Here is a 60948-nt window from a genome sequence, read left to right as displayed (position 1 = left end):
CAATCTTTCAGCACTTTGCTCTCTACCAAGCACATTGCCATCCAAGAATTTTGGTCTCCTTGCCATGCCCCAAACAGGATTCTTCCTACATCAACAAACTCCATGCCTTTGCATTGGTGATTGTCCTCCATCTACCCTTGTAACAGCTTTCTCTTACTTTCTCTGACTTCCTTCAAGACACATCAATTTTCACCTTTGACCAGAGGCTCCATTCAGTCTCTCCCTCCACCCCCCAGCTGCTAATGCTTTCCCATTGACATTACATGTCAGCTACTCAATAGCTAACTTAGTACAGTGTCTGACCCATAATGGTTAGAGTTATTTCCATGTTCTCTTCCCCATTAGACTATAAGCTCCTTGAGGGCAAGGACTATCTTTTGCCTCCTTTTGTATCCCCTCAGGGCTTACTTAGCACAATGTCTGGCCCATAATTGTTGGCTGTATCCAGTTATTTCCATGTTCTCTTCCCCCTTAGAGTGTAAGTTTCTTGAGGACAGGCTGTGCTTTCCTTCTCCTCCTGATCCATAGCAAGCACTTAATAAGTGTGTTGACTGACTTGACTATGAAATTCCTCCCAAGCCAGAAAAGGTTTCAAATACTGAGCTTCCTGATCTATTGCATGTCAATCAAGCATCTGGGGACCCACATCTGAGGCTCATTACCATCAGCCAGTGATGGATTCTTCAGCTGGAGCTACTTACTCACTACCATGGCAAGGCCAGGAGCTTCAGCAATTGGAGCACCCAAACCTCGGCCAAAGGAGGATCATTCATCGCCTAGAAGGGCTAATGGACTTGTAGCGCTAGTTGTCCCTATTGTGAAAAAGAGGAAGACAAATGAAGGATCCAGCCTCTAGACCAGTGGGCTTGATTTTGACTCTTGGCAAAGATTTGATCATCTAATTTCAAGGATTGCTAAGGGGACATGTAGGAAAGGCAGCAGGCCTTCACAAAGAGCAGGTCATGCTACACTACTCACCCCATCTCTTTTGTTGACACTGTTGACTTGATGAAAGTGTTAGATTTAGAGTCAAAAGCCCTGAGTTCAAATGCTGGTTCTGATACTTACCTGGGTGACTTCGAGCAAGTCAGTGCATTTCCCTGGGCCTTGGTTTCCTCCTCTGTCAAATTAGGGAATTGGATTAGATGGCTTCTGTGGCGCTTTCCTGGTTGGCCAGTCTGTTTACTCCCTAGACCGCAGGTACTTCTGTCAAATTAGGGAATTAGACTAGACGAAGTTCGAGGTCTCTTTCAACTCTAATGATCCTGACTGGCAGGATAGATATGTTACTTAGATTTGAGCAAAGTATTCAACAAAACAACAAGATGAAAAGCTTGGGTTAGCCAATACTGCTGTGGTTTTGGAACTGATGGGATGACTAGACCCAAGAGTCATTAATGGTTTGAGGCATATTTGAAAAGAAGTCTCTAGTGGAGTACCCTAGGGATCTATTCAAATGATATGATAGGATTAAACAACTTGACTTCAAAATAATCAGTTCATGAGTGCAAGATGGGAGGTGTGTGGAGGTGAGCAAAAAAGCTCTAGAGAGTTTAGTGGACATCATATGCTATGGGAGTTGATACAGTGGCACAGGAATGTATAATGGGGGCATCTAGGTGGATAAAACACTGGCCCTGGATTAAGGAGGACCTGAGTTCAAATCCAGCCTCAGACACGTATTAGTTACCTGGCTGTGTGGCCTTGGGCAAGCCACTTAACCCCATTGCCTTGCAAAGAGAGAGAGGGAGGGAGGGAGAGAGAGAGAGAGGAGATAATGGAAAGTTCCACCAGCCCCTGCTGGGGGTAGAGCATACTATCTGGAATGTTGTACTCAAGTAGGGGGGTTCCATTTGGGGAAGGACACGGACAGACTGCAATCATTGGTCAGTTGATTCTGAAGAACAATGATAATAACAGCTAGCATTTCTTTAGTACTTTCAGCTTTGCGGAGTATTTTACAAATCTGATCCCTTTTTTACTCACAGCAATCCTGTAGGGTAGAATCTATTATTACCTCCATTTTATAGGCTAGTACAAGTTAAATGACTTGTCCAGGCTCACATAACCAGCAAGCGACAGATTTGAACCCAGGCTTTCCTGACTCCAATTCTACCACTCTACTTTAGTAGCTGGACTTTATGGTTTCCTATCTCCTGGTGTCCAGCCCTCTGGAGTCTCTCTACTGGGCTGGGCCTCAGCTGATAGATACACAGTTCAGCTCCAACCTAGTGCCAAAACCTGGTCAGCTTGTGGGGGCAGGGGGGGGGGGTTGCAGCTGGAGCCCACTGGTCTTCATATCCATGCCAACATGGAGTGCTGGGGCAGGGGTGGGCTGGATTTTAGGGAGAACTCCTTTCATAGAAGTGACACAAAGTTTATTGAAATATTGGACCCTTTAAAAATTCAAAATGGGGGCAGCTAGGTGGCACAGTGGATAAAGCACCAGCCCTGGAGTCAGGAGGATCTGGGTTCAAATCCAGTCTCAGACACTTAATAATGACCTAGCTGTGTGGCTTTGGGCAAGCCACTTAACCCCATTGCCTTGCAAAAAAAAATCTAAAAAAAAATTTCAAAATGGGGATCTTCAGCTCCATTTAAAGGGTGTGTGTGTGTGTGGGTGTGTGTGTGTGTATGAGCACACATGTGTTCCATATTGCCTCTCTTCCCCTCTGCCGTGCACTTGCTTCATTCATTCATTCATTCATTCATTCAGTTCATTTTTTTTAACTTTTTGGTTTGAACCCATGCTTTCATTGGTGGGGGAATATGTAGGACAGAAAAGTCCCTCCACAGATGCAGGCAGGTAGGTAAACTTTAGTTTAGTCCTCAAGACTGAAACACTGAAAATTCTACAGGCTTAGTCACCTGCCTGAACCCAGTCTTCCCACCTCAAAAGTCATGCTTTCTCTCTTTTAATTATCTCACAAAATTCCTTCAAAGCATTTGACCTTGCCTTGCTTTAGGAATCCTAACTGGAGGTCTCATGGGGATGGGTGTTACTGACAAAGAACATTCCATCCCTGGAAATGGTCCCAACAAAACTTGACCCTGTGTCTGCAATGGATTTCTTCTTCTCTGCTTCCTAGAATCCTTCTCTTCCTTCAAGATTCATTTCAAGTTTCAGCTTCTTCCAGAACCTTTTTCTTGATCTCCTCCTCTGCCTTTCCTCCCAGGTTACCTTGTGTTTATTTGGTGGGTGTATACACAAACATATATACTTCTAGATAGATGTATATTTATATTTGTATAATTATACAGAACCAGATTTATCTTTACATAACTCTATATACAACTTGCTATATGAAATTCTACATAATTCTCTATACATATACACAGACACAAAGACAAAGACACACAGACACACAATAAAGACACAGACACCCAGAAACACAGAGAGACATTCAAATATAGACACAGACACATAGACATAGACACACACAGATCTATACAGAAACAGACCCAAACACACACAGAGGCACAGAGAGAACACAGGAAACAAACACACAGGCGCACAGAGGCACATACAAAAGCACAAACAGACACATGGACACACACAAAGACATTCACACAGAGACAAAGACACAGACAGAGGTATATGCAGAAATGATGGACACACAGACAGACTTGGTGGGGGGTGTCAGTATGTGTCTGAGTCTCTATGTGTATGTATCCCTCTGCATGTGTCTGGGTATCTATGTGTTTGTCTGTCCCTTGGGATCTGTCTGCGTGTCCCTTTCTGTATCAGTGTGGATCTCTGGGTGTCTCTATGTCTGTTTGTGTCATTGTGTGCGATTCTGTGCTTTCTGTATGTCTGTTTCCTGTGTATTCGTTTCTGTCTATGTGTCTGTGTATGCATGTCTACTTGTCTTTATGTGTCCCTGTGTATCTATCTTTGTTCCTGTGTCTGTTCCTCTGTGGAGGGGACAAACAACATATCCAGAGGGATAGACAGACAGACCCAGAGAGACACACGGACAGAACAAGGGGACAGACAGACAGAACCACAGGACACACAGATAGGCATATTGAAGGACACACAGACAGACAAATGGAGGGATACACAGACATATTGAGGGACACATGGACAGACCCAGAGGGACACACAGACATTTTGAGGAAATCCTAGACAAATATATTTTTAATTGATATTTTGTTTTATTTTCCCAATTCCATGGTATGAAAGTTTTCCAGCACTCATCCACATGTATATGTATATTTTAAAATTACATAATTTCCTTCATCCTTTCCTTCCTACCCCCCTTTCCTCAGTGGCAGTCAGGTGAATATTGTACCTGTCCATTTGTGTTTAACGTGTTTGCAGATTAGTCAATTTCTGTATGAGGGATTAGGACTAAGGGAAACGAAAGGAAACTAGGAGAAAGGAAAGAAAAGCATAATAGAAATTTTTAAAAAGTGAGCTTAGTGTTCATTCAGATACTGAAAGGATTTTTGTTTTGTTTTGCTTTGTTTCTCTTTTTCTGGATATAGTGTTGTCCATAACAGGTCTTCCAGGGTTGTCCAAGCTCTCTGAACTGCGGAAAGGAGCTGCTTCCATTAAGGTTGTTCATCCCCTAATGTTGATGTGTACACTGTTCTCTTGGTTCTGCTCTCTTCACTCAGTAGCAGATCCCATAAATCATTCCATGTTTCTCTAGAACAATAGTATTCCATAGTCTTCATGTGCCATAACTTGTTTAACCATTGCCCAATGGATGGGCATCCCCTCAATTCCCAGTTCTTTGCCACTACAAAAAGAGCTGCTGTGAATAGGTTGGAACAAGTGGAACCTTTCCCTTTTTTATAATGTCTTCTGGATATTGGAATTGCTGGGTCAAAGTGTGTGAGCAAAAGGAAAGTTTATTTTGGCTTTTCTCCACAAACGGGCACCCTCAAGTCTCACAAAGGTAGTGAAGATCAAGGAGCTGCCCCAGGTGACAGTCAAACAAGGTAGCTAGGTGGCACAGTAGATAGAGCACCAGCTCTGGAGTCAGGAGTACCTGACTTCAAATCCAGCCTCAGACACTTCATAATTCCCTAGCTGTGGTGCCTTGGGCACTTAATCCCATTGCCTTGCAAAAAAAAACCCTAAAAATAAAAAAGGATTATATGACCTAGCATGATTCCCCCCCTCCCTAACCCCCTCTCTTCCAACCTGATTGGTTAAGATTTTCAGAGTTACAGTCTTTACACAAAAAGTTTACCCAGCAACGAAGGGAAGAATAAAGGTTTTTATAAAATATTACCTCACCATCCAGATGGCAAGGCTATCAGAAGATTTCTAATGACCTTCTGTTAATGTCTGAGTCTGCAAGGTCTTCCTAGTTTAGTACTTATCAAACAAGAGAAGGCAGGCTACTGTTCTCACAGGCCATTATCAAACAGGTGGCGAACTCAGACTGCAAGGTCTCTTCTCTGGAAGTCTTCCAGTTTCCCTCCCTAACAGAATCAATGCAAGGTCTTTCTGGAAATAGTCCACTGTTTCACTCCCCAGCAGAATCAGGAGGGTGTCTGACTGGGAATGCAAGGCCTCTCTCCCTCTCCTAAGAGTAATAGTCTGTCTTTGTTTTAATGATTTTTAACCCTGAGAGGATTTCACTAAGAATATTAACTCTTTTTTTGTTTTTAGGTTTTTGCAAAGCAATGAGACAGACCCAGAGGGACATACATACATGGAGGGATACACAGACACAGAGGGATGCACAGACGGACACAGAACACAGACTCAGTGGGACACATGGACCCAGAGTGACACACACACAGTCATCTATACACACAGACATATAGACACATGCAGTCACCACACATAGAGGCATGCAGAAGCCTAAAAAGAGAGACACAGTGGGGGACAGACAGGCACACAGAAAGATAGACACATGGATACTCATAGACATACATAAAGTCACACACACAGACACACATAGAGACAGAGATACACAGATATTTAGACATAATCACACAGACACATACACATACACAGAGACATAGTCTTCAAGACAGACACACACAGACACACAAAAAGACAGATATTTAGACATAATCACACAGACACATAGACAAACACACAAACAGTCACAGAGGCGCACCAAGACACACAAATACACCCATAGTCACACAGACATACAGACACACACACACACACACACACACACACAGACACTCTCACATTGTGTATCCCTAACAGAATACAAACTGCGAAGTAGGAATTGTGGGTTTGGGATCTGTATCCCTAACAGTTCACACATAGGTGCTTTAACATCATGCTTGCTTGAATCTGGTTCAAATTCCTAAGTGTCTTTAGCCAAAGAAGTGGTAGAGCAGAAAGAAGCCCTGGAACCTGAAACCAAGTCTGGGTTCAAATCCTCCCCCCCTCCCCATTCCCACCAACTGTTATTGCCCATGCCATGTCATTGTAGACCATCACTTCATCTACTGGGGTCACAGCATTTCTCCTCTGTAAAATGGGATGGCTGGACAAGATGCCTTTGGCGGATTTCCCTTAGTGATCTTCCCTGGACTCAGGCAGAGAGAGGTTGGCCACGTTCCAAGCAGGAAAAAACAAGATACCAGAGAAAGGGGAGCAAATTTGTATATAATTGAAAAAACCAGTAAGTGATGCCAGAGAGCTGAGAGTAAAATATACCTGACTTTGAAGGGAGGGTGCTCCTAGGACAGAATATTGTCTATGCTGTCTGATCTGATGACAGTATTTTTGCTTAATTGTTTTTCTTTGTGACAAAGGAAGAGTTCAATCGCACAGGGATTCCAAGTGGTTCTTCCAGAAATGACCAATTTTAAAAAAGGTGTCAGTAAATGTATTCTCTATATAAATTGACAAATGTGAAAGTTTCACAAAAGTGAAAATATAAAGCCCACCAAAGATGTTTATAACTTTTCCTAGGACCATTGGTAATGAGCATTTTTACCTGGTGCCACCAGAGCCATCCTTTCCAACAACTATATTGGGCTTAAAACCTTTTCCTTTCACAGCAAAGGAATCTTTATTTAAATTTTTTTTTTGCAAGACAAATGGGGTTAAGTGGCTTGCCCAAGGCCATGCAGCTAGGTAATTATTAAGGCCCGGTTTGAACTCAGGTACTCCTGACTCCAGGGACGGTGCTCTACTAAGCTACCTAGCTGCCCCACAAAGGAATCTTTTAGTTACTGAAATCTGTTCCAGACTTTTATCTTGAATGAATCAGGAAATGATAGAAACTTAATTCAAGAAATGACCTTGCTATTTAATGCCCAGAATCCTTTAATGGTGCAAAGAAATAGTCAACATGAACAGTTACAACAATGCTCAGTAGCTATGGCAAACCAAAGTTTCTATTGGACCAAATATACTTCTAAAATTTTAATTGTACCAACAATTTGATGTATGCAAAAAGCAAGAAATATATTTGTTATCTCAGTCATGCTTCAAAATGGTCCCTGGGTATGGAATTTCATCTTTCCTGAAATTAAAATCAAAGCATTTGCAGCTCCTTTCAGTTGGCCAAACTGGTCCCCAAAGCAATCGTCAATTGCTTTGACTCCTTTTTCTTGAACAGCTCCACCGTGAGCAGAAGCAGGCTCTCCCTGATGTACAGATACATAGCAGACATTTGTTGGTTCATGAGTTTCATCTTCTTGTTTTTGTCTGCTTAATCAACCCTCTTCCCAAAGGTATAAAACTAAAAGGATGGCAGAAAATTTAAAAGGAAGGTAGCACTTGTTCCTTATTACTAAGAATGGCTTTGAAAGGCTGGGGTTTTTTTTTTTCTTTCTTAAAAGACAGCCTTTTCTAAGAGAAATTCCTAGAACATTTTCACAAGTCCTCTGAGGGAAAATGAAAGGGAGTACGAATATCTAAAAGCAATTACCCTACAACACAAGTGAAGGTGAAACCCTAGTGACCCTTCAACCATCCTTTTCCAAGAGTTCTGTTCCCAAAGTCTGCCAACAAATGCTGTACTGTAAAACCTTCCATAGGGTGACACTGGAATGGCAACCTTCCCTCCTTGCCCTCCATGCAAGTTGATATGTAGATCTGCCCCAACTAAAAAGTGATGAGCTCATTAAAGAGGTCTCAGGACCCCCTCCCCCTGCCCCCCCCCCCAACACACACAGAGTCCCAAAAGGCAAGAATCAGTTCGGTGGGAAATGACATTTGATGGAATTCTAACAATTCAGAAACTGAACTCGGTTATCTGACAGCATAAAAAAGTGGCAGAACTTTATTGAATATCCTTTTGAAACATGTATAATAGTATGGGGAAGTGATACAGAACCTCAAAACACACAATGACAAAATCTTTTGACTACATGAAGAATCACACATTGGAGAAATGAACACGTCACAGAATTCCTGCATGGCAGGAAAGTCACTAACACTACAGTACCAATGGCTACATCCAAAGCTAAAACTGCCATAGCTATAGGCAAACCTAAACTACACAAAAGAGCAGGGGCAAGAATACAGCTTGCTCAGAACAAACTCAACAAACTCACATTGGGACTTGAGAAAACCAAAGAGATCAGTTCTAGGCAAGGAGAAAACAATTTAAAGCAAAGTTATTCAGATCCAAGAAAACAAAAGATAAGAAACAAAAAAAAACTGTTGTATTGTTTTTCCTTAAATATAAGTAGTCAGTTTGTATCTGAAAAATAAAAAAAGTTCTCTGAATGCATTACATCTCAAATAATTTCCATCACATTAAACCGAACTCAAAATGATCAATTTTGTTCTGTGCTCTTCCATGGAAAAAAACCAAAAACTTTCAAATTTATATGGCAGCTCAAATATTTCATCTTAAAAAGGAATAGAGAAACAAAGACAACTAGACACAAAGCATGCTAAGGAGTTCTCAAAGTGCAATGGTTTTTAACTACTGAAAAGGCAACATTCTTCTCCCTTTCAGTTTGCAATCAGTTTTGGAAACGTGACTTGGAGATGAAGCCAAGCTCCAGTTTACCCAACAGCAGTTGGGTCCCATTCCATTTCCATTGGATGCGGGGAGTGGGCACAAGTGCGATAATAGATCTATAAATTAATTTTCCATATCAACTACAGTATTACACAAAAGACATTTGGACGTGGTTGTCTTGAGAGTGCTATGTCTACTGCTTACGGTGAGAAAAGCGGCTTAAATAATGCCTTAAAGAGAAAGGGTCCAATCACAAAGCTTGCTCTATGTATCCCATATAGGATCAAAACTTAAATAGTAATTTAGCATCTAAATGTAATCATATCTGAGGCAGACTATTTCTATGTTTCAGGAGAGGCCTATGAAATCCCCATTCTATTAGGATCACCCTCCCACCCGTAGACCCCCATAAAGAATGTGCTGTGCTATGGAGATCTTTCAGTAGGAATAAAGAGCTGGGTTCAAAGTCCTCCAAGGATGTTACTGACCAGGAGACTTTTAAAAAATTATTTCAAAGTCACTTTCCCCTCATCCTTTTTTTACAAAGAGCATAGAACTATGCTCATCAGTCTGGCTCTTTCTGACCCAGGCAAACATGTGACCTCCCCATCTGTTGTTAACATCATCCACACACACACACACACACACACACACACCCTGGGTGACACATGGTTAGAACTAAAGCCTGTCAGCAGTTCTGCTATGTTCTAGACTACAATAGGTCACTTAGAAGTAGAATGACCCAGAAAGGCAGGACCCATTGGAGTGTTGCTGAAGTTGTAGTATCTGAAATAGACTTTGCCCTAAAGATCTTCTGGGAAAGAAAGACACATCCCCTCCATCTCAAATTAAACCTATACTCCCTAAGTTTGATATTTTCATTAAGTGTCAAAGAACTAGAAGAATGAGTAATTCGGCCTCTTTTTGTACTGAACTGAGGAAGGTAGCAGGACCCACGCTATCACTATGCAGGGGGCTGGAAACAACACCACTCCACAAAGTGCAGGCAACAGGGGATTTTTTTAAAGTCAAAGAGCTTCTTGTTCATAATCTGTTTTGTACAGAACACATATAAATTCTTGCTTTGCCATATAAACACAATTTATATAGCTTAAACGATCAGATACATGCATTGGACTTGGTAGGTAGTACATATTTCTTCACAATTGCGTATATTAATGAGCAACAGACACGTTAAGCTGGCCCATGCCTTGCATTATCTAACATATTTAAGGGAGGCTCAGAATCATCCATTGGCAGAACCAGGCGGGTTCCGCGAATTACAAGTTCGTGGTCCCCAAATGCAAGTTCTCGATCCAGGACATCTTCAGAGGCATTTCCCATAAGCCTCCTGGGAGCACTGGCTGACATGGAGTCAGTGCTAACGGTAGAATCGCCATATGTCAAGCTAATGTCACCATCATTCAAGATAAGATCAGAATCATCATCTTTGAGTTGTTCCTGATTCTAAATGAAAAGATAAAACAAATGTTATTTTCAAGACAATGTTCTTATCTAAAGACCAAAAGGTAAAAGTCACAGTTGAGCTAGGTCCATGAAAAATATTATTTGCTTTTCTATAAGTAGTGCCTAGGAATAAGTGATCCCCAGAATACTTAATTCTGAAGAAAAGATAAAGAACAGCAGGCAGCCTTAGCATCAGATCATCGATCTTCCAGGTCAACAATTGAAGGCTCTAATAACTCTCTTTAACTGTAAATTGCCTTGCAATGAATAAATCCCTCACAGCAGAGAAAAAAATGGTAAATAATAATGATAATGATGATAATAAGAATAATTATAATTTCATGGGCCTAAGAATCAGTTTGCCACACTATACCTTCCCACCACTGTTCCTGGTTCTGCCCTCTGGGGCCAAGCTGAACAATTAAGCCTTCCTTCATATGACAGCCTTTAAATACTTGAAGACAGCTACTGTGCCATCCCTCCACCCCATTACCTTCCCTTCTTCAGGCTAAACAGCCCCAGTTCTTTCAATTGATATCTCTACGTCATAGCTGCCATCTTGCCATTCCAGTCACCATACTCTGGACACAATGTCCCCCCAAATGGTGGTAGCCAGAACTGAACACAATTCTCTAGAGGCATACAATGCCTCAGGGGAGAAAGGCACTTTGCAAATCCAGGTGTGTGTTATTACCATTAATATCTGACCACATCCATCTTGGCTGAGATGATACCCTCCGTTTCTTCAACAGTTGGGAATTTCTTGTCCCGAAACAGCTGAGATAAATATGCTATTCCATGGATTCTTTTTAGAGGGTAGGTCTGGGATTAGAAGGTTGGGTTTCAGATGTAAAAAATAAAACTACTTTTAAAAAAAATCAGACTTCTTTCCTAAGCTCTAATGCTTAGGATTGAATGCAAGGTCTCACAAACCCCAAACTGGAAGCTAAGGAAAGAAAGAGGGGGTCTAGATGATGCCTTGACATGCTCATGGCTCCAACAAGAGGGAAGAGGAGTCGTGTCCCAGATCCACAAGAGTAAAAGCACACATCACCACACATCAGCTGTTACTCACGGGAGCTTCACAAACAGGAACCAAGATCCTCCTGCCACTTCATGGTTGAGGACATAAAAAACACCTAGACCAGGTCACATATACTGCAATGCTGGGGACCAAACCAGGGACCACCAGAAGGCTCCAGGTGCTTCAAAGACAGTACTTGGTACTGCTTATTTCTATTGCCCATTAGACTTGCAGTCAGAATCACACACAAAGGTTTCTGGGCATGCTCAAATGACTTGCTGGCTAAGTAAATGGTGTTCACTTTCTAAAAGCCCATGCATGATTTCATGATTTAAAGATAAAAAAAAAAGAAGTCTAGGGGCTGGACAAGATGAGGTTCTTAGGTCAAGCAGAGCTGTCAGACAAGAACTACTTACTTCGTAAGCTTGAGGGCTGGTCAGACATCTTGCAAGGGGTCCACAGAAACTAGGGAGTGTTGAAGTCAGAGGAGGCCCACTGTGGGTCAGGAGTGGCTTCAGATAGCTGTACTTGTTAAGGGAGAAAGAACCTCAATTGTTCTTATTAATCATGCCAAAATGCCCAACTTAGCTAATGGAAGAATTCAATACTAAGAATAAGAGCCTGAATCACTTTCAAGTTACTCCTTAATTAACTAAGGAAGAGGAACAGAAAAGGAAAGGTTCTGCTAATCAATTCATCATCCGGAGAAAGACAGTAGCTTTAATCATGTGAATCTGATTAGTAGTGGCAAAAGCAAGCCCTCCATCAAAACCTCCAAGTGGAAGCCTTATAATTATTGCTCAAAAAGTTGTCAAAGGGGAACCAAGCCAATTTCAAAGACCTCACTAAATTGTTATTTTTTAAAATTATATACTTCCATCTGGTCTAGCTTCAATATTCATTTGTTCCCCTCAAAAAGAATATCTAATTATCATGAGACAATGAGCAGCCTAGAGAAGGAAATGACAGTAACAATGTAGGCAGAAATTGCCTTCATTCAACCCCACCTCCTCCAAATCAATTTTCAAGGACCTAGTATTCAGAAATATCTTGATCATTACACAAGTCTTTATCATGACTATTTAATCCCAAGAAATAGACCTATTAGTACTTGCATGAAAATTCAACAGGTTGAAACAGTATTGTCCTTGGGAAATTATCATTGGGAATAATATACCTCTCTCCCCATCTCCACTGCCAAGGCAAACCAAAAGAAGATCACCTACCTACTTTTCCCAGTAAGAAAGTCAAATTTTTCAAATAAAATATAAATGCCCCAGGGGCAGGCATGGTCAGTCTCACCTGTCTGTATCCCTAATGCCAGCACAAGGCCTGGCACATGAAAGGTACTGAACAAATGCTTGCTGAATTATCATGTAAATGAAGATTTCATGACTACCAGGTTTATAAACCTGAGGTAGAAGCTGTCAGATTCTGGTAAAATGAATCCATTTATTCAAATATCCCTACACTCCAACAGATCTCTGTTCTCATCAACTTGGCCATCACCACCAGTGATGAAGATTACATTCCATCTACTGTGCCCATACTATAGGTCTCTTGCCACAAGGAGGAGGACTGAGAGGTGCTACTAAATTTGTTGGGGGTTATCCAATTTAAGGAAAGGGAAAAAAATGTTAAGACCATACAAGATATACAAGCCAAACTGCAATTCTTACTAGTCTACCTGGTACCACAGAGGTGACTGAAGTCTTGGAGACCAACAGAAGTATATAGAAAAACATGTCCCTATTTTAAACAGCATGTTTTTACAAGAGGATAATTCTGTTATTTCATATCATACATTATCCTTACATTAGCACTGATTAAAAAAAACAAAATTTACCCAGAAGGCACTCAAATTATTTGTTCAATGAAGTAAAATGGATAAAAACCATCAAAGATCCAGAAGGGGCCTATATTCCAAATGCTGATAAAATTGCTGCTTATTTAATTAATATTAAGCAATTTTGCAAAACTAGGGCTCTCTCCCTAATGGAAGCCTTAATGTACCACAAGAACGTATTAGACATTTTTGCTTCTTGTAGCGATTTGTTTTAGAAGCAAGAGTCCATTATGTTACAACATACTGCAGGCTCTGGGCCAAATGGACAAGAGGAAAAGATGAGTGCTCATTCTCTTTTGAAAGCTCTCATTATTTAATTCAGGGGTTCTTACACAGGGGACCCTTTGGTTGGAATTAATGGGGATCCATGAACTTGGAAAGGGGAAAAAAACGACAACTTTATTTTGACTAACCTTTGGTTTCCTCTGTGGTCCTATGTATGGTATCTTTTATATGTACAAATGTTGTACTGAGAAATGGTCCAGAGGCTTCCACCAGTTTGCCCATGAGGTCCAAGGATCAAAAAGGAGGAAGAACTTTGGTTCTAATCTAAGGATGCTGGATTTCAAGCCAGGGGAACTGAGTTCAAATCCCAGTCCTGGTTTGAATCCAAGTGTTGCTACCTGAGAGACCTTGAAAAGTCACTTCACCTCTCTAGACCTCAGTTTCCCCGTCTATTGGATGAAGGAGTTGGATTAGATGGTCTCTTGTGCATAGAAAGAATGGGGGGACATCTTATGTGTTTACATATTTCCTAAGTGGGTCTCAATGATGGAGAACATCAAATTCTAGTAAACAAGACTTGAGAAACCCAGTTATGAAAGTGAATTTTATGATCCTTCCCTCTGTTCAATTGTCAGCTTAATCTTCAGGAAATTAATTTTAATCAATATTAATAAGGGACTCATTCAAGAAGCATATGGTTTAAGCAGCCTGCAAAGGAGCAACACTGCACTGTCAAAAGTGAGTCTAAAAAGGACTGTAGTTATGTGGGGGTGGGAGGGGAAGGGGATTGGGCAGAGGTTAGAAACCTAGGAAATAATTGAAATGGTCACTCTGGGGGCTATAACAGCTGGAAAATAAGGCTTGTGTGGACCAGAGTTAGAGCTAGAAGGATCCTTCAGGAAAAGGGCAGGAAAGGCATGTGCACTGCTGATAATGCAAATTCTTTTTTTTAGGTTTTTTTGCAGGGCAAATGTGGTTAAGTGGCTTGCCCAAGGCCACACAGCTAGGTAATTATTAAGTGTCTGAGACCGGATTTGAACCCAGGTACTCCTGACTCCAGGGCCGGTGCTTTATCCACTGTGCCACCTAGCTGCCCCCAAAATCCAAATTCCTAAAGGTTTTTTTTCTATCATTCTCTATTTTTGAATCCTGAACAATTAAAAAAATCTCCTAAATGATATCCACAATGAAAAAAGTAGATGAAAACTACACACTGCCCAATTACATACTATGTGTGTCTGTCTACACACACACACACACACACACACAAACACACAGAGACACACACACCCCACTTCTTAAAAGGTTTTTTCCATCATTCTCTATTTTGGAGTCCTGACCAATAAAAAAATCCCCTAAATGACATTCACAATGGTAAAAAGTAAATGAAAACTGCATACTGCCCAATTACATCCTATGTGTGTTTGTCTACATATACATACACATACATACACACACACCCCTCCCCCTACTACACTCAGGGAATTGGACAGTGCTTTCAATGATCTCCAACTGTTCAATGTCACAAAATCTCATCTCTTTTAACATCAGAATATGAAGCTACTTGTCTCTAAGTCATGGACACCCTGGTCTCAGGAGAATCAAAATCATAAATAATCCCAATAACAATGGGGAAAGACAGCAACAAAGATCAGTGGACCTGGAATCAAACAACTTGGGAGTTCTCGCATGATGATGGGCATTTTTCCTCAAGAGCCTCAGTTTTCTCATCTGTAAAGTGGAGAATGACATCTCGCAGCACTGCTGTCAATTATCAGATGAGAATATTTACAAAGAGAAAGAAAAATCGTCTTTATCCTGCTTGTAACTTTTGGTTTTAGTATCTCAAAATCCTCTTATCTAAGAAGAGCTAAAGCTAGGTCTTGCTCTCTCCTCATAACAGGGGAGGCCCAAAGCCAAGAGTAGCCAAGTCGGAATTCTCATTGCCCACCCTCTAGATCCTCCTCGATTTAAGGATACTTATGATCAAAGTTGTACCACATCCTGAAAAGCCAAGCGCTTTCAGCTTTTGTGTTTCTTCTCTCACTCTCTGGGAAACCCTGTGGCCAGAAGAGAAAGAGATTAGGCCAATGGAACAACTGGTTAATGACACCCATTCTCTCTCAAAGATTGGGGGGGGGGACTTCCTACCCTGTGCTATTATGAAGAGTCATTTTGATGTTGCCTGGTACCCTCTTTGCTATTCCCACTGCCACCTCTCTCCCCATGGAAGAAACTCTTATCTGCCAAATGTGACCAGTAACCTGCCATGAGGACTAGTTGTCTGCTCTAGGGAATGATGCCAAGCCCAGAAAGCACGTAGTCTCCTCACTAGCTGGCTAGTTTAATCACTTAGCAAGATGAAGTTAATCAATTGATTTCTTTTGATCCTACTATGAAGGCAAATAAAACCAAGGTTTGGTTCAGACCAGAAGAAATGTGTTTTGCAACAAAAAACCATCCAAAGCCCTATGATACTATATAAATGTTGATAATAATTAATAATAATTGTATATAATAATATTTTATACCTGTCATTCAGACATTCAAGTCGTCCTTCAAAGAAAAGAGTTATGTGTCTCTGTACTGGGTGATAGGACTTGGTAAAATAGGAAGCCAATGACCATCAGAAAGAAGTAAGTCTGGTAGAAACCTTAATAGGTTTATTCTTGTATTTCAAACAGTACTCCAAAATGTGCAAGGAGTTGGGACAAGGAAAATCTAGTGCTTTAAATAGGTAGGCTCAAAGATTTCTAGATAATTCCGAAGGGATGCTGCTAGTCACCCAGTTTGGAAGCAAGGGTATTCAGATAGCCAAAGGTAAGCTTCCATTAGACTCCAGTCTTTGTGCACAAATCCATGTGGAAAAAGACTCCCCTTGCCAGAGCAGTCACTTGAAAATGCTCTGCTCTCTTTTCAAGGGTGACCTACAGATAGGAGCGTCATCACCTTGGATACCATGACCCTAGCCATTCACTGCTTTGGTTCCTATAAGGCAGTAGGAAAGGCAAAGAACAACTTCGTTTAAAACCGATTAAAGGAGTTAAGAAACTGAGGTTCAGTGTGATGGAGCTTTTATGCCCTTTCATTAGAAGCAACTTCATATAAGACAAAAAATTCCCTATGTACTTACCAGATGATCCTGGTCTGAATCAACTCCAACCCTAAAGGAGGAAGTACACATATCAGATGAGAATCTGGGCTCTGAAACTTATGGCAGCTCATTTTTTAAACACAAGAAATGTGTCAGTATATGATGGGGGGAGTACTAGGCTTAGAATGAGAAGATCTCAGCTGGAGTCTCAGTTCTGCCCCACTTGCTACCCGTGACACCTGGCAGTCACAGTCTCTGTGGGCATCAGTTTCCCTCATCTAGGTTTTGTCTGGATCTGGGATTAATCTTCCTCAATTTCTTTTCTCTAGTTATTGATGCAGGTGACTCCTCAAATTGTCTTCTATGTGGGCATCTGTCCACAAATTTTATCTCCTAGTAAAAGGGTGATATCTGAAGGCCTGAGACAAGTTTCCATTTTTGTCTTTGCAATACCATGGCTCAACTCAGTATTTGATAGAATTAATTTCATCAGTGCAGGGTGGGAACCCCTTCCAATAAAGCAGATGGCAATTTTAATGAGCTTTATTATTTTGTTTTTTTGGTCTACATCTCTGATTTGGCCTGGCACAGAAAGCTCCTGGTGGGAAAATTCCCTCCACTCACCAAGAATTAGAAGCTTACTCTTGGTGTGATGTGTGGGCTGTTGAAAGGTTAAGTGACTTGCCCACAGTCACATAGTCAGGCTGTGTCAGAGGCAAGGTGTTCTTGAACCCAAGGTTTCCTGACTCCAAAGTCAACATACCAAGAGTCATATATGCCTCACCAATTTCAAAGAGTTTTTGTGGAATCAAAAGGAGAAAACTGTGAAAATGTTGGCCCTTGCTGTGAAGCCATCATTAATAAAAAAAAAAAAAAAAGCCTGGATTTCGGATTTGGCAACGACTGCCAATCTTACTAGGAGAAAGAAGGAATAAGTAGTTGTTGGACACCTACTGTGCCACAAGCACTGTGCTGAGTGGTTTACAAATAGGATTTTAGGAGGCTTCTCAATCTCTAATATAAAAATGACATTTTTTTCCCTGGAAATTACAGTTATGTTACCACATCTCCCCCTTTAAAAGAGGGAGAAGGCCAGGGGTATAAAACCCCAACAACAAAGAAAAGTATTGAGGAAGGATAGCTTTCTTTTTAGCCCCTCAAGATCATTTCCACCACCCACCATCCGTCTCTGTCAAAGACTAATGGACAAGTCGGGGTCTCAGGGGTCATTTCTGACTTTCTGGGATGTGTTCAAAACCATGGCTAACACCACAGAAAAATGAGCTATTGTGGAACTAAAGTAAAACCTGGAGGAAGAAAAAGATCCGAATAGGATAGTCTAACAAAGGCGTGGTCAGAAACTCATTGTTTATGGCTTTAAAATGTCAAAAGGATGTATTGGTTATGGTCACAGGCGATCCTAAGCAAATGCATGAATAGCCGGTGACATCTAGTGGTCAGAGACAGTCATTACACTTAGAATCATTCCCCCCCCCCCCCCCCAATGATCCAATGTCTCCACTGGCAAGCCCACATCAGGTAAATACTATGGAAGGCACAGAAGTGATTTTCAGTCTCCCCTCAAAGATCTTACTTGGGGTGCCAAAACCCACACTCATGGAATACAAAATACAAAATCACAAATTCAACTGTATGCGATGGGACCAAGAGGAGGGTAGAGCCACAGAAAGGCAAGAGTTTTAGACCCAATTTTGTTTTTGGGGGGGGGGGCCTTGTTTGCATCGACTTAACCCTTCCCCCACCCTCAAAAAGAAAAAGACCTTGCTGGGAAATTGGCTTAAGATAATTCAGGAAACCATAATTATCCCTTTAGTTATAATTTTTAAAGTAAGTAGCATATCATTCTATAGTATTTCCTCGAAGGAAAATAATCTAAATATTGCTAATTTCTAAAAGTACTATCACCTGAAATAACATTGGGGTTTTTTCCATTTGCACAGATGTATAAATGACCATCTTGGACACTGTAAGAAAGCAGGTATCTCAGGGGTTGATCTAGATTAAGAAAATAATTCACTAGAATTAGACATGTATGGGTGGATTGAACATCTGGTTTTTAGCTCCTTTTCCCAAAAAAGGGGGAAATAGAAAAGGAAAGGAGTCAAACTGAACTTTTTGGTAATGGATTGTATTGTTTTTTTAGTCAATGTTGTAAATTTGGGGAATTCATCAGGTTCCTAGGACATAGGAAGTCTCAGCTAGTACACACAGTTAAAAACCTACAAAGGTTTAACAGCCCAGGCTGCTGTTTCCATAGAAACAGATATGGGACTGGGGAGATGAGAAATAGATAGCTTTCAAAGTCAGTACATTTTCAAATATTAAAAATAAAAGTCTCCCAACTTTAACCTGGGAGTGCTTGGTCACAAACAATGCTGCTCTTTGGGTAAAGCCTAAAATTCCTCTACAAGCTCACAATCCAATCAAACATCTGAACTGGAGTTGAACAATACAACACCAGAGCATCTAGTGTGCACCTACCGGATGTTCAGACATGATAACATGGCTGTGGTGCCCCCACCAAAAACCCACACTGTAAAAAATACAATCAGGAGTGTCGTGCTGAACATCATCTGCCTTGCATAGGTGGCGGTGTCCCGAATGGCCAAGGCAAAGGCCATCGCGCCACGAAGGCCTGGAAGGAAACAAGGGATAATTTTATGCTTATTAACTCATCAAACAAGGGAACTACAAGAAATCCACAGAAGCAACAGAATTAGGGAGAGATGAGAAGAGACAGAAAATAATCTTTTCTTTAAAGTCTAGTACATAGTGCTGACCATCACTCATCTTCATCCTCCCCACCTCATCTCCCAAGTCCTCTTCTCCTACTTCCTACCTAACAATGCCAAGGAGAACATTACAAGGGGCAGTTATTATCAAAGTGTGGTGGAGTTTGATTACAAAAGATCAATGCCATTAGTGCCAAACCACACTCGTTGAGACAAAGTCACATAGGGTAGAGTTGTATTCTTAGTCTCCCAAACCCAGTAGTAGGATGAAAGCTCTTTGTAAACAGGGACTAGTTCATTTTTGTCTTTGTATCCATAGCCTCAAGCCTGGTGACAGGCATTTAATAAACGTTTGTTGAATGTAAACTAGGAATGAAGAGTTAAAATGAGTTAAAATAACAATGGTAGAGAAAGGGGCATAATTCAACATGAGATGACATCAATAGATTAACTTTTATTTAATGTTGACTAGGAACCAATCACTGAGTTAGGTTCAGGAGATACAAAGAGGCAAAAGGCAGCTCCTGACCCTCAAGGAGTACCCAATCTCCACCCCCCCCCCCAGGTTTTTGCAAGGCAATGGGGTTAAGTGGCTTGCCCAAGGCCACACAGCTAGGTCATTATTAAGTGTCTTTGGCCGGATTTGAACTTAGGTACTCCTGACTCCAGGGCTCTATCCACTGCATCACCTAGCTGCCCCAGGAGTACACAATCTAATGGGCAATAAAATTCTAACTTCAATACTCAAAATACATGAAAGCATTACAATTTCATCAATGTGAAGAATTCTTCACAACTGCAGATGGTAACTCTTCTGAGACAAGATTGGAATACAGGGCTTCCTGACTCCAGCCCAGTACCTCCTATCCACTGTACCACAGCTGCCTCTATTGTCACTTCAATAATTAAAAGGCTTTGATGTCACCAGCAGCCATTTCCATTTAGACAATAATTTTGTATTCCATGTGATGGCTTGGGGAGGAAAAGAAGAGAATCACATACTTACCAGCAAACATCATCATATGTTGAAAATTCGATCCAATTTTATTTCTTCTGCCCAAATTAAGTAAAAAGGATAAGGGATAAATATTGGCAGCTCTTCCCAGGAAAATGGCAAGCTAAACACATTAACACATTAAGGATCAATTTCTTTCACTTGTTTAAACTTATTTGTTAAAATGATGCTAATGGTGATGGGAAAAAGTCTAAACCCAAATTCTAAAGCAAGATAAATTATTAAAAGGGATAGTTTGTGAACACCTGGAAGCAGGTAATCACTAAACCCCAGTATGGTTACACTGAGAACAAATCACTCTAGAGACTAACCTAATTTCCTTTTTTGACAGGCTTATTAGACTACGGGAAGGCTGTAGTGACAATTGAATTTCAACAAGGCACTGATGAGATCTTTTAGATATCCTTGCGACAGACAGATGTGGCCTGGATGATAGTAATTATGTGGGTTCAGAACTGGTTGACCAATCAAAACCAAGAAGTCTGGTTAACGGAGCAGACAACTAAAGGGAGGCTCCATTTTGTTCAGCATTATCAATGATTTGAATAAAAGGCAAAAATGGGAGAGAATCTGAGGCACTGAACTCAAATTCTAAAGCAAGATAAATTAGTAAAAGGGACAGTTTGTGGACACCTAGAAGCAGGTAGTCACTAAACCCCAGCATGGTTACACTGAGAACAAATCGTTCTGGACTAACCTCATTTCCTTTTTTGACAAGATTATTAGACTATGGGAAGGCTGTGGTTATCAAATTTGTAAATAAAGCCAAAGCTGGAAAGGATAGTTCAATACAGGGGAATCCAAAAAGATCAAAATGAACGAAGGTAAAATTAATTTAAACAGTGCTTAATGTTTTGTCCTTTTTGAAGAAGACAAATGACATCACAAGGTAATGTCTTGACTTGGGCATGAACTGAATTTAAATAAAGTAGAATTGGCTGAAGTTGTCAGCCTCAACTCTCCCAGAGTCATGGAAGTCCAGTAGCAAGACAAAAGGCAATGGCCTGGGATACAGTGTATGACCTTGTCATTTTCCATGCCTGACCAAGCTCTCCACAGCACCTGCTTCAGTTGCCTTCCTGGCCGTTAGAATAAATTGTTCTCAACCAAGCATGTGTCAGATAGACACGCCCCCCAACTTAACACTTGGATAAAAAGAAAAATCAATTGTACAAAAATAAGATAAGGAAGATATGCCTGCAAGGCAGTTCTAGGAGGTTCTAATGGAATGAAAGCTCAATCTGAGCTAGTAATGTGATGGCTAAGTTTATAATTTATTTAATAAATAAGGATAATAAGAGTTTGCAATTATGTTTTCAAACAGCTTTTCTCATCACCCTGTAAGATAAGGGGCAGATGAGGAAAATGAGGTTTGGAGAGTTGAAGAGTAACTTGGCAATGGCCATACAACTGATACAGCTACCATATAACAGTGCTGGGACTCAATTTGCGTTGTCTGAGCCCAAGATTGGCTTTTGGAAAACACTATAATGTTTCTAGAAATATGTAGTTCAGAACAAGGCTGCTGCACTAGTCGGACCCTAGTTAGGAATCATGGTACCCCACCTTTGAGTTGGGACACTGACAAGGTGTGTATCCAAAGGAGAACAACCAGCATGATGCTGCCTGGAGAAGCTAGACTACGATGACAATGACAGCCTTCAAATATATGAAGAGATCTGATCCTTCTTGCATGTGAGATTTGTTTTGCTTGGCCCCAGAGAGTAGAATTAGGACCAATGGATATAAATCACAGAAGTAGATTTTGTTTGTTTTTTGTTTTTTTTTGTTTGTTTGGAGTTTTTTTTAGGTTTTTGCAAGGCAAATTGGGTTAAGTGGCTTGCCCAAGGCCACACGGCTAGGTAATTAAGTGTCTGAGAGCAAATTTGAACCCAGGTACTCTTGACTCCAGGGCCGGTGCGTTATCCACTGCGCCACCTAGCTGCCCCCAGAAGTAGATTTTCAATCAACACAGGGAAAAAACCTTCCTAACAATTATAGCTAGAAGAGGCTGCCTTAGGGGCCGGGACAGTAAGCTCCATTTCCCTGGAGGCTGGATGCCTAGCTACTGAGGATATTGCTGTATATGGAATTCACCAGCTGGGCATGGGATGGCCTTTGAGGGCCCCTTCAACACTGAAAATTCTAACTCTCCAAACTTTCTGGCTGCCAATCACCCACTGAATATTCACTAGAAGATGAATGAAAATCTAATTTTAAAGAATTACACTAAAAAAAAAATCTGAGGGAAGACTAAAATTGACTCATTTATGTGATAATTTTGGTAGAATCAAAGTGTTTTCTTGTCCCATTTGTTAGGCACTGACTTCTATTGCCTCTTAACTGACCCTTCCTCAGGATGTAGAACAGGGGAACCTTAATTACTTTGCCCTTTTAAGATCTGGGGGGACCCTGATCCAAGTATAGTCCTCCTGTCTGACTGGTAAGAAAGGGCTTACTGTCAAGCAAACAAAGTTTAGTTAGAAGCATATTTTCCTCTTTTCTGACGGCCAAGTGGGAAGAAAAGATATTTGACAATTCCACCTTGTTTTCATAGGTTAATTATAGAATTGTCTTTGTCACTCTTCTAAACTAAGTACAGAGAAAAGTAGAAGAAGCCAAGAGAAAAGCAAAGCCTGGGGCCTTAGAGGAGCCAATGTTGAAGTAAACATTCTCTTATGAAGATCAAAGGACAAACTGCACTTCTGAACAGAGTGAATTTTCTTCAGATTTTCTTGTTTACAACTTGGTTACCTGCTTCTGCCTCATTTGGTTTTTCTCACAGACTGGAAATATATTTCTTTAGTGGGCTTCTCATCCAATGTTTTCTCTTCCTTAGTAATCGATTGTTTTATGCCCTGTGTCTGTTGCCAACTGCTAGGCTAAGTTTACAGAGCAGCCTTTCTGTAACAAGAGTAGCCCCTTCTTTATCTCCTTTCTTACTCATGGCTAGCAAAGAACCCTCCTTTGAGGCCCACTGCTGATGGCGAGGCCCTTCCTTCATGTGGAGATTCACACGATTAACTTTCAGAGACCTCATCATCACCTGCAATGCCCCCACACCTGTCTCACCTAGTACCCCATAAGTGAAGAGAAGAGGGAGAAAGCTGTAGAAAAAGCTATACAAAGAAGTAGGCCAGCAAGCAATAAAGACAGGTACCACTGTGTTGGGCATACCACATCCTGCTCCTATCTCCACAGCACTGCTGCAGTCACCCTTGGCTTGCTCCAAGTGGTTGCCAAACTATTCTCATAGGAGCAACTGTCCCTTTCCCACCCCCCAAGGTGAGAGGAATGGAGAGTAAAGGAAGAATAGGGAGAGAGTCGAGCTGCTCTTGATCACCATCCCTCCAGTTCCTATCCCTGACCCAAATTTATTAACTAACAACATGCATTTGGGAGGAGGGGGGGACAATTTGTTGAAATGTAGGGAATTTTTGGCTGAAGGTATGCTTTAGAAATCAACATCTCTGAACAAATTTGATAACAAGCGGGGGGGGGGGGGATGGAGAATTGTGATATTTTGGGATGGAGGAAATTGTATACACTTGTATCATAAATGCATTCTTGTGCCCTCCCCATCCAAATTAGTGTAACTGTAAAATGCTGCCCCCATACCACCAGACAAGCAAGGATACAAAAGCGCCCACCACGAAAGTTGGGTTAAAGACGTGGTTCTGAAAGGTGAAGAGTGTCAGTCCCATGTATGAGAAGATGAAATTTTCCGCCAAGAAATTGAGAAGCTCAAACAACTAAAAAAAAGTGATTATAAAAATGTTTTCTAGGGAAGAAATAATTACATTATCTTCAACCAAGCTTGAATCACATGAAACAAGTGCTCACTCACATATCCTAAAAACTGACACAGAAAACTGTGTATCTGTCCATCCCAGTCTCAAAAACTTTCCAGGAGTCATATCTGAAGGTCAAAAACTTAGCTTCCCCCTTTCCGACTTCCCTATTTCTGCCAACCAATGGTATCATCATTCTCCTAGTCATCTGGATCATCATTACAGAACTTGGCTGGGCAGATTTAGAAGAAGTCTTTTATATTTCTTTCTTACATCCTACCCCATGATTGTTATTATCACCTGAGTATAAACTCATCATCTCCCACCTTAATGAATGTTAATAGTCTCCTAAAGGATTTCCTTGCCTCTTGTTTCCTCCATCATCATCCAGTCATTCTTTCATTCCCTTCCACCAAATGAATTTTCCTAAACCATCATTCTTATTAACTCACAACTCTGCTCAAAATGCTTTAGTGACTCCTCCCTGCCAACCCTCTTCACCTTCTTGCATGGCTGGACTGCTTCATGGTTGGTTTATCACAATCCTGGGAGCTAGGCAATTTAAGAAGGAGAATCCTCATTTTATAGATTAGGACTTTGAGGCTCCAAGAAGTTAGGGGATTTGCCCATGGTTTCCTAGATAAATGGGGGATTTGAACTCAGGTCTCTTTCTTGCTTCCAAGGCTAGCTCTACCATGTTGCCTCAGGATCAAGGTTCAGGTTCACTGGTTATTATCACTTATCTTGTCTACAATGAGATGATTATCTCCATGAAAGGTGGAAAGGAAGGCTTAGGTTACTTTATATTCTTTACAATGACTTCCTTCCATGGAAGACTCCACCCTCCCCCCTTTTTCTTATAAGGAACTGAATAAAAAGGGCTGCTCTCTATCAGATTCCAAAGATATCATTGTGATCTTTCTTGCCCAGTCATTCACCACTCCCCCAGCCCCAGCCCCAGCCCCAGCCCCAGCCCCTGCCCCTGCCCCTGCCCCAGATCTTCAAGGTCCAACTCAATCATTCCTGACAAGTCCACACTACCATGAGCCCTGCATTCTCTGAAGACTATTATCACATATCTTATCATTATTGAACAATCAGGATTATACACTCTGACTTGTAGGAATCTTTTCTCTCTCCCTGGGCTATAAGGGAAGGCCTCTCTTCCTGGATCCTCATTTCTCTCTCTTCCCCTTTCTGTTTGTCTCTCCCTCTCTTTCCCAGTTTTCTCTCTCCTTCCCTCTATTTCTGGCCCCTTCTCTCCATTTTCTCTCCTCTCTCCCTTCACTCAACTCTATGCTTTTCCCTGGGTCTCCATCCCACCTTCTCTGTCTCTCTTTCCTACTATTTCCCCTTCTGTTTTTTGGCCCTCTCTCTGTATTCCCCCCCCCTTCTCTCTCCTCTCTCCATCTTTCCCACTCTCTCAGTCTCTTTCAAATCTACCCACTGTACCTAGCAAAATACTGGCCTCACAGATAGACTAAACTAATCTGTAAAAAGGAGTGACCCAGGTTTAAAAAACAAAACATTCTTTTAAAAATACTTTGTCTCTGAGGTGAAAGGAAAAACAGTGTCTCTTGGAGCCATGAACTCAATTCGTTAACAAGAAAAATGTCTTTGCTGCCACTTCACTGATAGTTACTGCAGCCTTTCTAACTAATCCCGCCTGGTCCTAATCACTTAAGCAGCCTGAGAACACTTTACTCTCTCCACACAGTCGTAATCAAGTACAAATTTGTATCTGGCACATTTTTCATTCATTGTCCTCCCTCCCTCATTAGCCTGCAAATTGGAGGGCCCAGACTCTGCCTGATCCCCAGATACCCTGTCTGTGGGATCACTCAAGAAGCCCCCCTTGCTGGAGCCCCCTCCTGCTTCCAAGGCCACAGCATCCCTAGAGTTGTCAGTGATGAGACCGAAATGGAGGGGGAAGGCATGTTAGTCTTTTCTGGACCTCCCAGACACAGTCCCTTTCCACTTCTTCAAAGCTGCTACAGATGGAGAACTCTGAAAGAGTAGGGAAGCTCCTCATCCTGTCCACCCTGACTCCTGGGGAAGGGGAGGTGGTGTTGGGGGCCAGATTGGGCAAACAAGACTTAAGTCATGGAAGGGGAGTTGGGCATCCAGTCCAAAGGCTACTGCTTGGCAAATTCTAAGCAAGTTCCAAGGTCTTTCTCACCTGCTTGGTTCTATGCTGAGAGTCCGGGGACAAGTTATTGTATGTGTAGTGTGCTTGTGTGATGCCACAAAACAGGACTGCAACAACACCTGCAAGTGAAGACAAAAGGCCAGAGTTAGCCAAGAAACTTGCTAGCAAAAAAAGAACTTCTGAACTCTTTTATGATTAGTTCCCTTAATTCTGCAATCCCCCCATGGTTTCATACAAAAAGTAATTTTACTCTCTTAAAGCAAAATTTGGGGGGGGGGACTACAATCTTGAGAAATCCACTTTTGTAGTTGAGGAGAGGCTCACTCTTTCTTCCCGTCTTCCTTTGGGGGGGGCAGGTGGAGGAGAGAAGGAAGGAAAGAGGAGAGAAAAGAGAAGGAAGGGAGGGGAAGGAGAAGGAAGGAGGGGGGAAGGGAGAGCAGTCAGCCCAGTTATTCCCTCTCAATGTTTAAAATCACAAAGGTAATATGACCTACCAGTGAAACCCCAGGCTTCAGCCAGAAGGAAAGTACTCCAAGACATCAAGAAGAACAAGCCTGTTTCCAACAAGTGGAACTCTCGCAGTTTAGTGAACTTCGTCACGTACAATTATTAAGGTCGGTCATAACATGATGAAACTTTAATTTCAGCATGAGAAACTAGCACGTTCCTATTCAATGTTAATATACTCTCTCCATTCCCCTCAAAATTATTAGAACAAAGTCTAAATACTGAAATCAAAAATAACAACAAGGACCCAAAAGGCAGCAGCAAGACTTCTGAACCTGGCAGTCAGTGAACAGTCCGGGATCTCAAAGGTAAGGAAGCCCCAGACCTCACCAAGAGGGGGACCTGTAGCCTCTCCTTCATAAACCATATTCTTTCTAGTCAAAGCGCTTTTTAGGCATCTGGTTTCTCCCCCAAATATGTGGAGAACATAACATAAGGAAGAGATGAGAGCAGTAAATTAGAATAAAACCTGACAAAGCTCTCTTTAGGTGTGTCCATGTTAAAATGGTGTATCAGTATTAGCCTTTTTGATTTTCCAAAGCATTTCCCGGCTCATTTTATCCTATAAGCACCTGGGAAAATGGTCAAGCATTGTACACAGGGGGAAACTGAGGAACAGATTAACTACTTCACCTCAAAAATGATTGTTTCTGGCTGATTACCAGTACAATGAGGTGCACAAATGGGTCTGTTTATTTACCTTCCAAGAAGCAAAGAGTACCAACTCCCCCCACAAAAGCAAATTAAAGTACCCTTGGAGATCCTTGCCTTTAGAAGGGAGAAATCTTAAGCAAAAAGCAAAGATCATTAATAGAACTGAGGTCCCAGCTACACTACTTTACTTGCTCCCTGAACTTGAGCAAGTCCTTTCCTTTCCCTGGGCCTCAGTCCCACTTGTGAAGTGAGATGACCGGACACTATTATCTCTCAAAGGTCAGAGCACTGGGCCTGGAGTCAGGAAGACCTGAACTTGAGTTGCAATCTGGCCTCAGACACTCCCTAGCTGTGCGACCCTGGGCAAGTCATTTCATATGTCTGCCTCCATTTCCATATCTATAAAATGAAGAGAATAACAGTACTTACTTCTCAGGGTTGTTGTGAGTTATTATCTGTAGTGTATTTGGCAAACAGTAGACACAGTTAATAAGTACTTATTCCCTCCCACCCCCTCAAGTCTAACATTCTAGAAGATGAAACTATTCAGACTTCTATTTATTCAAGCTAAATACGTGGCCTATTGGACACCAGAGGCTGACATTTCCTGCTTTTCTCATTAACCACAGTGCCAAGGAGAAAAAAACCAACAAGGCATTTTAAGCCAGAAAATATTGTGATCGTATATACATTCACATCAATTTGTTCTGGAAACTTAGAAAAAGGAGTAGGGGTGACAATGCACCAAATTCATCTTTTGCTGTTAAAGTCACACCTACTATGCTGCCTTTTCACTGATGCCTAGCTGGTCAAAGTTGTTACCTGATCTTTTGAAAGAACAAACAAGCAACAGGTAAGATTCAGCAGTCCTAAAATAATCCCTATATGATGGCCTACATTTCAAAACCCAGAGCATAAGTGCTAGGCATAGAAACACCTTCCCAAGAGAATAATGAAAGGATATCAAAGCTGTGACCACTCCTGTGGCAGCTCCCATGGCAAAGGAACCACTGAATATCCCCAGGAAGATCCCGATGGATTTAAACATGGCTGTCACATCAAAGGTATGGCTATTGTCTCCAGCTGGTTGGTACGCCACGATGGAACTGCAAAAGAAGAGAGACCTCCCTTATTGCTTAAGAAGAGAGACTTGGGGGCAGCTAGGCAATGCAGTGGATAGAGCACAGGCCCTGCAGGCAGGAGGACCTGAGTTCAAATCTGGCCTCAGACACTTAATAATGACCTAGCTGTGTGGCCTTGGGCAAGTCACTTAACGCAATTGCCTTAAATAAATAAATTTTTTTTTTAAAAAAAGAAGACTTTGCTACTCTTAGGTGAAAACTCACATTCAAGAAGGGGGCTGGTTGGTGTTGGAGAAAGGGACTATTTGGCTTCAAATTACACAAATAAGAGCAAAGACTATCTGTCCAAACCTCCAGATAAAAACCAAAAAGACCTCAGTTTTGGCTTAAATGTCAATTGCAATTCTAGATTAAAAAAAATACTGTTGGACTCTGTATTGAAATCTGAATTAGGCCTTGAGCTCTCTCTCCTTCAAGCAGCTAGAGTCAGCTATCTGCACACAGAGTTCCCTTAGAATGAGTGCCTCACAACCCTAGATACTAACGTGACCAAGATAATGCAAACTGGGCCCACTTATTCTAAGCAGAGGCATCAATACATCCATGCTGTTCGAGCTATCAACCTGGTTTGCCTAAAGTACTTTTCAGCCATAAGAACCACCCCCAGAGCTACCCAGGGGAATGAACATTTTGTAGAGAGGAGGACCCACGGAGACTGCTCACGGAGCTCAAGTATGTCTAACAATCCACTTGGCAGCATTTCCAGTGAATCCATTTCTCCCTAACCCACTGGAATATTAACTATTCAAGTCCCTCCATAAGAGTCAAACCCCTCACTGAACGGGAAGTCACCCCTACCTCAACTTTCTGACCCAAGTCTGGGCTCAACAGGACTTTGGCAGCATTCACCCTTTGAAATAAACACAGATTTGAACAGCAAAATCTAGGTCCCCAGTGATGACACTCTATTCTTAAATCAGGTTTGGGTTCAGTTAACTAGTTACTATAGGGAGAAAAAATGTCCTGTCAGTTCAGGCTATCAAAGAAGATTCATCAGTAATAGGTAGGTGAGGGGGTGGCCAGGGCACCCTCCAAACAGACAAAACACATGTTCGATCATCCGCCCTGTGGCTGTTGCGATATGCTTCTGATTACAAGTATAAAAATGCTTGGTCTATTGAACAGGCAAGACTTTCTTTCTAACCACCAGTTTAAGTCAATAAAATGTGCTTAAAAACCAGACCAAATATACAAAACTGAGGCAAATGGAGGCTGACATCAAAATTTCATACTGACTCAAAACTAAAAATGTAAACATGTGAGTGAAACATTTCAAAATAATATAATAGTCTTTGATGGTGAGACATCATCTTGCTCAAATAACTATATAATAACCTTTAATGAACTAATGTATGTTCTTTCTTTCTTTTTTTAATGGTATGGGTCACTCCACTATGAAGAGACACACTCAGGATAACAGCCTGGGCCACAGCTGACCAGAGATAAGAAAGGGCTGCTTCCTTTCCCTGAGGGCTATTTTCAGAGTAATGACTCCAATAAAACACCTATAATTTGGCTTGAAAAGGTTGCTCTTCCCTCAGCTTTTCCCTTGTCAAAGAATATATAGGTGATCAAAATGAATCACCCTGATCATCTATATACTCACTTCCAAGGACCCCAAAACAAAATGTCAGTGGAAAATGAAGATTGACCAGGGGTTACAAGCAAATGGAAGGCTTTCTTTCATTACAAAAGCTGCCCTCCAGACTGGTTTTAGCTCAGATTTTTCACCATCAAGCAAACATCTTATCTCACGGACATAATTTGAGCTGCCTGAAACTGCTTTTCTCAATGGCTTCCTTTAGCTTTTCTCACTTGGAAGACCCAGGCCCAGCTCCCCTTCCTCCAATGCAGAGGATGCTGGTATCAGAGGGGGGCCAATCCATCTAAACTGGTTTACCCAGCCATCCCAGACTTGGGATTTTGGATCTATCCAAAAAGCAAATGAAGGGTGCTGCTAAAAGCGCTCAATGCCCTGGGGGCAGTGAAACCCTGCTCCAGTCTGATTCTTCCCTGCTTTGAGATGGGAATTCATTTATCCAACTGGGTTAAGACAATCATGCAGCCTCTCGAAAGGCACTGGGGTGTGAGGTAAAGAACACTGGTTTACAGAGGCCTGAGTTTTTATTCCTCAGTGGTCAAGTGGTCACAGAATCCACTCAGCTCTAAAATGGGAAGAACAGTGGCAGGGAAAGAGAGGGGTGAGGTAAGCGAGGGAAGCACCTTTCCAACCTCAGAGTGCTGAAGAAATTTAAGTTATTATTCTAGCTGGTGTTCTTCAAAGAGGACCTCTTCAGACACACCCAGCCAATAATGACAAGGGAATTTTTAAAAATGATTCTTTGCAACATTTCTACTTCTATATCATACCTCAAAGCTTCACAGATGATCTTTTAAATCCACTGTTCTAAAATATTATTTCTGGTTTTAAATAGGAAAAAAAAGCTGAGAGTATATCTGAGTCAGAACAGGTTTTGTTTTTATTTCCCCCCCCCCCCACGACGCTCAAGCCCTGAAGCCATTGAGAAAGACAGACTGTTTTGTCAGTGACATTTTCTGGGAACAAGGACAATCAAGAAGTTAGCTCTCCCCTGTTCTCTTCACCTCTTTGAAGTCAGCATCCGTGAGCTGAGTTAAACAAATGGTCCAGAAAACTGGAATCTTTAAAAGGATTGAAAGCTCCATGAGGACAGAGGCTGGATGCATCTCCCTCAGCAACTAATGCACAGCATTCCATCCACAACAAAGAATATGTTGTTTTTAGCAACTTGGAAAACAACACTGTGCCTTAGAAAAAAACAGTGCCTTAGAAGCCTCAGCATTCGTTCTTCCTACTCCTAATTAGTGCACAGTTCTGATTCTGCATCGAGGTTCTCCAAAGGAGTGAAACTGTTTGAATCTCTATAAGAAATTAGTCTTAGCTGAACAGCTGCAAAAATTCAGGGATGAAAATGAGAGAGATGGGGGGGAAGGCCTTCTAGAACGATACTCCCTGAAATCTAAAACCCAAATTCTAAATGACAAAACTTAAGAGGAGGAAATGAAACCAGTACAGGACAGCCAATGCCCAAAGAATGATTTCCCATTTGGCAGCAAGGCAAAAAACAGTATTTAGGCTGGTGAAATTAGTGCTATCATATGTAGAAGGTGAAACCTGAGGAAGAAAGGGAATGAAAGAAAAAAATATATGGGCTTCTGTCTCCTCTATTCTCCCCCCACCCATATATGGAAAGAACAGATCCAGAGCACCTTGGGGGACTTAGTCAGTAGTGGAGGGAATTCAATGTATTGGAGGACCACAGAATTTTTAATCTATCTATTATGGAAAGAGGGGGGAGATACATCAGGATAGCAACTTCAAACAATAAAGTTAGATAATGCAGCTTAGAAATATTTTGCTCCAGATTACATTTGGTTTATATAGGTGGCTTTTGGCTCTTATGCCCTAATACTTCACACTCAGAACCCAAGTTTTAAGAAACAAAACCCAACACACTTACGAAGACAGCACTATAGCAACGGCATCATTAAGGACACTCTCCCCAAAGAGAAGCGCATAGAGCTCAACGTCAACTTGAAGTTCGTGGAATATGGCGAGAACAGTCACTGACAAAGACAAGAATTTTTTAATGTTTTAAGAATGATCATTGTCAATATACTTACCACAAGTGATTTTCTTTATAATAAAAGGTACTTGAATCATTTTCCCAGAAATTCACTCTTTCACAAAATTCTGAGACAATGTATAACACAAATTTAGGTGCCAAAATTTCTTTTTATATTATTATATCAAAAACACCATCCTCTCAATTGCATGCACACAAAAATTTCTTTTCCCATCTCCAAAGCAGCTTAAAAGAATTGGGTTTTCTTAATACTCAGGAGGACTGAGTAGAACCACACAAAGAACAAGAGCTTCAAAAACATCTCTTCATCTTTCTTTTCCATCTAGATCTTATTCATTGTTTTATAGCAAGTAGTCATCTCCCTTCTACATTGTAGAAATTGTATAAAGACAGAAAAATAGAAAGAGATAGGCAGACAGAGAGAGATAGGGAGACAGAGATAGATAGATACATAGATAGATAGATAGATACATAGATACATAGATACATAGATAGACAGACAGACAGACAGATAGAGAGTCCACTGTGGACTTTACCTTTTAGTTTGTTTTCTCTATAAGGCATCCAAATATCAAGAACAATGCTTTACATGAACAATAGGGAAAACAAGAACAAGGTTGGTTTTTGGTTGGTGTCAAAATCTTCCACCAAGGATAATGGCCACAATAACAGGTGGGCTATTTACTATAACAAGAAGTCAATTATACTGATTCATTACTGCCTTGGGGAGAGAGGGAGGCAGCAAAGTAACTCACCCACATTGAAAAAACTACTTATATGGAAACCCTAGAGAAATAAGAAGAGACTGAAGCCATATGTATTATAACCTCCACTGCTGAGTCATGCACGGCCCACTTGCTGCATAAACCAAGGCTACCATGAAAGATTAATGTAGTCCAAAAATGCTAGAGCCTCTACCAAAGGCAACTAAAATGGAGAAGCCAGCATTTCGAAAAGATGCAATTTCCCTTGTAAAGTACTTCAACTGGAACATACAGATAGCATAATAGCAAAGCATGAGGGGACCAAGCGTGGCTTCCAGAATATTAAATAGTAACCTATGACTCTCCTCTCTTAAGGTGAGCTGCTGCAACATGACAAGGTTAGTCCCATTGTCCAAGGCAAAGATTGAGGAGAATGTCTGTCTACTTCAAGTGAACATAAAGATGTCTATCTGGAAGAGTCAAGAAAAAGGGGTTTTGTTTGAACCAACCCACTAGCTACTTTTTACAAGCAAAGGAAAAAAAACAGGAGGTTGAAACAACAAGGCCAAACAGATCATCTTGAATAAGTAATCTGACTGCCTCGAGAATTGGAAGAGTATGGGCAATTCTCTTTCGGTAAGGGAGGCTGTGCTTGCTGGCTCCTGGAAAAGAACAACCAACTAAACTGCTGGCTGCAGAAAGCCATAAGGTTTGAGCCTTCTGGGCTAAGATAACCTTGTACTGATACCTGTACATACGAACGTTAAGAAGAAAGCCCTGGAGGTCTTCAAGAAAATCACTTGAGCGCCATCTTAAAATGGTAAATGATACCAACTGCTGGCCTCAAAACATCCTGCCTGATTTTAATCCAAGGTCAACTTATACCAGAAAAAAGGAGACATTTTTCCTCCCTTTCCCATAAAGCCTAAAGAGTTTCTCAGAGGTAACTTTAAGCTTTACCACATTTTGAGACTTCAAGATAGTGAGAGAGGTCATTTCCAAGGTCAAAAGGCAAAGGGGAACAAGTCTCTTCCAAATGAGACCAAAAGATGCAATAGAGGCAAAGCTTCTGACTGAGCCCTTGAAAACCTCAGCCTCTGTGCTTCCTGCCTCCTTTATCCCTCAATGGAATGTGGCTGTCCACCAAACTAAGGCTGGAAGTGAAGGTCTACAATCCCATTCACTCTAATTAAACTGACCCTGCAACACTAGCACGTAGGAGGGTAGACTGGAAAGACTGTATTAAACACCTCTTAGTAAGCATAAATCCAATCTTGGAGAAGCATTTTCTGCTAGGCAAACAAAAGCCTCCCAACACAATTAAACTGTACCCAGTAGAGTTAAAAGTGTACTTGGTACAAATGACTTGCAACCATCATTTCACATCCTTTGTCATTCGGAAACTCTAAAGCCAGAAGTTGCAATTGCAACGATTTTAGTTGACTACTCTCCTAGGAATGTGGAAGAACTGTTTAGATGTTACCAATTTAACGAACATATTTAACCCAGTTCCCACTATCAGGCAAAAAAGACACGTACCACCACAATTGGTACTACATAAAAAAATATTTTGAGTCTTAAATAGCATCCAATTTAACAGTCAATAAAGTACAAGTAAATCAATGTATGTGCTTAAGCCACAGAGAAACCCAGACCGTGGTTTTTACTGCTTGGATTGAGAAAACCTACAAGAAAAAATGAAACATATGAGCCACACTGCCAAAAAGGAAACTAGACACAGAATGGGCTCCCAGAAGGATTACCTGGATCGGTTGCTGATACAATAGCACCAAACAACAAGCAATCGGTGAAGTAGAAGTCACCTCCAAGCTGTCCTGTCACTTTCATCAGGGTTACACAGCCATACATGATTGACCTGTTGGGTACAAATATCCACAACTCAGACACAAACAGAGAATAGAGAATAATAGAAACCCAGTTAAGTATCTTCTAGGGGATCTCAACTCATGTTATCGCTAGGACATGGAAACATGGTCCAGTCTTTTGAGAAATATGAGCAAAAGGGGAACTGAAAACACTGTACCACAAAGACATTCAGAGATACAATGCTCTAACAAGCCATAGATGCAGGCACAAATGTAGGTACATGGATACATATATCACATTTAGATAGATCTTGGAATCCAGGTTAATTATCTCAGGCTACAAATACTTACCCTATCACAAAGCAAGAAATGGCTGTCCCCAGAAAAGCATAAGCAAGGATCGAACCAAGATTTCGGAAAAAATGCCTCTAAAAAACAAAATCTCTGGTTACTCAATTTGATCAACGTTTGTGAGATACATACCAACTGGCTGACAACAAAAACTCAAAACTCAGGTGTTAATATACCATGCATTATAAGAGTCAAAAAGGCAACAATGTGAGGGCCTGAACAGAAAAAGAGGATGTAAAAGAAGAAGAGTAAGAGAAAAAGAAAAAAAGAGAAAAGGAAAAAAAGCAAAAGATGAGAGGGGGCTGGAGAAAGAAGAGTTAGGGAGACTAGGGAGATCCTCAAGCACATGTACATAGGAAAATCAACTGAATTCAAAAAACACTTAGCACCCATTAAGTACAGAAGCAAGCACCTACCCGTTTCAGACTGTATCCCGCATAAAAGATAATTGGAGGAAGTAATATATTGAAAAATACTTCAGGATCAAAGGTTACCTGTTTAAAAAGGTGAAAAAAAAAAGGTTTGAGTTCTTCAAAATAAAAATATTTTGTAAGCCCTCACACTAAACCACAAAGTAAATTAAAAGCTTCTACTATTAAATGATAAGTATGTTATTTTAACTTATTGTGTGGCCACTTCATCATTAAAACAAATAAAATTCAACAGAAAGAAATTAAGGGGAACAATGTTAGCCAGTTTCCAACAGAGAAGACACTGAGTTCAAAGGAATGCTGTGACAAGCACTCAGTGGATTCTTCTTTTATGGATCCTTGGTTATTTTGCTGACCAAAGGGAAGAAGACTGGAAAATTTAAGGGAAGGGGGGGGGAGAAAGTAAAAACCCCAGCAAATGTGGCATAGAAAAGCTAGGGGAAAGGGACCAAGGTGGGAATGGGAAATGGAGGTAGAGGCAAACAACTTTTGGAGTGCCTATGCATAGTGGGAAAAGGAAGAGGGAAGTGACAGGACAGAGTCAACTCAGTCCCCTATAGAATCCACATTCTCAAAACTCCATATGGTAGGAACTGATACAGCAGTACATGTGGTGAAATAAGTGCTGGAAAGATGGAAGACACACATAAGGATGTGTGTCGAATGTAGCCTACATTTCCAGACATGATTGCTTTGCCAGTCAGTTTGCTTAACTGTTTTCCTTTGTTCCAAGGGAAGGGTCAATGGTGGAGGGGAAGAAATATATCAGGAAATGACTGGTTTTAAAAAAAGAGAACTGGATATCAATCCTGGCTTTTAGCACTTACTAGCCATGTGATCTTGGACAAGGCACTCCATTAACATTTCAGTGCCTCAGTTTCCTCATCTGAAAAATGGGGATGTAGTATTCATATACTACCTTAACTCATAAGGTTGTTGGGAGGAGAGTTCTTTGATAAACTGTCAAATACTACAGCATGAGGAGTTATTATTTTTAAGCATCTTGAAGCATTGCAACAATTGAATCAAAGAAAGATTAAGGCAAGAAGGCAGATTAGAAATATTTGGAACACTTGTCAAAATTGAAAACTTAATGAAATAATTAATTAGAAAATAAAATATCCTAAGCATTATATAGCTAACTGACATTTTTCTGTGTATATTAAGAATTCATTGAGTTAAAAACATGGGTCATTTTTTCCCCTTCTGTATCACTTTGCTGCTAGAAATAAAAAAAAATTCAAAACTAGAAGCTTACCTTCCTAAGCATTTCATTATCCTGCACGTTATTGAGTTCATGTGAGCTGATCTCTCCTTTCAGTGTATATTCATAAAATTTTCCACTAACATTCACTAATAAGGTAGCCGGACTTGTCTGCATTTGACAGCTTAATGTCACATTATTAACATCACTCGGAACATGAACGCCATATCGAAGCACCAAGCCAACCAAAAGCCCTGGAATTTAAAAAGAGAGAATGCTTGTGAGCTCCTTGTAGGCATCAACCGGTTCCTTAAATCCCCTAAAAACTTCATTGGTTTTCAACGCAAAAAAAAAAAAAAAAATCAATGATGTTAGCCAAGCCGGGGCTTCAGAATCAGTACTCGGGCAGGAATACAAACATGTTTGAAATTACTGCTCAATTCCTAAGTCGGAGGACCTGACATCCTCATAAGCAGGGGATGGACAGATGGGTAATTTTCCCCAGTGTAATATCACAGATCACTAACCCCAATATTTCTAGAGCAGCATATAAGTAATAGAGCAGGAAGATTACCTAATGAGAAAATATCTTACAAATCATCTTTTCATAGACTCCACTGCATGACTTCCCCATTTCATAGTGCAATCATATTAAAAATTAGTTTTCCACCCCCACCCATGATTCATTTGACAGGTTCCCCCTCTTCCCATGCTCGGACAATTTGTGAGGGTTTTTTCCCAGCCAAAAATTTATCCCTCTTAAATTTCATCCTGTTGATTTCAATTCATTGTTCCAGTCTGCAGAAGGAGAAATCAAGATTCAGATGCCCAAGATGAGATATCTTATCATTTGGTCATCGATCACAGCCAAAGCAGATAACATTTTATAGTCTTTAACACACACACACACACACACACACACACACAAACACCACACACCCTTGATCTACTCATTTTTTAAGGCTGTTGGATTAGATCTCACAGTCTAACAAGACAGAGAGAATAGTCAGAAAATGAACTACAATTTTTGTTACCCTCGGAACAATCTTCAATAAATCACAATAAGTGACCTTTAGGTTGCCTGAAGCTTAAAACAAAAAGAATTGTTCTAACCCTTCTTATTACTATTTATATAGGCAAACTGACATTCTTATCACAGTGGAAGATCAACGTAAGGCTCAACTTAATAATTTTTGTTTAAGTGTGACAATGTTAAATTCTTTAAGAAAGCTAGCTAAATGAACAAAAATACTCAAATGCTTAGATTTTGAGGTATAATATGGACAATCAACTAATCCATTAGTTTATCTAATCTCTAGTCTTTACAGAAAATATTATTTTTCAAGAGAAAAGCAGAGTTAAAGAGTTTTCCTATCCCTTTTAATTTCTAGAATTCAAATAGAAAAACTGACTCGAAGCTAAGGGAGAAAAAAAATCAGTGGGTTCAATCTTAATAGAGGGTAGGCAAGAAAGGAATAAAAGTGACAGGTACAAGAAAAAACTGGGAAAGAGACTCAATTGGATTCAAAGAAAAACCCAAACCAAGCTTACTCTGTGTAGCACTAAGAATCTGAAAGCTTTTTGCAACCTCTCATCCAGGCTCATCCTAACCCTCAGAGACAGAAAGATTGACAAATATCACTAATCCCCATTTTACATACTGAGAAACCTTGAGAGGTTAGAGAGTCATCAAAGAAAAACAAGTGACAAGGGGGAATAGTCAGTGGAGAGCCCTTGCACATTTGGAGTGGACTCCAGTCCCCAGTCCAGAGTGGAAATTGATCCCCACCTTTAAGGTCCAAACTAGGTAGGCACCTCAAGAAGCCTTTTCTGACCCTCCCAGCAGGAGCTTCTCCCTCACAGCTCTCTGGTCCTCTCCAAAACACTTAAACAAAAATGAAGATTTTTTTTTTAACCTGTCTTATATTCCCCTAAACTTTAAAATGCTAAAAACCTAGCCCTATTCCTGTTTGTTCTCCCCTAGCTTTGAGTAATGCTTCTTACATGGAAAATTAAATTAGTGTATTTCTATTAGGCACTGCAAGAGAAAAAAAACGCCCCCTCCCAAAACCCAGAGAGGAATAGACATCCTTTCCTTGCTTTTGTCTGATTTTATGTTCTCAGCAAATGCAATAATTAATCGTTTCTACTAAAATTCCCTGGTTCTGTGAGCTTAATCTTTATCCAGTTAGCAAAGGTTAAAAGTGACCCACCTGTTTTTTTAATGCAACATTTTAAAATGATCAGAGAAAGATTTTATGCTTCCAACATACAACTGAGCATTTATAGAATTTCAGCCAGCCTAACCTAGGAAAATCCAGATTTCCTAAGAAGGGAAAATCTGGCATTTAACATATAGAACCTTATATTGTTTCAGAGCACCAGAATTTAGAGGGCATTGATGGCACCTCGAAAGTATAGAAACAACAGAGCTTTGCATCTAGTTAGCACGAATAATCGGTTAAAATGGGAAGTTACCAGATGGTACACGGGCAGCTGCAATCAGTAGATGATATTTGTGTGTGTGTGTGTGTGTGTGTGTGTGTGTTTTCATTCTGTCTGGCTAAGTAGAGTAGACTGTCTTACAGTCTGGGGGTTATTTCTAGCACACCGTAGGTACCCAATAAATGTTAGTCATGATAATAGAGACTGAGCATTTTATAGCAAGATGTATAAATCCAGCTATCTAGATTATTTACTTGGATTAAAAAAATTAAAGTGAAAAAATTCAAAATATGGAAGATCCAATTTTATGCAAAAGCTAGGGAACATGGTAAACTGAGACCCCCCCCCACCCCTCCCCAGATGTTAGACTGCACAATTTCTAAAGTTTTATGTAAGCCTTCCACGGATCGGATCGTGCCCTCTCGTGTCTTTAGAAAGGCAAAGAGAAGGAAAAGTTAGCTAAGTTTCCAAAGCTATGCTGTGTTCCAATGTAAGAAAATCCTTACCTTAGGAGTGAAAATGATTGGGGGGGGGGGGTGCATTTTTCTGAAACTCACAGAGAACTACCTTTTCTTATCCTCCTTGAGATACATACTCAGAGGTAAACATTTCATGAATGGAGTGGCTCTTTGGGAGCCAAAGTCTTCAACTGACTTGAGTCTGAGGCAAAGGGGCAAACATTAGCGGGCTCCCTGCCACAGCCACAAGTGAGGAAAAAAAAACAATCTCACCTGTATGCTGTGCAGAAGGGATTATTTGTCGACAACGACCTCTTCAGACATAAACAAAGACCCATCTAGACAGTGATCGCTCACTGGAGTCATCTTTGATTAAGACAGACAACAATACCTCTCTAGAGGCAGCAGTATAGGAATGAGATAGATCAGTTTCTCCCAAGGGGGCCTCTGGCCATTCCTGCCCTCCTCCCCCGTTAAGAAAAAGAAGAAAGGAAAGGGGGGTGCGGGGAAGCCAAGCCCGAAAGCTCTAGAGAGCCCTCGTAAAGGGTTAAGGATCTCATGACTGCAGATGTGTGGTGCTTATAATTAGTTTTAGATTAACCGTCTGCATCTCTAGGTAGTAACAAGCGTCCTGGGAAAACTTTTAACTCTTTCGTGCGCTGACCTGGGCCAACCTGAACCTCGGGCGGGGGGTCTAGGGAAGTTCCCACTAGCCTGCGCCCAACAGGTTGCTGAGGAGACCCAGCTGACTGTTAGGGATCCACACAGGGGTTCCCCGGGGACCCTTGGCTTCAAGTGTGACCACCCAGGGAGAGCTAAAAGACACCTCGAGGCCAGGGAGCCGAGAAGACCAGGCGAGGTCGAATCGGACGAGGGGGCTCCTCGAGTCCAGACCCCGCCCCCGCCCCCCCCGCAAGGGAACCCCGATTCCTTGGCAAAGAGGCACATCTCCCCAGCGCGCTCCGGCCCCTCCTCCCCGGGGTCCCCGAGAAGAGCGCAGAGGCGGGTTGGGGGCCCGAGGGGAGGCACTCGCCGTAAATCATGGCCAGGCCGGTCTCATGCAGGAAACGGGCCCGCCGGTGCTTGAAGAGCCAGATGGTGAGGATGGTGAGGGTGAGGAGGAGGATGAAGATGAGCAAGTTGGCGCTGTCCTGCCGGTGGCTCGCCTCCGCCTGCTTCTCGGACACGATCTCCTCCTCCATGGCCCCGATGGCTCCGGCTCCGCCACCGTCCTGGGCGCCCGCCCAGCTGCAGGCGCCGACGGCCAGGAGTAGCCAGAGAAGCCGCCCGCGCGCGGGGCTGCGGGGGCTCGAGCTGCCGCTGCCGCGCATGGGAGCCCTTCGCCAGGCGCCTAGTGCCATGGTTTCCCTGGCCCCAATGCCGCCGCATCCGCCCCCCGAACCAGATGCCGTTTGTTGTCCCCGGCCACTCCCGAGGGCTCATGGGAAGGGGGACGGGGCCTAGGCCAATTCTGCCCGCCATTGGCTGATCGAGCGGCCGCCCACTCCTCGCGGCCGGAGCTCTTAAAGGGACCGCCTCAGCAGCGCCCCTGCAGCCGGGTGAGTGGGAGGAAGGTCATGTAGTCCAGCCCCCTGCCGCCGGGGAGGGCAGTATCCAGCCTGGAGGCGCCGAGCCCAGTCCACCGTGGATTAAGCACCCAGTGTTTGGATTCCAGTCAGCCAGGCAAGATCCTCAGGGATATCATTTCCGGACAGACCCCTTACACATGGAAAAGAAGCAGTGTGGGCCAAGAGATACGCTTCCGGTTCTGACCCAGCTTCCAACACCCCATTGGACCTTAGGCGAGTCCTTTCCCATGTCTGGGGCTCTATTCCCTTCTCTGTAAAATGAGGACAAACTGGAAGACCATACTCTCAGAACTTAGAGGTCATCTAGTCCAAATTGCCTCATTTTGCAAGGAAGGAAACTGAGGCCTAGAGAAGGAAACTTTCCTGCTCAAAGGCACCCACTTAGAAAATGAAAAAGGCACCATTTTCACAAATGCTCACTACATAAAAAGGGCACCTAGGTGATGCAGTACATGGAACACTGACTTTACAGTCCAGAGGACAGGAGTTCGAATCCTGCCTCAGACACTTGCCACTTACTACTTATGTGACCTTGGGCAAATGCCTTCACCCCCAATTGCCTCACATCCAGGGCCATCTCCAGTCATCCTGATTCCTATCTGGCCACTGGACTCAAATGGATTCAGAGGAAAACAGGAGGCTGGTGACTTAGCACAGCCCCCCCCCACTCAAAAACAATTCATGTGCTTGTCATGGCATCACCTCCCTGATGTAATGGGAAAAACCTTGCAAAAACCTAAAAAAAAAAATGAAGGACAAACATTATTATTATTATTAACTCCACAACCCTAAGAGCCCTTCTAACTCTTATATTCAATCAGTATTAAAGAGATTAGTTTTCCCCATGGAAATTCACAAATATACTTCCCTTCATTCAAAGAATTATGTTGGGAAGCTCAAAATCAGCTTCATGAGCAATGAGAATCCATTGAGTTCAATGCCCTCATTATGTAGATGAAGCAACTGAGGCACAGGGAGAGGTTAAATGACCTGCCCAACGTCACAGACCTAATGAATATCTTAACCTAGTTATTCCAGATTCTATTGCCATTGCCCTACTCATCATCCCACACTGCCTCTTCAACATTTACATAGGGTTTGAAATATCTTTAAAATCTCATTTGATTGAAAGGTAGTAGATTGTCCTTAATGGCAAGCCTTTGCTCAGAAATGGAATAAGCAATTTATTGGGTATGTTGTAGAATCCTTGAGGATCTTTGTTTAGGCCCTTCTTGACTCTGACATTCTTTGCTCAAGGTCACACTGAGAGCAAATGGCAGAAGCAAGATTCAAAAAGGCTCTTCCAGTCAACTATCCAGATCTCTTTCTATTACATATAATGTTCTCTACCAAAGGAGTGGAGGCAGGTAGGTGAGGCGGCAGTGGATGGAGGACAAGGCCTGGAGTCAGGTGAGTTCAACTTTGTGAGTTCAACTCCAGCCTCACACACTTAGCAGCCGTGTGACAAGTCACTGCAACCAATTGGCCTCAGTTTTCTCCTCTGTAAAATGAGCTAGAGAAGGAAATGGCAAACCTCTCCAGTATCTTTGCCAAGAAAATCTCAGATTGGGTCTCAGAGTCTGACATGACTGAACCAGCTAAACAACAAAAACAACAGCAATGTTCAGAGTTGTAAGACTTTCCACAACAACTAAAATTGCCAGTTTGAGGTCAAAGGTTAGGGAAACCAACTTAAAAGTTACACATTTAACTCTAGGCAGGTGTCTTGACATGCTGCAAGTCAGATGAAAAAATCCCATGGTCCTTAGCACTCTGCAGCAATAGATGGTAATACTTCTCTAATGTCATTTACACTGGTCATTTACACTCAAGGACTTTGAAAGCTTGTTTTCATTCCTTTCTGGGCCCTCAATGGCCATGTCTGTTATATACTCATTGCAGGAGCAGTAGCCAGGTTGAATTTCCACCAGAATGATAGCTGAGGACGCTGAGCTGGAAGCATTGCTATTCCCAAGTCTCTCTTGGGTTCTTGGTCCTAGGGTGACCCTATCAGGGTAGAAGGGAAGATAGTGGTGACCCATGCTACCTCCTGTCCTTCATGGGGCTAGACTGATTCTCCTGCCCTGTGTGTGTGGCAGTTCCTTGACAATTGGTTGGGATGACTGGTCCCTTCTCCACAGTTGCTTTCCAGGAGAATTCTAGTGAGTTGCATTGGAAGTGAAAATGGTGGTCAGGGGAGGTGAAGTGGGATGTGCTACTACTACTACCAAGACACTTTAGCCTTCTATTGGTCCATTTGGCAGTTGGGGAAGAGAAAGGTGAGCCCCCTCTCTACAATAATGTCTCCCTTCATTAATGGCTGTGCGGGCTGGGGCTGGTGGTTTGAAGAGCACTGCCATTTCTAAGGCTCTTAGGTCCAGGGTCCTGGGCTGCCATCAGATGGTCAAACTGGTGGTAGATAGTCGATCTTGCCTGGCACGTGATGTCTCCTTTTTCTCATTCTGGATGCCCAGATGTCTAAGTCATTGTTATTCTTTTTTAGTCTTCTCATTATGTAGCCAGGAGTAGACTCACACTCCACCTGCGTTCATGAGGGGATGGAGAAAATTTACCTGGAGGAAGAAACAGTAGGAAAAGATTAGAAGCCAGAGGACTCTCAAAATCAGAGGTAAGGATTGAGGAAATAAATTCCAGAAGAAAGTTAGCAATATAAAAGCACTAACTTGAGACTGAGGACTGGGAAAACTTCCAGAAAATTAACTCTGAGAACAAGATTAAAAGTAGAGAGTCAGAAATACAGTTCCTCAAAACTAATGGTGAAACATACTCCCCACCTCCTGATAGAGACGTGATGGACTCAAGGTACCGAATGAAACATTTCTTTAGATATGGCTCATTTGGGAAATTGTTTTGCTTGACTATACATGTTTGTAACGGGTTTTGTCTTTTTTTTCCCTTGCATTTTCAATTGAAGTCAAGGAAAGGGTAGGAAAGAAAAATGAAGACCTGAAAGTACATTGAAATTGAATTTTTTTAAGAAGTAGGGGAACAATCTTTGGGGCAGCTAAGTGATGCCGTGGATAGAACAACGGCCCTGGAGTCAGGAGGACCTGAGTTCAAATTCAGATTCAGACACTTATTAATTACCTAGCTGTGTGGCCTTGGGCAAGTCACTTAACCCCATTGCCTTGCCAGAAAAAAAGAAGTAAGGGGACAGTTACAAAGCAGTACTCATAGGATATTTCTTGAGTCAAATGAACACGTAGGAAAGGAATTGTCAGGCCTCTGGCACATGATAGTTCTTCAAAGACTTGAAGTTAGCTCTCATTTTGCATTATTATTATTATTATAAACAGGAATGGACAGGGGCATACCAAAGGAGGTAAGTCTCCCCAGAATCAGAGGAAAATGTAGGCCTATTCTGGACTGGGCCTTACTCAGGCTAGTGTTCTGGTAGTCTAGGTTTGAAATTGGAACAAAATGACACTCAGATCCCATTCAGCAGTTAACAAAAGGTGATATACTCAGCAGAGCTTCACCTTCACCTTTACCTGCCTCTGTTGCCCATTGTTTTACCCCAGCCAAGTATCAGAGCACACTTGAAATAATTTGGGCTGCTTTTCTTCAGATGACCAGGAAGTGATGTCACCATCCTTAGCCTTTAGTCCCATGAGTCAATCATTCATGTGTCAAGGACGAGTTCAGTACTTTTTCTTTTCAAATTTAATCAATTTATTTTCCAGTTACAAGTAAAGGTAATTATTATTTTTGTTTGTTTTTTGTTTTACATGGCAATGGGGTTAAGTGGCTTGCCCAAGGCCACACAGCTAGGTAATTATTAAGTGTCTGAGGGTAGATTTGAACTCAGGTCCTCCTGACTCCAGGGCCAGTGCTCTATCCACTGCACCACCTAGCCGCCAGTAAAGGTAGTTATTAACATTCATCCTTTTACAAGCTTTTGAATTCCACACTTTTTCACCACCCTCCTTTCCCTCACCCTCCCCAAGGCAATGACAATGTTATATAGGTTGTACAAGTGTAATCCTGTTTAACATATTTCCATATTAGTCATCTTGAAAAAGAAGAATTAAAACTAAAGGGGATAAAACCATGATAAAAAAGAAAATACATAACAGAAGTTTTAAAAAGTGGAGTTCAATAGTTTTTAAGGAAAAATGAGTCTAACTTCCATATAGAGGCAGGGTTAGATATTCTTTCACCACAACTTTCTGTAATCTGTTCACCTTAATGAAACAGATTGGAATCTATCCATATCTGTCCATCCTGTGAGACTCTAGTCATGTCCTCTACTAGGTTTGCATGGATCTATCATGCTGAGGGCCTTCCTCCAGTTCTCCTAACATGCAGGTACCAGAGGAACACTTGGGCTATCAGTTATTTCTCCCTCTTGTCACATGGTCTACCCATCTTCCTTTAAAATCATACATTTCTTTGATGATATCCTTTATACTACTTTTCCTGCCCAATTCTTTGTTAAGTGGGTTATGTGATTTCCTTTTGGGTGGTCTTTAACTAAATACTAGAATGTTTCATGATTCCAAGCCACAGGACAACATCAGAAGAATGTTGATATGAAGAAAGAAGTCTTTCTTTCATGGAGAAACTAGGGATCACTAAAAAACATTTTTCCATAGGTTTGAAGGTTCTAAAAAATCAAATTACAAGGTATCTGAAGTAGGAGAAGATACAAAGGTAGAAAAAAACTCACAGAAAAAGGCAACCAAGATTACATCTTGGAACCTAAAGGCCTGCTTTCCCATCTATATACAAGTGTTGTGAGAATGATCTATACACATAGTAAAGGCAGCCTTAATGAGGGAGTTAGAAGGGAACTAGCAAGCTTTCACAAAGATTTTCCACAATAGATCACATCTTTTCCATAATATGATTGACTGAAAGATGGAGAGAATATAAGATCCCATTTTGCTCATTGCTTGGTGTAATAAAAAGATATTTAATTTGGCAGAACAAAACATTGCTTTCAGCTTCAACAATATGTCTCCCATGCACATGCCAAAATTCCTTATGATTCCTTGAAAGTTGTAACACCAGAGATAAACTTGTTCAACAACCTTCTAATCGTTAACAAAGAGCAAGGCCTAAAGAAAGGACACGATGTTCATCAAAGGCATTCACCAATGCAGATAGATTCACTGGAGTCCAAGATGAGGAGAGATTGATTTCCAATGGATGATGAGCTCCTCTAGATGATACTGGTTGGAAACATTATGTTGATTACATCAAGACCTCAGATGTCGAAGGGCCTCCCCTGTGAGATCTAGAGTCACTCAAAAGAGTTTAGCCTAACTATCCACATTGAAAGAAATGAATGAAGAATGCTTATTGCTCAGATTATGATAAGCATCCCATCAAGTTCATAAACAAGTATAAATGTGTAATACATTACCACATATTTTATATGCACATACACAATAAACACATACAAATATCTTAGATATACATTTTTGTTTGTTTGTTTTGGTTTTTGGTTTTTTGCAAGACAATAGGGTTAAGTGGCATACAGCTAGGTAATTATTAAGTGTCTGTGGTTGGTTTTGAACTCAGGTACTCCTGACTCCAGGCCCGTGATCTATCCACTGGGTCACCTAGCTGCCCCTGTCCTTCAGTTTTGAATAAGACCATTACATCAGGGAGGTGATACCATGACAAGCACATGAATTGGATTTGAGTGAGGGGGTGCTGTGCTAGCTGCCCCTTAGATATACATTGCAAATGGAAAGTGAGTTGGGAAAAAAACAGAAAACTGGTTGGGCCCAGAATTGAAGAAGAGGAAATCAGGTTAGATTGCTTTTAGGAAATTGCAGAGCAAGACATATAAATTTCAATTCAATTGTTATTTGACAATTTGTTAATTATTTGACAATTGTAAATTGTTAAATTGTTATTTGAACACCCTCTCCTCCCCAATACTGTAATTAGACTGTGGTAACTGGTGTTTCAGAGCACCAGAATTTAGAGGGCATTGATTGCTCTCAAAAATATAGAAACAACTGAGCTTAGCATCTAGTTAGCAAGAATAATTGGTTAAAATGGGAAGTTACCAGATGGTACACAGGCAGCTGTGACCAACTGCCTATTTTACATTTTGAACTTGATGTCCGGTAGACATGTCAAACTCAACATGGTCAAATGAGTGTGCATTATTTTCCCCAAAAATCTTTCTCCTCTTCAAAACTTGCCTATTTCTGTTCTGGGTACTGTCATCCTCCCAGTCATGCAGGGCTGGTACCTCAACGTCATCCATGGATTCCTTGCTCTCAATCATCCCATATATCTGCTGTAAAATCTTGTTGATGCTTTCTCTCCATCTCTCACATGCATCCACATTTCTCCACTCACATGATGATCACTCTAATTCAGGACCACATCACCTCTAGACCATTGTAGCCATCTGCTAATTGGTCTTCCTGTTGCAAGACTTTTTCCATTTCAATTCATCTTTCTATGAAGTGCAAGTCTAAACATATCTCTCTGTCTCTCTGTCTCTATCTGTCTCTGTCTATCTGTCTTTCTTTGTCTGTCTCTCTGTCTCTCTCTGTCTCTGTCTCTCTGTTTCTGTCTTTCTCTCTCACACACACACAGACACACACACACGCACACACAAAATCACAATGGTTCTCTATTACTTCTAGGATCAAATATAAATACTCTGCTTAGCATTTAAAGCTCTTTTACCACAAGGCCTCTTCCTACCCTTCCAGTCTCCTTAAACTTTAGTCCCTAAAAGCACATTTCCCCTCCTCATGTTTTCCTCTAAGCATCTCCAGTCACCTTTCTCTAAGACGTAGCTCAAACAACATCCCCTGTAGGAGACCTTTCCTGTCCTTCCTGATAGTTGTCTTCCATCTACTCAGTCTATATTTTGTATGTACTTATTTATGTACATTTGTTCCCCCATTAGAATGTAAGTTTCTTGAGGGCAGGGTCTGTTTTTATTTTTTCTTTCTCTATGGCACTTAGCACAATGTGTTGGGCAGCTATGTGTCCAAGTAGATAGAGCAGGGGCGGCTAGGTGGCACAGTAGATAGACCACCAGCCCTACAGTCAGGAGTACCTGAGTTCAAATCCGGCCTCAGACACTTAATAATTACCTAGCTGTGTGGCCTTGGGCAAGCCACTTAACCCCATTGCCTTGCAAAAACCTAAAAATAACCCCTAAACAAACCAAGTAGATTGAGTAACAGCCCTGGAGTCAGTAAGACCTAAGCTCAAATCCAGCCTCAGATATATACTGTGTTATTCTAGTATCTTTGCAAAGAAAAGCCCGACTCAGACACAAATGAACAACAACTGAGTTGATGTTTGTCTTTCATTATAGGAAGAAGACCATGACATCAGGGAGGTGATGTCATGACAAGCAAGTGAATTGAATTTGAGTGAGGGGACTTGTACTATGTTACTAGTCTCACTTTCTCCTCCAGTGCTATCTGGGCCCCGTGGCCATAGATCAGGATGACTGGAGATGGCCTTGGATGCAAGGCAGTCAAGGTTAAGCGATTTGTCCAAGGTCACACAGCTAGTAAGTGGCAAGTATCTGAGGCTGGATTAGAACTCCCATCCTGACTCCAAGGCCAGTGCTCTATCCACTCACTGTATAACCTAGCTGCCCCTGTAACCTAAGTCAGGGCTGTCCAAAAAAGTTTTTATTGAAACAATAGACAATATATTTTGATTTGCCATTTTAGTGAGAGCTCTGTGGTAACTTGGTTTCATTTACTAAAGCATTTAGTAAACCCATTGGGGGGGGTGCCACATAAAATCACACTGAGGTCAGCATGCATTTTGGACAGCCCTGACCTAAGTAAAACAAAAAAGTCTCTACTAATGCTATTTTCTCAGAAGGCAAGGCTTGGATTCAAGTCCTCCTTGTCACATCTTCCACCTGGAGTCTTTTTATACCCTTATTTGATTGGGAAACCAAGTCAATAAGGCCAGAGGCTATCAGAATTAAAGAAGGCACAGCTTGTACTTTGGCTCTTTGTGCCAATCAAGTCCTTGAAGCGTTTCATTCCCTTTTAGGGGAAAAAACCCCCAAATTATCTAAGCCCATATTGCAGTGGTAGAAATTGGTCCTATTAGACTAACACCCTAGTAGAGCTCTAAAAATGAACCAGAATGAATAATGATAAAGAAAACCAAAGAGAATCAGCTACAAAGTCTTTTATTAAGTCAAGGACTACAAAAAGATTGCCAGAAACCTGCAGAGAAGGAACAGAGACAAGCTAGGGTAGGCCTCAGGTGAACTGTGAGCAGCCCACTCTCCCAGCATGAAATAGCACCAGTTCAGGGCTAACTTAGGATAAACCAAGGACCCATTCCATGGCAGGAGATAGGGCCAGAGGAGTGCCCAACATAGGGGAACTTAGGAGTCTCATCCATGACTGGATAAAGGGTCTTATCAGGATTCAGGGAATATGGGCTCCAAGAAGAAACAAGGCAAGACAATTTCTGCAAAAGGCAAAGCCTAGTCTTAGCCAGGATCAAGTAGAGCCTATCCACACCATGGAGGTGTAAGGAAGAGCACTATGACTCAAACACAATCCCCTAACTGAGGTTGGAGACCAAGTAAAACCAAAAGAAAGAATGTCCTGGCTACAAGGAATAAAAGTACCTGAAAGAAATGGAATAGAGATATTAAATGGAATAGCTAGGGGCTGCACTATGTTACTGTAAGCCTCACTTTCTCCTCCAGAACCATCTGGGTCCAGTGGCCATAGATCAGGATGGCAAGGAGAGTTCATATCTTAAGACAGAGATAAACCTTACCCAAGAATTGAACCCTCTGAAAATTAGAATGTGCCAAATACAAAATGACTCTATGAGACAATAACAAATTTTGTTCCATATCAAAAGATTGAAGAACAAGAAAACAGAATGTATATATTATCAAAAACAACCTAGAGAACATCAGGGGCAGCTAGGTGATGTACTGGCTAGAACACCAGCCTTGAGTCAAGAGAATCTGAGTTCAAATTTGACCTCAGACACTTAACACATCCTAGCTGTGTGACCCTTGGCAAGTCACTTAACCCTGATTGCCTCACAAAAAAAAAAAAAACAAAAGAAAGAAAACAGATTAGGAAGAGAAAAATCTAAGATTCATCAGACTACCTAAAAATGAATACCCTACCTCCATCTCTTAGTCCTAGACATCAAAGTGAAAATATAAAGAATCTACTGAAAGAAGTCCCAAACTGAAAAGCCCCAGGAACATTATAGCCCAAATCCAGAGTTTTCCAATCAAGGGAAAATGCTGTAAGCAGTCAAAAAGAAATGGCACAAGTGTTGAGGAGCCCATAGTCAAAATCACATAAGATTGGATACTACCAGTAATTAGGAGAAGAAATCTTGGAATACAGTATTTCAAGAAGCAAAAGATAACAATTTATACAATCTACCCAGAAAACCCAAGTGTAATCCTAGAGGGGAGAAAATTGATCTTTCATGAAATAGAGTAATCTTAGGTATTCCTAATGAAAAGGCCAGAACCTAGTAGACACCTTGAAATGGAAATTGGGGAGATAAGAGAAACTTAGAGAAAGGTGTACAATCTGATTAGTTGGCAGGTACTAGCTTACCTGCTAATGGGGAAAAAGAAAGTGTCCTTTCAGAAAGCTAATGTCTTAAAGGATCATAGAGAAAGTTAAATAGAATAGGCAGAGGGTGGTTTTGTTCTGTTTTCATGGTATTAGGAAGGTATGTGAGAGGTAAAAGGGACTATACTGGTGAAGAAAGGAAGAAGAAGAGGAGGTAAATTACTCTTTAACATAATACATGAGACAAAGAGTATACAGAATGGAGGAAAACTGACTGGTATCACATGGGCCTCACTTTCATAGGAACTGGACAAAGGAATGTAGACTGTCCAAACACTCATATACAAAGATTATGTTTTAGAAATATGTTAAACTCAACAAGGAAATTATTGGGAACTGGGAGAGTGGGATTTAAGGAAAGCGAGAGAATGATCATCAGTGAAATAAACCCCAACATCAAGAGGGGAGCATGAATCGGGAATTAAAAGGAAATGAAGAAAGAGTAAAAACTTATCAGCAGGTTATGGCAGAAAGAAGAGGAGAAAAGCAAAAGAATAGAAACACATGTCTTTTATAAAGCACGGACATTAGGCAATCTCTTCTTTTTTTAATTGATATTTTATTGGATTTTTCCAATTACAAGTTATGGTAGTTTTCAACATTCATTCATTTGCAAATTTGTAAGTTACACATTTTTCTATCACCCTCTGTTCCCTCCCCCCTCCCCTTGGTGGCAAACAGTCTGGTAAAAATTGTACATGTACATTTGTGTTTAACATATTTACATATTAGTCATTTTGTGTAAGAAGAATTAAGACAAGGGAGAAAGAAAGAAAACCAGGAGATAGGAAGGAAAAACATAAGAGAAGTTTTTAAAAAAGTGAACATAGTATACATTCAGATTCCACTGTTTTTTTTTTCCTATGGATAGCATTGTCCATAACAGGTCTCCCAGTTTTATCCTTGATCTCTGTCTGTACTGCTGAGAGGAGTTGCTTCCATCAAGGTTGTTCATCCCATAATGTTGTTCTCTTGCTTCTGCTCCCTTCACTCAGCAACAGATCCTGTAATTCTTTCCATGCTTCTCTAAAGTCCAGCCATTCATGGTTTCTTATAGAACAATAATATTCTATAACATTCATATACTAAAACTTGTCCAGCCATTCCCCTATTGATTGACATCCCCTCAATTTCCAATTCTTTGCCACTATAAAAAGAGCTGTTATAAATGTTTTTGAACATGTGGGACTTTTCCCAGTTTTTATGATTCCTTTTAGATATAGGCCTAGTATTGGCATTGCAGGGTCAAAGGGTATGATCAGTTTCTTTGGTGATAGTTCCAGATTGCTCTCCAAGAATGGCTTGATCAGTTTACAACTCCATCAACAGTGCATTAATGTTCCAATTTTCCTACATCCTCTCCAACACTGATCATTTTCCTTTTTTTGCCATCTTATTCAATCTGATAGGTGTGTTGTGTTAATTTGCATTTCTCTAATCAATAATGATTTGGAGCATTTTTTCATATGACTATTATAGCTTTAATTTCTTCATCTGAAAGCTAGACAATCTCTTCTTTCCTCCTTCATCTTTGTAAAGAATATGAGGGTAAAGAGGCAGGAAAAGTAAAAAATAGAATAAAGATTCACCTATAAAACAGAATAAGTCAGTCAAAAGGATTAGAAAGCAGAATCTAACAATATGTTGTTTACAAGAAACATACCTGAAATATCAAGATTTAGAAATAGTTAAAAAAAACTGTGGAATCTATTACACTTCAAGAAAACTAAAAAAAGTATAATTTAAAAAAGCTACTATGCTTTAAGCAAACTAAACAAAAGCAAGGGTAATATGCATGATTTTAGATAAGGCTGCAATAAAAAGAGAGAACATTTACTAGGACATATTAGGTACATAACATGCAGAAATAAATGAATACTGTGCGATAATGTTTGATAAGCCTCAAGGAATCCAGGCTAAGAGAGCCTCATAATAAGATATCTAGATATCTTAAGTCATATCTAGAAAACTCCAAATGAAAATATGACAGACAAGAGAATGACATCATAAACAAATTAGACCAGCAAAGAAGTAATTGCCTTTTAGATCTATGGATAAGGGAAGAGTTCATAATCAAGCAAGGGATAGAGAAGATCACCAAAGGAGAAATGAAAAATTTGATTATATATAGTTTTAAACTTTTTGTACAAACAAAACCAATGCATTTAAAATTATAAGGGAAACAAGTAGGTGAGGAAAAATACTCTTGTAGCAACTATATTAGATAAAGGTCTTATATCCAAGATACTTTAAGGAACTGATTCAAATTTGTAAGAACAAGAGTCATTCCCCAAATAGATACATGTTCAAAGGAAGTGAACAGGCAGTTTTCAAGGGAAGAAATTCAAGCTATCAAAAATGAAAAAAATGTTCAAAATCACTAATAGTTAGACAAATGCAAGTGCCATTTGACATCACCAGATCGGCAAGATGATAGTGAATGTTCTGTGGATGGAGCATGTGGATCAACCAGGTGGACCCTTTATGACCCCCAGCCAGGAAGCTGATTCATAAAAGCTGGGATCAGGAATGAACATATGGTAGGAGAAAGTTAGGGATGCTGAGTCAAGAAAACCTTGGTTCTATCATGGCCAATAAATTATACATAACTTTTGACCTAGCAATTTAATTACTATATTTCTCTTTGAAGTACTTTGAAATACTTCAGAGATAAAAGAAAGACTGAAAGGATTCATATGTCTTAAATATTTATAGTAGCTTTTTCTGTTGGCAAAAAAAGGAAACAAAGGAAATAGCCATATACTGAAGAATAGTTGAACAAATTATCATATATGAAAATAATGGAATCCTATTGTACCATAGGAGCTAGCTAGGTGGCTCAGTGGATAGGCTCACTTCCTAGCTATGTGACTCTGGGCAAATCACTTAACCTCCATTTATCTTTATCTGCCAGAGAAGAAAATGGCAAACTACTCCACCAGTATCTTTGCCAGAAAAAAAAACCCATAATGGAGTCATGAAGAGTCCAACACAACTGAACATCAACAACACTGTGCCATAACCTGGGAAGAACTATATGAACTAATGCAGAATGTAGTGAGCAGAATCATAATAATAACAATACTATGGAGAAAAACTTTTGAAATCCTAAAAAACTCTGATCAATGCAATAATCAAACACAGTGCCAGAGGACTGATGAGGAAGCATGCTACCTATCTTTATGTTTTTATGTTATTTTATTTTGTTCCAATTACATGCAAAGATAGTTTTCAACATTCATCTTTCTGTAAGCTTTTGAGTTCCACCTTTTCTCCTGTCCTCCCCTCCCTTCCCCCTCCCCGTGGTAGTAAGTAATCTGACATAGATTGTACATGTACAATCATGTTCAACATATTTCCTTAAGTCATTATGTGAAAGAATAATCAGAACTAAAGGGGAAAAACTGTAAGAAAGTAAGAAAAAACATAAAAGAAGTTTTAAAAAAATGAACATAATATGCTTTGGTTTGCATTCAGACTCCATAGTTTTTTCCTCTGGATATGGATGGCATATTCCATCATAAGTTTTTTTTCCTTTTCCCCCCAATTGGGAGTTGGGTTGGAAGTATGAAGAGATATAGGAATAGGGTGGAAAAAGGAAAAGAAGGAAAAGAGGGTCATTAGGACATCTTTTTTTTAAAAAAAGAGGAAAACAGAAGGAAGGCCAGAAAAAAAGGACAGATAAGCAGGACACTTCTGAATAACGTGAAATATTTAGAAATCTGAGATTTCATGTGCAATTCTATACTGTTCTACCATGTAAATGGAAATGCCCATTGGGGGGGAGTTTGTTAAAATCTGAATTAAAAAATCAACATATTTTTTTAAGAAGTCAAAAAATCTACAAGCTTATTCAGAGGTTCAAAGTTTTGCTACTGCTTGCTATTTGGGTAAATAGTTTATGTTGGCAGTATTTGTCTTGGAAATTCTCTGGGCACAAGTCTCACCCTTCATGTGTATATTTCCTATTATTTAAGGTCAGTAGAATCTTTTTTACAACAGATGTGCAATTGTCTCTTGGTTCAGGTGTCCAAAATCATCAGAGAGGGCTTTCATAGCCATGAGTCCATATGCTTTGCATAACATTTCATTTCTTTCTTATGTATTCAGTAGGATTTCTCATGATGAAATTCCAGCCTCCATCATTCTAGAAACAGTGGTTTGCCTTCAGGGGAACTTAGCTCTATTTCCTTAGTATCATTCTGTTCCCTCTTATCCAATATTATTGCTAGTTCACTCATTCAATCATTCAACAAGCATTTATTATTCAACATAGAACTGCATCCTGCAGCTGGGCTCACCTCTACTTGTCCGTGTTCAACCGAGGTAAGGAGAGTTGGCTCAAAGCTTTGTAAATGACTTCCCCTAATGCTACACTGTTTGGAGGAAATCCCAGATTCTCAGCTGTGTTTCCCTATGTCAGGGACCCTGCTGCCTTCAGATCACAGATGGCCCATATACCCTCTCTGGGTGTCACCATAGTCTCTGATGCCTGCAGATAGGGCATCCGCAATCATGGAGGCTGGTGGCAGAATGCAAGAGACCTTAGGGGGAAAGCTGAGAGGCCTACTGAAGGAACAAGTCACAGAACATCATAATAGATTTGATATAAGAAAGAGACAGAGTCACTTTTATGGCCACATCCAAAGAGTAACTTGATGTTCTAGATCTCAGTTTTCACATCTGGAAATGGGGGGATTGGATTAGATGACCTTGAAGGTCCATTTCATCTTAAACAGTCATCATCCTCAGGCTGTCACCAGTCTAGCCAGTCCTCATCTTTTCCTACAGTCTCATTGCCTTGCAGTCATTCATCCAAGGCAACTTCAATAAGCATTTATCAAGCAAACCATTGTACTGTGTTCACTTGAGATACTAAGACAAAAATGAAACAGTTTCTGCCCTCAAATAGCCCATATTCCACTGGGGAAAACAATAGCCACAAAAATAAGTCCAGTAGAATATATATATATATGTTTTTTGCAAGACAATGGAGTTAAGTGACTTGCCTAAGGTCACACAGCTAGGTTATTATTTAGTGTCTGAGGTCGGATTTTTGAACTCAGGTCCTCTTGACTCCAGGGCTGGTGTTGTATCCCCTGTGCTACCTAGCTGCTCCCAGCAGAAAATATTAAAATTAAATCCAAAGGAGTTTGGCTTAAATGGCATCATCTAGTGGGGGATCAGGAAAGACCTTGATGAAACCTGAGAAACTTTCCAAAGAGGTAGAGGTGAGAAGAGCAGGCATCTCGTATGTGGGTAGCAAATATAAATGAATAGAGGTGAGAAGAGAAGACAGCTGGCTTAATTTTTGGCTAATTGTTGACAATATTCTGTGTTGTAAGATCACTGGGGGGGGTGCTTTTACAATAATGACAATTTTTCCTCAGTTGTCAAATCTAGCCTCTAAAACCCCTAAATGACTTCAGACCATGATAATTCATAGGATTCCAGATTTCTGTGTTGGAAGAAACCTCAGAGGCCATAAATGGTCAGATCCATTCCTGACTAAGAACCGCCCCCCACAAATATCCCAGACAAGTGGGCATCCAGTCCACTATGCCACCTAGCTGCCTATTGCTTGGACCTCTTGAGCAAAGCAAATGCCTCCAACTCAGTTTCCCTAACAGCAGAGATTACAAGCATATACTTCAAAGCTCAGCTGGAGTTTACATTCTGATGAAGGGAGCAAAACACATGGCAAAGAGGTAGCCAGGGAGGAGGACTCTGGTCCAGGAGGTACAGAAATGTAAAATGGGACCAGTAAAGGGAAGATTAACCCACTCTCTCTAGGAACAACAACAGAATTGACTTATTCCTGGTTTATGGTCCTAAAACTGGAAGCAGAGGGGAAGCTTTGGAAGAGGTGGCCAGTGATGAGGGAAGAAAGTGAGGCATGGTTGAGCCATAACTGAAATCCTATTCTGGGAGAGGTGGTCATCTGGGAGTAGGCTTCAGAGTAGAATCACCTACAGGCCTGGTCTTTGGTGTGATTTCTGAGGGGTTTGTTGTGGAAACTGTAGAAGAGGGATTGGGTCAGAAGTCAGAACCAGGAACATGGGTAGAACCTACCCAAAACAGATTTAGGTTTAATAAAAAAAAATCTAATCTAGCACTGATGATGTTCCGGGACCTGTGCTAAACACCTCACAATTATGATCTCATTTGATTCTGACAACAACCCTGGGAAGTAGATGCTGTTATTATCCCCATTTTAATATATGGAAATTGAAGCAGACAGAGGTGAAGTAACTTATCCAGGGTCCCACAGCTAGGAAGTGTCAGAGGCTGGATTTGAATTTTAGACCTCGTGACTCCATATTTATCTGCTCTCTCTTCACTGTGCCACCTAACTGCCCCATGCACAGAAAAGCTTCCTAATGGTTACTGCTATACAAGTGAAAAAAGTTTTCCTTCTTAGGTAATTCCCTAAATAGGTTAGATAATGAGGAGTTCCCTCTCACTGGAGATCATTTTCCATATGACAGCCTGGTGCTCTATTCCCTACACCACCTAGCTACCCCCATAGAGAGAATTCTTAAGGTACAGAGTTGGATTAGATGGCCAACTGGGTCCCTTTTAAGTATTTGAAGATACTTGTCAACACCCTCCCCAACCCCCGTCCAGATCATCCTTACTAGAGGCTAAACATTATTCTTTTTTTTAGGTTTTTGCAGGGCAATGGGGTTAAGTAGCTTGCCCAAGATCACACAGCTAGGTAATTATTAAGTGTCTGAGGCCGGATGTGAACTCAGGTCCTCTTGACTCCAGGGCCGGTGCTCTATCCACTGTGCCACCTAAAGATTATTCTTTCAGCTGATACTCATATGGCATGAATTCAGGCCCTCTTTCGGATGTGATCCTGCAGTGCCTACCATGTTCTCAATGATCTTTCAAAGATCACTGACAAGCTCAGCAATCACATGTGCCTAACGAAGTAGCTTATATGGATCATCAGGGGCAGCAAAGTGCTCTCTGACTATTTCCCTACTTATTATTGGTTATCACCATTTTATTAGCCATCTTTCTTCTCTCTTTCCCTGTTCAGAGATTATTTTTTAATGGAGAAAATCTAAGCAAAATAAAAGCTGAATGGCTTTTTATCAGTTCTCAGTAACCCACCTACCCCAAGCAGCATTTCTATCCCAAATATATTGAGGGGCTAATCAAACTTGACCCTGATCACTTGAATGAACATGAAGGAGAGGTGAGCCTTCATTTTGGACATTAATTGCTCCTTCCTGTGAAGTTATGAGCATCTCTCTTGGTGCCTCCTAGAAGATATTCCTTAGTGTCTTAGGTTGCCCCCAAGATGAATTGGATGGCTAGACTCCTGGAAGACTGAGGGTAGCTGAAGTCAGGGGACATTTAGATCCGAATGCTATATACATTTTCCTTTTTTAGGTTTTTTTGCAAGGCAATGCGGTTAAGTGGCGTGCCCAAGGCCACACGGCTAGGCAATTATGAAGTGTCTGAGACCGGATTTGAACCCAGGTCCTCCTGACTCCAGGGCCGGTGCTCTATCCACTGCGCCACCTAGCAGAGCACACACACACACACACACACACACACACATATATATACATACATATATATATATGTATGTATATATATATGTATGTATATATATCTATATATTTCCTTCTTTGAACCAATTTTAATGATAATGAGATTCAAGTACTGACTGCCACTTCCCCCATTTCCCCCTCCATTGTAACTATTCTTCATTGCACATCAATTTTTGGTGAGAAAATTTTCCCATTCTACTTCTCCCTTACCCCTGCTCCCAGTGCATTCCTCTTTCTCCTACCTTAATTTTATTGGAGATTATTCCAACATTATTGACTCACATCATGCTGTCTATGTAAACTACTTTTAACTGCTCTAGAAATGATAAAGATCTTAGGAATTACATATATCATTTTCCCATATAAAAATGGAAACAGTTTAACCTTATTGAGACTTATGGTTTCTCTTTCCAGGTTACCTTTTTATATTTCTCTTGAGTCTTGTGTTTGAATGTTAACTTTTCTATTCAGTTTGGATCTTTTCATAGAATATTTGAAAGTCATCAATTTCATTAAATATACATTTTTCCCTGAAGGATTATACTAATTTTATGCTGGGGAGTGATTCTTGGTTGTAGTTCTAGCTCTTTTGACTCCAGAATTTCATATTTTAAGCCCTCTGCTCCTTTAACATGAAACTCACTAAACCTTATGTGATCCTTTCTGTGGCTCCATAATATTTAAATTGTTTCTTTCTGGCTGCCTGAAGGATTTTTGTCTTTGACCTGGAAGCTCTGAAACTTGGCTATAATATTCCTGGGAATTTTCATCTTGGGATCTCTTTTAGGAGGACTTCAGTAGATTCTTCCAATTTCTATTTTACCCATCTTCTAGACTCTTCCTTTGATCATGCCTTTCAGGTAGTCTAATAATTCTCAAGTTTCCTTTTCCTGATGTATTTTCCAGATCAAATGTCTTTTCGATGAGATATTTCAGATTTTCTTCTATTTTTTCATTCTTTTTGCTTTATTTTATTCTTGATATCTCATGAAGGCATTAGCTACCACTTATCCAATTCTAAATTTTAAGGGATTATTTTCTTTCTGTACCTCCTTTTTCCATTTGACCTAGTCTGTTTTATAAGGTGGCATTTTCTTCAGTATTTTTTGTGCCTCTTGTTACCAAGCTGTAAATTCTGTTTTCATAATTTTCTTGTATCACTCTCATTTCCCTCCCCTCCAATTTACACCTTTATGTCTGAATCTTCCCTGCCACTCTAGTACCTTTTATTGTGAGATTTTTTCATTTTTCCAGTCTATTTCTTGACTTTGAACATTATGTTAAAGTTGGGTTCTGCTTGCCTGAGGATGGAGAGCTACTGTCTTGAGTTTCAGGCTTTTTCATGCTATTGATTTCAGAACTAGTTCTGGGGATCTGCAAGTTTTCATTGCTTCCAAGATGGTGTGACCCTGGGAGAGGTTTTATCACTGCCATCCTGGTCTGAACACTGATCTTTATCCACCAAGGAGCCCTGATTCCTGGCAGCTGCATGTGCCAGTGCTCCTTTCTGCCCTGAACCTGAAACCCCAAACTGTTTCTGTGCAGTACAGTTTCCAATCAGCACCAATTATACAGTGACAGAAGAGTCCCCTGTAATCTCTTTTTGAGTTTTTGTCCAACCCCTTCACTATTTCTGAGATAAGAGTTCCTGAAGTTGTGGAGCTGTGATGGCTATTGCCCCTACTGTATGTGTGGGCTCCAGATAGAGCTCCACCAGATCTCCATCCTGGTGTTACAAATTTCTCTTTGCTAAACTTTTTAAGTTTTCTAAGACCTGAAAAATATTTTACTCTGACTTTTTTGTTGCTTCTGCTATTTCAAAATTTGATTTGAAGCATTACTTTAAAGTTATTTTGCAGGAAATGTTGGGAGGGTTGAGTTGGGTAGCTGCCCCTAATCTACCATCTTGACCCTGCTTGTGGATACTTTATTCACATCTTTTTTAAAAAAAAAGTTTTATTTTATTTTATTATTTTCTATACTAAACATTTATTTTCTTTACCTCTTTCCCCTTTGGAAAAAAAAGAAAAAAGAAACAAAACCTTTGTAGCAAATATGCCTGGTTAGGCAAAAAATATTCCCACACTGGCCATGTCTAAAAGTTGATGTTACTTTGTATCTCAACCACCTTTTTTCCCATGAATCCTTGAAAAGGGATAGGTGCTCCAGATGTCCCTTGGGGTACATGTTTAAGTTGGAAAACTCCTATTGGACAAGGTGTCTCTTTATCTTCAGATAATATATCTGCTGATATGCCCAACAGATAATCTAGGATATTCTGAATTTATGACATCATGTTATTGAATCACTTTCATTCTTTTATTCAGGATTCAGTAGTTCACACACATTTAATCTTGGTGTGTAACATTTTTCTTTACTATCATTGACTTCCTGCTGATCCATAAACAAGATACTCCATTTCTCAGCTCCAGGTATTTTATCTTTCTCTCTGTCCCCCATGTTTGAAATGCTCTCCTTCCTTTGTTCTGACTACTGTCCTGTCTGGTTTCCTTTAAAGTCTCAAATAAAAGTTCAGCTTCCAAAAGATACCTTCACTAATCCCCTTAATCC

General features: G+C 40.8%; 1 protein-coding gene across 1 annotated transcript; it reads right to left on the bottom strand.

Moving 5' to 3' along the window:
• Positions 1-8160: 8160 nt before the first annotated feature.
• SLC9A6 (solute carrier family 9 member A6) lies at positions 8161-41045 on the bottom strand. The gene is made up of 16 exons (XM_074208618.1): positions 40655-41045; positions 36773-36972; positions 35500-35577; positions 35084-35160; positions 34670-34782; positions 32077-32182; positions 28399-28540; positions 26768-26873; positions 26304-26392; positions 23972-24085; positions 20325-20436; positions 19068-19221; positions 16605-16635; positions 15452-15531; positions 11817-11922; positions 8161-10376 (listed from the first exon to the last, which is right to left on the bottom strand). The coding sequence occupies exons 1-16, from the start codon at positions 40980-40982 to the stop codon at positions 10104-10106; spliced, it is 2109 nt and encodes a 702-aa protein (XP_074064719.1). The 5' UTR covers positions 40983-41045; the 3' UTR covers positions 8161-10103.
• Positions 41046-60948: the final 19903 nt, after the last annotated feature.

This window comes from Macrotis lagotis, chromosome X (assembly GCF_037893015.1).
Source record: "Macrotis lagotis isolate mMagLag1 chromosome X, bilby.v1.9.chrom.fasta, whole genome shotgun sequence".
Lineage (NCBI taxonomy): Eukaryota > Metazoa > Chordata > Mammalia > Peramelemorphia > Peramelidae > Macrotis > Macrotis lagotis.
This window is presented reverse-complemented; position numbering and strand designations above follow the sequence as displayed.

Bases quoted from the DNA above. Each gene is read 5' to 3' on its own strand.
- SLC9A6 (XM_074208618.1), bottom strand. From the start codon at position 40,982: ATGGCACTAGGCGCCTGGCGAAGGGCTCCCATGCGCGGCAGCGGCAGC. The intron at 28,541-32,076 runs GTAAGTGTGTTG...CTTCTTTTGCAG, and splicing joins GTTGCTATAGTGCTGTCTTC to TTCCATCGTGGCGTACCAAC. The intron at 16,636-19,067 runs GTAGGTGCACAC...TTCCTCCTTTAG, and splicing joins TTATCATGTCTGAACATCCG to GGTTGGAGTTGATTCAGACC.